General features: G+C 42.4%; 2 protein-coding genes across 2 annotated transcripts; both read left to right on the top strand.

Moving 5' to 3' along the window:
* Positions 1-3,927: 3,927 nt before the first annotated feature.
* TMEM158 (transmembrane protein 158) lies at positions 3,928-5,620 on the top strand. The gene has a single exon (XM_053964898.1). The coding sequence runs from the start codon at positions 4,066-4,068 to the stop codon at positions 5,038-5,040; it is 975 nt and encodes a 324-aa protein (XP_053820873.1). The 5' UTR covers positions 3,928-4,065; the 3' UTR covers positions 5,041-5,620.
* Positions 5,621-44,500: 38,880 nt separating this feature from the next.
* CDCP1 (CUB domain containing protein 1) lies at positions 44,501-70,178 on the top strand. Its single transcript, XM_053965494.1, has 9 exons — positions 44,501-44,592; positions 57,047-57,250; positions 58,561-58,917; positions 60,194-60,562; positions 62,764-62,991; positions 63,661-64,041; positions 64,358-64,723; positions 65,944-66,025; positions 67,149-70,178. The coding sequence occupies exons 1-9, from the start codon at positions 44,517-44,519 to the stop codon at positions 67,597-67,599; spliced, it is 2,514 nt and encodes an 837-aa protein (XP_053821469.1). The 5' UTR covers positions 44,501-44,516; the 3' UTR covers positions 67,600-70,178.
* Positions 70,179-71,780: the final 1,602 nt, after the last annotated feature.

Below are 71,780 nucleotides of genomic sequence, written 5' to 3'. Positions count from 1 at the left end.
ATGCCTGTGAAATGATGAGCTTAGTGTCTTTACTGAGAGAGATGTGTTGACATCTCTGGAGAGATTATGCCCTTATTTTCAGCCTGCTTGCCAATTGGGTGCTCCCTTTTTGTGGGCTTCTGTTATTCAAGTAAAAAGTGGTACAAAACCCTGGTTTGTTGTGTGCAGCACATGATCTCTGTTCTCTGCAGATAAATCATTCTGACATGATGTAGCAGTAGCAAGCTGCTTAGCCTGAACAGCTTCTGTTACCTATTTCAGAAGCTTCAGTGTCCTTACGTATTTCATCACAAATAATTTCTGGCAAATCCACAAGAATACCAAGAAAAAAGGAGGAGAGTGAAAGTCCTGATTACCATACTTACAATCAAAAAAGCACCTTGGTGAGCAGTATGAAACATCCCTTAGCTCCCTCCTCAACCAGCAGACCACTTATTATAAACGACTCTTCAAAGTATACATTCCACAGACATTACATGATCAATTCACTTCCTTGCATTACTCTGAGACTCTCCCTCCTCATCAGCTGTAAAACCATTAGCCAACCAAGCCTTCTAAATTGTATCACAGAAACATTTTTCCTTAGCTAGGAACAAGTAGATCTCTCAGAAGAATTCCCAGGATGATCTGATCCTCCTCCTTTCACAGATTTGAAACTCCTTTTTTTCTGAGAGGACTCAAGTACCAACTTCTTTCTCCTGGCCCAGCCTCCCTCTCCAGCTGTTGACTGTGAAATTCTCCTTATTTACCTGGCACTTTTACAGGGATTGGTAACGCATCACTATACTTACTTGCTCCCAACATCTTTTCCCCTGGAAATTGACAGCAGGAGTCTTTCTACACAAAATTATCTCTGTGATTTTACAGCTGCATATCCAACCCTGTACTCTACTACTTTTTCTGTCTTCTCTCCCACATGCAACTCCTTTCAGAAATGACAACCTCAAAAGCATATCCTCTGTCAAGAAAAGTTACACAGTTACGCCCTTTCCTCAGTGCAGAACAACACGAGTTGGCTCAGTTGAGAAACACTGCCTGAACATCACAAGCTTTTGACTTGAATGCAACTACTGATTTCTTTCTGGAATCAGTACCTCCTTAGGATCAATCTTCACAAGCTGCAATGAGATTTGAGGCTCCGAAACAACACCCTCAAAAGAAGCAATTTTAATGGTACTTGGGCAGAAATACTTATTCTTGATTCCATCTTACTTGAAGTATTTCCCAAGCAATACTTTATTAAAAATGCTTAGTTAAAATGTCACTAAAACAATTCCAAAGATTCTGATCATCTTTTACTATTAATCTTCACCCTTCCAAAAGCTCTGCAGTCTGTCTCATGAAACTCCTACTTTCTTGTTGCCTCATTATTCCCTTCTAAAATTTTATCATTATAGCCCACTTCACACCTCCTCTACCATACTGTCAGATGCTACTGTGACCTATGGTACATATTATAGTACTAGTTATAGCTATAGGATCAAACCTGCAAAACCTACACTCTGATCTGCCTGTGACATCTAGGTCAGCTTTGTCTGGCTCCCAATATCTTTATGTTTCAGCCTCCCAGCCATAAAACTACTTTGTTCTTTTAGATTTATGGCTGAAAACAACAGAATAGAGCTATATAATAATTCTGCTTACAAAGTTTTCAAGTGTGCTGTTATCTCTTTGAATGACTGAATCCATGCAGAGATTAATTATATATGGTAGACCTAGAAATAAAGTATCTGTAAAGGGCCCTGCTGGACAGTGCTTTTCAATCAATGATCTATCACACTTTTTGCTTCTTCCACCTACTTGGTCAAATATTCCTTGATGAAGAAGAATAGGTATGAGGCATCCATGCATCTCCAACCTGAAATAAATTGCTGTCTTTTATCTCTTTACTATAGAGGTCTAAATGATGCTGAATGTATTTAAATTTCCTATGGCAGGTTATGCTTCCTTGCAGAAAAAGAAAGTTAGCTCAAGTCTTCCCCCCTCCAATTTCTTCGCAAATACCCCTGACTGCATTCAATTGGATGCTGGGAGTAGAAACCAAAAGAACTGAAGCTCTGCCTGAGAACATTTGCCACCCACATACTGCAACAGTGTTCAGGAGCTAAATCTTATTTATGAGGCTTAGCTTCATTTCCAGTCCTTTGTGCCAAAAATCCCAATGCAATGTAATTTGTGCACACAGTGGCCACATAGTTTTGGCATTACTTGCTACACACTGGCCCTCTCTTAATCTGGTCTGGGGTCTATAGACATACTATAGCCCCACAAATATGTGGGAGTGTGAATATGACAAACAGCATCAAGAGAAGCATGTAGAGACACATTCAACAGGCAATAAAAAAATATCAGAGAACTCTAAAATAAGAGACACTGAGAAAGGTATTAACTGTATTGAGACATTTGAGCATGAGCCCAGAACTGGAAGCAGACAGCTTGCTTGAACGTTTCATCAGGCATCTTTCTCTGTAGTAAGCCAAACTATAGGTAGCCAGTACCCTTTGGACAAATGTGGAACTAAACATAAACACATGTTGCTGCTCAGATGTCTTTAGACTAGAAGGCAAACAATTCTTGATTTTGTCATTATATACTTAGGTTTTAAAAGAAAACTGACTCACTACCTTCATTCATTTGTTGAAAATTACCAAATTTAAAATTCAATCTCTACCCTCACACACCTGAAGGACTTGAGGCTGATATTACAGGAACCAAATTTCCAAGTGAAAATGTGTCCATGTGTCACTCTGACGTGGGAACATGTCTGACATGGGACCAATGCCAATCTCAAAGAAGAGCCTTATGGACTTCGATTCTACCCTTTGGGAATGACTAGTGTACCCCTTTTGCATCTCTATTTGTCCAAAAAGGGCTGCAAACACAAAAAAAAAACAGTCGCAGTTCTGGATGCCTGCCAGGATAATGTAACTCTATCCCATCCTCTGCTCCAAGTAAAGACTAAGAAACGTTCATCATTTGTGTCATTAGCTCTGCCCCTTCCCGAGGCTCCGAGTGTCAAACTGCAACACAGCAAGCCTCAAACCGTGTCAAGAGTAATGCTGTAACTAGCATAGGGTCACAAAACAAACCTGACTATCTGGTCTGTTTATAAATACCATGCTTGTAAAGCAGCCATTCAAAAACGCTGCCGACTCTCACGGCTACCACGCTTAGGAGCTTTGTGATGCTTGTAAGCAGACTCCTCGTTTAAATCTTTGCTACAAGGAGCGACAGCGCCCGTCGGATGGGTGGGATGCCTGCGATCCAAGACCAGGCAGATCCTGGGGCCGAGTCCGGACTCGGAGGGCACTGCTGCGGAGGAAGCAGCCACCGAGTTTTAAACTCCCTTTCTCCGCGTCTCCCCAGTCCCGTCCCGTCCTGTCCCGTTCCTTTCCTATAAAGTCGCAGTGAAAGCATGTGCAGTCGGTTCCTGGATGCTATTCCCGGATCCGCGCCCCCCGCCCCGGCCCGAGGCGGCGGCGGGTGGGCGCTGCCCGCTGCTTTCCCTCCCCCGTGCCCACCGAGGAGGGGGAACGGCGGTCACCACGGCAGCCCCCGCGGGTGAGACGGCGGCTGCGGAGCTGGGAGGCTCCGGCTCTCCCCTCGGACATGGGCGCAGGGAGCCCGGCGCGGTGGAGGCGTCGGAGAGGGGGACCCTGTGGGGAGACGGTCCCCGGCGGAGGGGACAGCGGCGGCCGCTGCCAGCCCGCGGCACGGGGGAGGGAGCGCGGCTGCCCCGGGCCAGCTCCGCCGGGCGCGGCAGCGGGGCCGGGCGGGCGCACGGCTCCTCCCGCCGGGGCGCTGCCGGGCCGGGCCGGGCCGGGGGCGGAGGAGGCGGGGAAGGGGGGAGCCGCTGCCGTCACCGAGGCTCCCGGCTCGCTCGGCTCGTCGCCGCGGCAGCCCCAGCCCCGCTCCCACCCCCTCGCTTGCCTCCACCCTCCTTCCCTTTCTCTCGCTCACTCGGCGAGAGCACTGTGCCTCCTTTCCCAGATGGCAGCCGGCAGCGCCATGCAGCCTCCCGTTCCTCCTCCTCCTCTCCCTCCTCTCCAGCTCTAAGTTAATGCCATGCTGCCACTGCTCTTCCCGGCACTGCTGGCCGCCTGCCTGCCGCCCTGCCAGGGCTGGAGTCCCTCGGCGGCTGCCAGCGGGCAGGAGGAGCCGGAGCAGGAGCTCTTCTTGCCCCCTGCCAACTCCTCCTCCCGCTCCTTGGCGAGCCTCGAAATGGACCTCGACGGGGCAGCGAGCAAGGAGGAAGGCAGCACCGACAGCCCGGGCACGCCGGCTGCCCCTAGCCAAGAGCCTTTCTCTTCCGCTCCCACCACCTCCGGGCAGGAGCAGCCGGGGCAGGAGCAGCAGCAGCGTCCCCAGCCGCAGGGGCAGCCGCAGCCCGCCGAGGACCCGCACTGCAACATCAGCGTGCAGCGGCAGATGCTGAGTTCGCTGCTGGTGCGCTGGAGCCGCCCGCTGGGCATCCAGTGCGACCTCCTGCTCTTCTCCACCAACAGCCACGGACGAGCCTTCTTCTCCGCCGCCTTCCACCGCGTGGGGCCGCCGCTGCTCATCGAGCACCTGGGGCTGGCGGCCGGCGGCGCCCAGCAGGACTTGCGCCTCTGCGTGGGCTGCAGCTGGGTGCGGAGCAGGCGGGTCGGGCGGCTGCGGGGCGCCGCGCCCCAGCCCCAGCCCCCCGCTGCCGCCGCGGCCGCCGCTGCCTCCCCCTCCTCCTCCTCCTCCTCCTCCTCCTCCTCGCTTTCCTACCCGTCAGCAGCCGAGCCCGGCCAGTACTGGCTGCAAGGGGAGCCACTGAATTTCTGCTGCCTGGATTTCAGCCTGGAGGAGCTGAAGGGCGAGCCGGGCTGGCGGATGAACCGCAAGCCCATCGAGTCCACCTTGGTGGCGTGTTTCATGACTCTGGTCATCATCGTGTGGAGCGTGGCCGCCCTCATCTGGCCCGTGCCCATCATCGCCGGATTCCTGCCCAACGGCATGGAGCAGCGCCGCGGCACCGCCGCCGGCACCGCCACCGCCACCGCCGCCAAGTAGCCTCTCCCGGTGACTCCCCTTCTCTTCGTCTTGTGCTGTGGAGGGACGCGGGACGGACTCTGTCGCGTTTTTCTCGTTTGCAGCGTGCCACAGGTGCGCGGCGGGACGTGTGGCCGCCTCAGCGCCCGTCCCGGCCCCGAGGGGACCAAATCATATGTGCGCGTTTTATATCTTTAATACCCGTTTTAAACAAACCTTTTAGTAAAAAAAACCCCAAAACCCCCAACCGAACCACGAAACAATCCCTCCCATCCAGGAAAAAAAAAAAAAAAAAAAAAAAGGGCAAGAAAAAGGCCCCCTAAAAATTCAATGGAGGAAATCAAAGACCCTCCTATTTGGCTGCATTTGTTGTCAGAGTAGCGTTTTTGTATAGGATATGGTTTGAACGGGTTTTTCCTTTATGGACAGAAAGGAATATCTCCCTTTGACAGAATGGGGAACCGATGGGGTATATATATTGTTACTGCTGAAGCTGAACTTTAATGGACCTTTCACACTTTATTTCCTGGTTGAGATAGTGTGTATTTATTATTGTAGCTCCGCGTTATTTGGCTTTTAATACAGAGGTTTTCTTTCTGGAGCCACTGTAGCCTTTTGTTGGTCTGTTTCCTCCAGGGTGGAACAGAGGGTTTGGGTGGCCTTCCTGTCTGCGAACTTGCCACAAAGCTCCTTTCCCCGAGAAATGGTGTTACCGGGGCTGCTGGTGGCAAAAGGAGAATCCTAAACCCTTTCTGACTGCTGTTTGCCCTATTTGTGCAGCAGATGTGGGTCTATATGCCTACACCAGGATTGGGTGGAGAGAGGTGGGGAGCACAGCTGTGCCAGAGATCCTCCAAAGCAATTTCACCTGCACATCTCCACAGACTATGGCTTTCTCCTCAGTTTGAGGTTGGGTTGCTTCAGTCCTGGGAAAATGAGGCCCACACTGAATTGTGCTAAACAGCGTGGGGCAAGTCTCTTGACTTCCTCAAAGTTCATTCCTCAAAACCAGCTTAGATGCAGTGTATTTGTTGGAGACACAGTAATACTGTACCTCTTTTTCATCTACCAGTCTGCAGGGTTGCTCACAGCAAGTCTGTGGGGTGAGAAGGCAGGAGCTGCCAGTCCAGAACTAGATTCCAGGTACTGCTGTGCAAGGGTACAAAGAAGAAAGATTTCTTCTCTCTTGTTTGAGCAGACAATTGTGTAGCCTGAAATATCATTTGTTGTATACTACCAACTGTTTAGCCTTATAAAAAGTTGTTTCATTTGCCTTATACATGATTAGTCCAGCTGAAGTTTCTAAAACCAAAATATGAGCTAAGTGATGAATATTTGCAATAGGAATTCTCTTATTTTTGTCAACATCGATGTATTTAATTTGCTAGGAACGCATGAATTTGCTTGGGGCTAATTTGGTGTATTCGTAATGTATGGTGGAAATGACTGGATGAAAGGTCTGGAAGGATTAAATTCTTAGGATTCCCATTTTTTTTAACTGACAACAAAATAAAATAAATGCATGCTCTATGTGTATGCTGTCTGGACAAAAAGACAGAGAAAAAGATTGACAAACAGCAGAAATAAATCAAGAATTAAAAATGCTCCATGTTACTAGGATGCCTCTACACCCACCATTCCTCCTGTTAATCCTCTTGTTGGGGTTGTCACTTGAGTAAACATTGCAGTGGCATTGTTTTCAGAAAGCAGAGGGTCTGGTCACTGTGGGAAGTGCTCTGTTGACCTGTTGATCCAAAGGGCACCTGCCCCTGTACACCTAGTTTAGAGAGCCTCTATTTTCTTTCCTTGATGTGTAAAACAGTGTCATTTCCACCTTGTGCAAACTCTTGTCAGACATTTGACAGGCTAGAGAACAATTCTTTGCTTATTATCTCCTGTGTGACAGAGACACCTCTTCATACTGAAAGGCAGGGCTAGCAGGAAAACATGAAGATACTGCTAACACCCTCTCAAAAGAGAAATGTTCTACATATGGAATAGACATCAGAAAAGTTGCCATGCTAGGGAATAATTTCATCTTTTGAATGAGATGTATTTAGGCAGAGAGTTAACAATTTTTACTGGAAATTTTTCTGGCTTTATTAATTCATGGTGTATAGTTCTCACTGTGGTGCAGGCAGCCTGTGCTTAAACTCAAGGGTGGAATCTCTTTTTTGCTTATCTTTTGCTTATTTCACCAGTGATGTGATAATGTTTTTTTTTCGGAATTGCATCAACATAAACAAGGGAATGGTGTTACTGTCTGAAACAGGTACCTTCAGTTATTAAAGGCTTATTATTTTGCAGTTCTTGCAGACATGTAGCAGGTGGTACACCAAAACTGGTACAATGGCTTGTTTTTCTAACTTCTATCAATACCAGCTTGAATACAAACTTTGTGAATAGACAGTGCCACACTCAGAATATTTTGCTGCTTCACTTAAAAAATCATGATACAAGAGAGGGATTTTCTTATAGTTATTCTATAAATACACTTGGAACTGGAGCTATTATTAAAAATCTGCTAAGACACGAACGTTTAAAACACAGGGATGGTATTAAACAAACTCCAAAGGCAAGTCTTGTCCAGGATACAAAAACTTCAATGTTTTCAGGGAGTGCTGATCTCAGACACAATGTGCAAAGAACCCTTGTGGGTTAGGGAAGGTGTTTCCTTAATCACAGTGGCCGTGCGCATGTGCACGTTCCCTTCGCAGAGAGAGACCGGTCCGTGTTTCTGTGCCTTAAAGAGGAGTTTAGGGCACAGCAGGGGGCACAGGGATTACCTGCTGTCCAGGCTTTAGGCTGAATCTAACTCCCTGAACCCTCGGGTTTCAGTGAGGTGGCAGCAGGGCTTCTCCTGTAAGGAACAGACAGTGGAAATGCACTATGCAAACTGTGAGCTTTCTTCAGTCACTGTTACACCTAACATCAATAACTCTGCTCCTGTAGCTGTGGCTGCTACTATAACTCTAAGTAAACTATAATTTTGAGTAACTTTTGCCTTCATCCATGGGAATTCCATGTGAATGCAACCTGGAAGAGGCAAGCCCAGGGCAATGTAGAATGATATATCTGCATGCCAGCTAATTTAAGATTACAAGTTTAGACACTGAAATGTCTGTTTCTTTTCTTCTGCACTGGGAGTGGAGCTTTATTGTTTCTTAGCTGGAGTTGACTCTAAGCCATTTTTATTCATTTGGATTTATTTTTAAGACCGGCTGGTAGCAGGGTCAGCACAAGAGCAGATTAGTCACCATGTATAATCCTATATGTACTCAGGGAGGGCATATATTTGTATATATCTATCTATATTGAGGACTCACTCTGTAGAACAGAAAGTTAGAGCAGAAGTGAGAAAAGGGATGATGAGAAACAAACAATACTGAAGAAGTAGTACTGATTTTCCTTCACTATTTGTTGGATCATGTTTCCTGGTAAGTTATCCTGACTTTATTTATATATGAGTGTTTGTTGGAAAGCAAGGGATATGTAGGAATAGAGGGACTTTCTTGATTTACTTTTTAGAATGTAATTCAACTCTGTTACAGATTTTTGTTTTCATGCCAGAAACCAGGAACAATCTTGACATTCAGCATTAGAAGGTACTAGACTTGTGTGCTAGTGTTAGACTGTTTTTTTTTCTGTATATTCAGACCTCAGAATTTAATCTTTCACCAGTTTTTGTAGTTATGTTTCACAGATGTGTTAGAAGCAGAAATATACAGAGGAATATGTAGTTTTAGCATGGACGGTTTTGCTGTTACTTAGTGTCACATTGATTCCATTAATAAAAATACAAAAATGTAGTACAGTGTAATAATCGTTATGTATTATGTAAGCACACTGTTGCTCAATAGGTTGTCAGTGAACAAGCATTTCTGTATGTCAGGAGGCATTTAGATATTTGGGGCAAAACTGCCATACTAGGTTAAATGTAAGAGTTACTTATCCAGGGCTTAGTTCACCAGTGCTTTCAATGATTAATGCAACAGCAGGACTATTTGTGCAGTGAATGTTACTCAATATGAGTAAGGGCTACTGAACCAAACCCTAAAAAAAACCTAATTAAAAGCTGTAGTTGGCTGAAGAAGTATTATTCATCATGACATCTGCTCGCTGGATAAAAGTATCTCCAGGGCGGACATTATGTGATCGCAGGGGCCGAACAAAAGCCTAGTGAAATCAGATAGTTAATTGAAGTTTTGTAGGACTGGAGATCAAAGGATTTATTTTGAAGATATATATAAAGATGTAAGGGTAGGTATGATGTTCTTGTTTCTCTTTGGTTTTTATATACATAGTTTATAAATCCAAAGCCAGGATTTCTCAGTCCAGTGTACGGCCTTGCCAGTTTGGAAGTTAGTTTCTTTCTGAAGCTAGTATGAAAATGTCAGTTATTTTTCAAGGAATTTTACAGAATAAATGTAAATTTTTTTCCAATCTATTTCAGGGAGAGGCCTTGACATTGCAAAAAGCATTTGTAATGATTCTGGGAAAGCACGTAAATATCAAATCCCAAATGTATTCAGATTTCAAAGAATAAAAAATCTTTTTAATCAGTAACTGATTTTTAAAAGCATATTTTTAAACAAAACAATCAGTTTCCGTTTTTCCCCTCAGAAGTTGAACATTTCAGTGAAGATCAGAAGTGCATTTCACATTGTAATTTTGTATGTGATTTTTTTGTGGAAAAAAATTTCTCTTCCGTGATTTAGAACTGATAGCAGCTTTTGACCGATAAGTTACTGTATTTCTTCTCCCATCTTCATAATAGTTCTGGTTAAACAAGTTTTCCAAAATAATTGTAAATAATAATAATAATAATAATAATAATAATAATAATAATGATGTAGCTTAGCCCATTTGTTGTGTTTCTATTCTACTAAGCTGAGGAAGAAAGCAGTCTGGTGTAAAAATTGGGATATTAAAGATATTTATTGGAAATATCTGGACGGTGTTTAATTAGATCTGTGAACAGGCTTCAGTCTCATAATCACATCTCCAACTTTTTATAAAGTTTGGGTTCATTACTAAGTGTAGCAGTTTGAGCATTTATATGTCAATCAGAGTCCCTGGATCTGCACATTGGGGAAAACCAGGATCTAAAACATTAGCTCTTATTTTCACTTTTGTATTACCTTGGCAGGTTAACAATATCAGAACAAAACAGAGCAAAACTGAAAGATGCAAATATCCTGTGAAATGCTGTTTGTTTCTGCGTGTTTGACTTGTTCTCAGCTGTTGTAGAAAGCATTAGATTAATGAGACATAAATAAGAGATCAGTGCCGTTCTGAGGAAGTGAATTCACTGGGAGCGTGTAGTAAAATTACATTTGTGTTCCTTGTAAGGTAAGACTTGTTAGAAACAGTGGGATTGTACCTTGTTGGTGTCATTCTGGGTGTTGCTAAGCAACATGAAGTGGTTTAAATGGAGATACAGAAGAAGATTGTGGAGGAATAAAAAAATAAGACATAGAAAAAGCATAAAAGGGAGCAAATGTGCCAGCACATCATGCAAAGAAGTTGCAAAGTATCAGATGGGAAAAAGACAGTGTTTAAGATCATAGAGAAAAGAAAACAGACACAAGGTGAATTAAGAACTTGATTACATACTTCAAATTCAGTCTTTCCATATTCAAACTTTCCAGTTCTTTGCTTGAACAACTGATAGCAGTTTTGGCCCCAAATGGCACAACTAGTGGCAAAAGAGAATAAAAGCCTGGAAAGAAATGTGAGGCTTAAGAAAAGTTAGGAAATGATACCACCATAGCATTAATAAAAAGAGAGTTTGCTCTCTGTGTTGCTGGCAGCTCAGCAATGAAATGGCAGGGCACTTTCATGCATGTGTTTTCTATTCTACCTCAGGGAAGTGGTCATGGCACCAAGCCTGCCAGAGTTCAAGAAAGGTTTGGGCAATGCTCTCATTGCCCAAGAGACATGGTGTATTTTTTGGGGTTGTCCTGTGCAGGGCCAGGAGCTGGACTTGGTGGTCTTCCTGGGTCCCTTCTCCTCAGGATGTTCTGTGATTCTGTGGTTCTGATTCTACTCTAATTTTGCTTCACATGTTCTTTGAGGTTGTAAGGAAAACATGCTAAAATACCATTTTTATGGAATGGGTATGGTTCTTCTATCACATCTTGCACTGATCCATACCAAAAATATGCTTCTCATTGTCCAACGCAAGAATGTTCATCATGACTGTATTAAAGCTTTCCACCTGAACTGAAGCAATGCTGGTCCCAGGCTGGCTCAGGTCACTGCTGCAGACAAGACTACGTGCTGGAATGCTGTGGACGGCATTCTGATTTACATTGCCAATACTTTCTCACTCAAACACTTTAATGACTACCTACAGAAACTTCCCCTTTTTTTGTGCCTATCTTCATAGTTTCCAAAGTTTCACTCCATTTGTCTTCTGTCATTGAAAATTAATCATTCTTAAGATTTGTTCTTTCTAACTTGGTATGTCCCTCTTCCCTTCTCTCTTTCCGTAGCATGTATTTATCTTGACATTTTCTGCCTTCAGATTTCCCACCTGTCTTTCCCACAAGTATGTCTTTTGTTATCAAGCCCTAAAAAGTACTTCAGGAAACTGTGCTGTCAGTTTCTTCTGCTTTTCCACTCTGCTTCCCACCCATCCAGACTGCACTTTTCGTGCCTTTGATCTGTGACACTTCTAGGGCAAAGATTAACAGGAAACCTTGTGTTGAGGGTAAAACCCAAGTGCAAAGTTTTCTCTCCCACCAGTCCTGTCATCACAGGACTTCCACACATCTGTCCCAGACACTGAGCAAGGAACCTAAGTTATTCTGTCTTCTGGTAAGTGAAAAGTAGACCCATTTGAAGAGTTCATTCTCAATTTCTCAAAGTCCTGCCTCTGAATCATCCTCTACTCATGTATCTGCCCAAAACCCTATCTCGTGCATCATGGGAGCCCTCACAATGTCAGTTTTCCCACGTATCCTCAATTGAAATGTGAGGACGTGTCTCACCCTGCCTTCTGCTCTAACCAAAGGTAGGTGTCTCACAGCCAGAGCAGAAATTATCTCACTTAGGAGTGGACCAGCATTGAAAGTAACACTCGAGTCAGGTATGCAGCCACAGGACCAAAACCCATTACTTTTCAATTAAATCTTGGATTCTGCAGAGAGTGAACACTGTTGCCCTGGATTATGGGCCATGGGGAAGTTGTATGAGCAACAGATATGGCAGATTTTTCAAGTGCTGGTTCTAGTAGCCTTCTGGCTTTACTAGTAAAGCTGAGTGGCCAGGCTAACTCACCACAGCCCTCCTTTTATTAGATGATGACAAATGTTTACAGCTCAGACAGGGGCTTGTGAGGTTCAGACCTTATGAAAACTTGTCTGTGTCCCTTTAGCTGTGGACAAAATAATATTTATACTTTTCATACTGGCAATGAAAGGATTAATGAGGTAAATTCCATACGGCATTTTGAGTGTGTGAAGCACAATAAAAATGCAAAGCATGAACATGATTTTATTCCTTCTGTGTTCATTTTTGCACTGAAGGGCACATACAGAGTCTTGTGTTGTTAAATTAAGGTATTCTGCACAATTTTGATCACAATTTAGCCAGGCAATAGCTTTATTCTGGAAATGTTTTTTTCCCATTCATAGGTGTTGCTGTGAGCAGACATATTAAAACAAATCATTACTAAGTGATGAATGTTACTGGAAGAGATTCTAATTAATCCAAAAGAATGTGAAAGAATCCCCCAAAGTGTAAGAAATATTTTTTAGGAGGTGAATATATGAAAGATTTGGTGTGGATGTAGCTGGTGGAGATTTAATCATGGGGCTATTTAATTTCTTTTCTTGCACTTTGTGTTTCATCACATTTTCTCTGGAGAATATGAGCTGTGCCTAATTATGCCAGAAATGTAGTTGCTCCTAAATGGAAACTGGAAAATACTTTCTTCAGGCAATACTTAGTATGAATTCTTGAATTTTTTTTCATTTCTTCCAGGACATGTAAAGCACTTAATGATGCAGGGTCGCATAATTTACTTACCACAGAAAAACCCACTTTGGGGGCATGATATTTATATTCAACATCTCATCCAGTCCCTAAGATGAGCATTTTCCAACGTACCTCAATTCCTGCTATCTTTTTGTAGGATTGCTTAGGGGCTGAGAACATGAAAACTGATGTCATCCCTCTGTACTCCACCCCAGCCACATATGACCTTTCCTTTCCTGGAAACACAGTTCTGGTGGATGTTACTGTGAATAAATTTACAGCAAGGCCATGCAAGCAGCAGTTTCTCACAAAAACTAAAACAGCAGTACTGGTAGCTCAACATGGAGAGGACCACCTCCAGCAGACCTCTCATTCCTGATGCTTAGTTGGTTGCATTCCATGCCTGTGGAGTGCTCTACAGCACCGTGGCTGTGGACATTCCTTATAGGTCCATGTGGGGCAGCTAAGGAAAACCATATCCACCATTTTGGAAATGAAATAAGTCTCGGCCTAAAAATAATTTTGAGCAGAAAAGATCTTTAGCTGAGCTGTCCAGGAGTGTCTGTGCATTATATGAGCCATGTACAGAAGTCTTTATCTTATACTTAGAGTTTTGCAGGCTTTTTTTGGCTCTCTTTGTTATTTTTTTCAAAGTTTGACTTCTTTATTTTTTTTTCATAATTGACTGGTTATTTTTTTTTTTAGAATTTGTAGATACTACCTGGGAATACTTCTTTGCCCTGCATATAAAATGTAATTTCCTAGGCTTTGCTCTAGCTATCCTAATGTTAGAGTGGATTGCCTATGACAAAACCCATCCTCCAAAATATCACTTACTTATCTCCATTTCTGAAACAGAGACTCATCTCCTCTCCCTGTGAGATCCCCATTGTAACACTTAAAGGCATCAGCCCATGCTGGGTTAAGACAGAAGACGACAACTCTTATTTTCTTCCTACAGCTGGAATTTTTCATGCCTGTGACAATTCTGAGTTCCCTGAATTCAGCCAGTGAGATTGATAATGGTGATGCCCAATGCTAACTGAAGTGCTGTGGGTGGAATGGGTCAGAGAGATTTAGTCTCCTCCCACACACAAAGTGCAGAAGGAAAACAACATTGGCTAATCTGTTTTCCTACATGTGCAGAGCACAGTGAAGCAGAAATCAGAGACTTTATCCGTGTAAGAAAAACAAACCCCCTGAAGCACAGATGCTGAATGATCCAGTTATTCAAAAACAAAACAGGAGCCTTTTTCTGTGCATGTAACTCCTGCCGATTGCCATGAGAACAGCCCCCCTGAACTGCGTGATCAGAAAGTCTTTTAACACAGTGACAGGAAAAGGATCACTTTTTGAACATTTCCCAATTAATTTCATCAAATTGCCTCTGATTCATCTGGTAACTGCACTATCTTTAATATCTTTGTGTCAATCAAGTGGTCTCTATTGCCATGTTCCTTTTGTTAAATATAAAAAATAATGCGAAACCTATGAGGATGAATAGTGTTAATGACATTTCTGACAAAAAACCGGCTTAAAATCACAGTTAAGTCCTTCTAACAAGGATATTCACAGAGCTAATAAGCTAGAAAACACCAAAGAGATAATAAATTTCTGTAATATATTTAAAATACCAGAATCCTCAGTGTGGACTGCTATAGGTTGACTATAGCAATAGAAAGCATTCACAGCAAGTTCCCAAGCATGTGTTTTCTGCTATTGCTTTGCAAATAATCATTGTGCTTAGCTGCTTCCTAATATCTTCCAGTCCCACAGTTACAATAAAACCAGTTACTCATGACAATGCACATAAAATATTTTCAAACTACTAGTCTGAGTTCCTCAATGATACAAGCATATTTCATCTACCTATAAGACTGTCTTGAATATTAGGATTTAAAAGATACAAAATGTTTTTCCGCTTTGACCATCTTCATTTTCTTGCCTTTGATTCCTACAGCTGGTGTACTATCGAGTTTTACTCAGCATGTTTATAGTTGTGGTTATTCAGGAAGCAGTGGAATATGTGAGCAATTCAGCAAAAACTTTTTTCAAGCAATACTGGGCTTGGAGGTAGCACAGGAACAGAGTGTGCTGGATGTTTCCTTAGGCTGCCTGTTATAAAGAGTGGAGTGTGACTTCAGAGAAAAATGAAATCAACGTTTGCTGCAATGATTTTAAGAAATTGATCTTTATTTCTCAGTTCAAAGCACTGAGCAGTCAGTCTGGGTAAAGCATAAGGCAAGGAGGATATATCAGCTCCTCTGTTTTGAATTTGAGGAGTTTAACTTTCCATTTTACCATAGGTTTTTATGTTATTTCAGACAGCTGAAACGTAGGGGTTTGAGTTACTTCAGAGAAAGTACAGACTACATATATATGTGCTGAAAAAATAGACCCCATGAGAACATTACTGATGGAAAGTACCACACAGCAGCCCATGCCTTACATTGACCTCACTCCATGTGTTGCAGTTAACAACACTGAACTGACACATCTGAGTCTTCTCCTGGGTGAGCAGGAGGTGAAACTTCTGAGAGAGGGCAGGCCAAGGGCTGAGGGCAGCGGTCACCATCGCCACTGCAGGGTCATCCTTGTGCTGCCCCTGAGGCTCAGCCCTACTTGTGTCCATGAGCTGTGGGCACGTAGAGCAGATAGCTGGCACAGGTCTGAGGAGGTGCTTTCCTGGTGTGGCTGCCTGGTGAGAGCTTCCACATTGTGCTACCATGGCTGTCAGTGTGAGTGCTGCTTCAGACAAAACAGCACAATCTTCATGTGTTCAGGCTGCTTTAAAGAGGCACTTATAGCTGCTCTGACTAACTCTAGTTTCCACAGAATCATAGAATTGTTTAGGTTGGAAAAGACCCTTAGATCCTGAAGTCCAAACTTAGCCTTGCATGTCTCTGTGTTTATCACTAAACCATATCTGTGAGTGCCACATCTACACGTCTTTTAAATACCTGCAGGAACAGTGACTTAAGCACTTCCCTGGGCAGCCTGTTCCAGTGCTTAACAACACTTTCTGTAAATAAATTTTAATTATCATTCAATCTAAACCTTCCCTGGTTGAGGCCATTTCCTCTTGTCCTGTTGCTTGTTGCTTGGGAGAAGATGCAGACTCCTACCTGTCTACAGCCTCCTTTCAGGAGTTCTAGAAGGTGACAAGGCTTTCCCTGAGCCTCCTTTTCTCCAGGCTAAACAACCCCAGTTCCTGCAGCTGTCTCCCATGAGACTTGTGCTCCAGACGCTTCCCCAGCTTTGCTGCTTTTCTCTGGACCCACTTCAGCACCTCAATGTCTTTCTTGTAGGGAGGAGCCCAAAACTAAACACAGGTGTGGTCTCATCAGTGCTGAGTGCAGAAGGATGATCACTGTCTTAGTCCTGCCATGCTCAGTCATGTATTATGTTTTTTGCTTTGTTAGGTACTCATGGGAGTCAGAATTTTTTAAAAGTGTTTCAATTGAGCAAGATTTTCTGCAGTTGTTTGCACCTTAAGGTGCTGTACAAGTGAAATTCAAATGTCATGACTGAAAGGCATTTGTGTTTACATTGCCTGTTTCAGTTCTCCAGGTTTCTTGCATTTCCAAGGTTTCACACTTCCTTCCCTAAGTTATTTTTCCCCATTGGTGGTTTGGCTGCTAGATCCCACCGTGACTTTGATGGTTTCCTGTTTTCCCTGACCCACATATCAGAATATTCCATGTACAATGTTTTTGAGTAAAAGTATATTCTTGTAATGTATTTCATTGCATATCCTGACTTTTCTTTTCTCTGAGTGCCTTTTAGAAGATGATGGCAAAATAAACCAACTACCACAGTTGCTCTCACAGAAGAATCCATTCCTGTCTCTTAACTTTGTTAGGTGAGCATCGCTTGTGCCCAAAGATCTGAGTGATTAGCAGTAACATGACTAGTATTTTAATTCAGGAGTACATCTGGTTATAGTCTCTGTGCACAGATATTTATGCCTCATGTCATTAATAACCAATAATAGTGTCTAATAAGGTTACATTTATGTGTACATTGTACTGAGAATGCCATTGAAAAAACAAGCTATGCCTTGTCTTAAAGGTCAAAGTTGTAATCAGATTACCTTCTGCATATTGAGAAATGGAAAAAAAAATTAATGCATGAGGTGGATAGCAAAAACATGTGTTTGAATAATAATAGGAGGCAGCATTAATGAAAGCTGGGCCTCTGTGAGGAACTACCCAGTATAGGCAGGTAACATGATTGATATGCAGTTATCTGTGAGAAGATGTAGACAGTGTATGACTTTACTACAGGCTTTCCAGTCCTAGCATGTTGGAATCCTGGATGCTGAGAATTTTAAACTTTCTGTGCTAAAAGGCACAGACCCACAAGAGACTACTGCATTTGACTTGAGGTCATGGAACAATTGATTTAAAATTGATTAATATCACTGGGATTATGGGTGGGTAGTTGGTTAGAAGTGTGTAATATCACAGGGTGGAAAATTCAGAGTTTGGGATTTTCGAATATAGAAGTAAATATGAAGCAAGATAGAGGTTTTAGGGTGGAGACAGGTTGTTCTTCTTTACCTTCTTCTTCCTTCTTCTTCATGGGTTTGGGTGATGTTTCGAGCTTGGATAGAAAGGTTCGCATTGCGGGCTTTGAGGGATCAGTTATTGGGTTAAAAGGGAAAATAAGCTAGGTGTCCTTTCTTAATTGGATAGTTTAGTTTTAAAAGACCTTGTAACAAGAGATAGTTGGCCATTTTATGCTTTGGTAATGAAAAGCTGCTGAACTCATGGTAGTGAGACTGTAACATGGATAAGAAATAATAAACACCTGAGTGCAAACATGAAACACCTCAAGTGCCTTCAATCCCGACCTTGAGAAACCGATACTAGCATAAGTACACTTTTGTGTAACCTTCAGCAAGCCCATTCTGTTGTGTTGCACACACAAGTCAGTACCAAAGCCGTGTTCCAGCAGCAAACCCAGCTGTGGCACCTTGATGCTTCCTTACAGGAACCCCACTGAATTTTCAGCTGCATGCTTCCAGCTTACCACAGTGCAGCTTAAGAGGTGCAGTGCCATTGCTGCACTGCTCTGAGGGAGGTCTCTACTACTCCACTTCTCCTCTTGCTTCAAAATGTCAGGGGTATTCTGAGCCCAGTCTGTGGGTCCCAGACAGTCGAGCTGCAACTGGCCACCAGGCTCTAGACTGTCCTTGGGGGGCTGCTGGGATGCCCTGACTTTGCTTAGCCCAGCTCTTGGCTGCTGTTACGCTCCAGATTCTTGCTGCTGGTCATTGTTTTAATCTCCTGCTTTTTGGCTCTACATGCTGCTTCTGCCTCTGAACGCCTTAGCTCTGACCTGCTTCTCTGTTCTCAACCATTTCACCTGATCTTGCTTGATCCCTGACTGCATCCTTCACTACCTCCTCTGGCCATCCCATGCTCCTGACCTGACTCTTGGGATATGAGTTTTTCAGATGGAAGACATGGAAAATGGAAGGACTTACTCCTTTAGAGCAGATAGCTTTCCTCTTCTTTACCTCATCATGACCCATTAGTAATTTTAAATGTAAATAATTCACAAAGTTAAAAGTAGCAAACAAGAAATTTAGGTAGCTACTGCAATTAAAATGAGTGATTTCTCTTAAGTACATCAGAGAAAAATGGGACTGTATATATCTTGCTTTCTCAAGAAAGACAGAAACTCACAAAAATACAGATAGTCACAAGGCACATCTTTGTTTGCTCTACAGAGATGATTATTTGCTTTAACACCTGTGTGATTTATGATGTAATCACAGCCTAATGATGCCATCAAAGACTGGCCTGTGCAATGAGCACAAGTGACTCATTGCTAAGTTAAATAGCAGAAAAGGAATGAAAATGTGCATTCACCACATTCACCAGTTGTCCCATTAATGCACAGTGGCATAAAGCACCGTGAACACCTCAGTGTATGCAGGCTCAACAGACTTACCCAAATCTGTTTTATTACCTCAGTATGTGTGTGCTTTAGCCTGCACACCAAATCCCTGTGCTGGCTTTTCCCCCTCAGGAGCAGAGCTATGTCCTGTCATGCTCTCTGGCTGCTTCCCTCCCCACACAGTCCAGCTGCCCATGGCAGCACCTGCATGGCTGGGTGCCATCCACCCCACAGCCCCTGTGCACCTATCCATGATTATCCTCTTTCCAAGACAGCAAGAATGGTTATGACAATAACAGTGTCCAGAAAGTATCCCCTGATTGTCTTTAAAGACCTGTTTTTTAACTGTTTACAGTGAATTAGGAAAGGATAGATGTTGTGTAGTACAGTGCTATTAGCCTAGTAGGAAAGATGTTAAAAATTGCCATAATTTGTTATGTAGTCCCTTAGCCTCTAGAACAATCACCACCAAACATTTATTTCTTTAATGAAATGTCCTTTCTTCTCTGGTTGACTCTTTGTAACACAGGAAGAATTGAATCCTCTGTGTGATCAATAAATAACAAGTAATTATTCCTTGTAACTACTCTGCTTCTAATGCTGCAACCCCAGTGGTTTCAGCAGTGTTTCTCCCGATTTGCACTAGAGAAGTTGAGATCAGGACCTTTGTGTTCTTTAACAAGTAAGACCAAGTTCTTTCAAATGTCAAACAAAGTACTCCTAGCTGTCCCTAGCAACTGGTAAAATATCAGGGGACAAACTGGCCTGGCATCCTGGGGCTGGCCATGAAATCCAGAGGGGAGGAGGCTGGTGGGGCTCCTGCAGGCAGCTATCTGTTATCCTCCCACCGCAGCAGCTGGCTGACCGGGAGATCTCCATCTACAGGCTGGAGAAGGATTGGTGGCAGTATGAAATTACTCCTGGGTGCAGGCAAACCAAGTGACTCCCCACAGCTGAGCTATAAATTAGTCTCTGCAGCCTGCCAGCATATCCTGCCTGCTGATAGCTTATAAATAAGTCATCTGCAGAGCAGGGTTAATATTTACCTACATCTCAGACGGGTGGCATTCTGAAGATGAAAAGTGTTACAGAAATGCTAGAGCAAGTTATCATTAAGCTGCTGCACTGGCATATTTACTCCTCTCTAATAGCTTACGGAGGTGCAGAAATACAATTAAACCAGAAGAAATCTATAGCTTCTTGCCTCCTGATAACACCTCATCTTCCCATGTATTGATTTAACACCTGTGCTGGTGGTGTTACAAGTACCACTGTGCTGACCTAATTTCTGTGTACTGCTTATGGCTGTTTCTTTGCTCCTTTGGGTGGTATTTACTTTTTTTTCTGATGAAATATATGGAAACTTACCAGAGAAAGGCAGGGTGGCTTATCCACAGCATAGATGCATATCTGGAACAGAACTCAACATGTTGGAGGGAAGGTATTATTTTGAGAATCATTTAATTTATTGTCTTCTGACAACTTAAGCTGTACTCTTCTTTGATTGTGTAGAACCTGGTCATTAGACACTAATTCTCCACATCTCAAAAACCACGACACTGCACAGACATCTGTGCTGTGCCTTCAGCTTAGAGTGCAAGAGAAAACCTGCCCTTCACCAAGGTAACGTTCCCTCTTCCTTTCTTCCCCTTGGTCCTTCTGAAAGGATTCATAGCAAGAATGACCCAGGGCCAATTCCCAGAACATGACAAGATGAAACAGGGACATTTATATTCTTCATAAACGCACGGTCTTTTTAACATGGTCGTTAGCACTCACAGTGCTGTACTACAAGTGCTAAGTATGAGCCTGGTCACAGCACTAATTGGATGCAGCAGTTCAGCCTGCTCCAGAATTTGCTCTTTGCCTTAGCAAACAAGGATAAGGGGGGTTAGCAGCCCCTGGCATGCCATCCCACATATGTGGTTCATTTGCAAACTTTAGTGTTTATGGCTGTAAGAGCAGGAGCCAGTTTAGAAGTGCTGGATGCAAGAAGCAGGTTGCTTTGCTGTGGATGAAAAGCACGAGGTGTTGTGAAAGCACTATTTTAGATGTCTATTTTAGGATGAGATGATCAGTGCTCTGTAAGTGACTCTTTCCATGGTTATGGATGAAACCTAGATGGAATATTTACATGGTAGATGTCTGTACTTGCTTAGATGAATCTCACCCTTAAAGCCAAATCTTAATGTCACCAGGTGTAATTTAAACCCATTATTCCTTGTCCTTCTCACCACACCTTTCCCCAGCCAAACAGTCCCTTTCTCTGTCACTCTTCAGTGCTCTCTTTGGCTAAAAACCTACATCCTTCCATTTCTCCTTGCAGGTCTTATTTTCTAGACTTTCAAATTTATGTCATCAGGGATCTTTTGTGCAGGCTGGCCTTCCCAAGCCAGTCCATCCTAGGGTGTAACACGCTCTGTAGGCTTCCTGCAGAGCTGTGCTTACTCTGGTGATGATCCTGCCACTGTACCTACCTCACAACCACTGCTGGTTTTGGAACACCCAAGCACATCCCTTAACCTTGACTGCTGCAGGCATCCCCCCCCGCCCCTCTCTCTACATGCTTTTTAATGTAGTTATATGAACTATATAGTTCATATATATAGTTATATAACTATATAGTTATATGAAGACTGGGATAGGAATAGAGTATAACAGGAATTATATCCTGTGGCAAATAAATCACCTCCTATAAGCTCTGGATGGAATTCAGAAGCATGTTTCATGGAGATACGTCTTTTGGAAATGAGAGGAGGTTCATCATCAGACACATAAACATGCAGAATATTCTGTTTTCTCAGCATCTAACTTGTGTTAGATGAGCCCCATCTTGAAAGTCCAGATCATATCTCTTCTGTTCTAAAAGAGCCTGCAGCGAAGCACTAGAAGAGAATAATTGATTTGGCAGGTACATTTTCATGCTGTACTCAGTTCTAGCATTTCCTGAAGAGTCTTCAGCTAATAGTATCTTACATTTATACTGATTACTTAAAAGGGAAGGAGCTGGGAACAGTGCAGGTCCTAAATTTGTGTGAAGTCCCACAAACATCTAGTTACTGTACTGGGGGTTTTCAGACACCTATTGCTGGACCTATGAAGACACTGAGAAGTCATTCCTTCCTCTAAAACTTCACTGGTAGAGGCAGGAGCCTTGCTTGAACCTTGGAAATAGCACATGTAATACCTTTGTTGAACCAGTTTCCATGGTAACAATTTCATGTCACTGAACATCGTTAAAGACAATAAGAAATATGAACTATTCTGTTTGCTTGTGTTTAGAGTTATCTTGACCTCCCTTTCTGAATAGCTGTTCTCCTGAAAGAAAAGACTCAGGGCAAAACAATGGATGCTGGAGGTGTACTTGCTTTGCTGTCACATTATTATCAAGCCTTTCCTTTGATTTTTCAGCTTGAGATTTCAGAAAAAAACTCTATAAATATGAGTAGGCATGGAAACGTGGCACAGATATTTCTGTCTCCAACACAAAAATAAAGCAACTAAAGATTACTGTGGTTAAATGGCTTGTCCAGAGGGGAGTTAACGTAAAGCATGAGGAGGCTCAGTAAGGAACTCCATGCTGTCATGACTTGACTCCCCCATTTACTCCTTGCCAGAACATGATGGTTCCACTTCATGTTAAAGCTGGATAAACCGCTGTCAGGCTCCTTTGCCACCTGCTCCTCTGGCACAACTTTAAAAATGAAAACCCTGGCAAATCTCGACATATGTGAGCAGCTTAACTCTTCTTACAAAATGCTCTAGCAATAAAATGGAGTGAGATGCACTAGTAGGAAAATTCAGCAGTTGTCTGTCATTTTCTCTGTGCACTGGGTGGGGTTTTTTTTAAGCTTACCTAATTAGCATTTGTTTTCTTACCCAATGATTTTTTGTGTACTACACTCTTCTTTCATGGGCAGCATTTGTCGCTCCTTCCTCTAGTGTAGGATTGCAGCCCCAGCAATGTAAACAAACCATGTCTTGGCTCTGGCTCTAAAATCACACTGGCTTCTATGTAAGGCTTTTCCAGCAGCCTGAAGGTCTCCTGTGGCACATCACCTGCAGGGACTTGCGCAGCATTGGGCAAAGACCCTTGAAAACTACTGCTGAGAAAAGCAGTCGGTAAGAAGGATTTGTGAATGCCTTCTGCTCTACATGACAGCCATAGCAAGCTGGGAAGGGTCTTTCAAAATGGGAGGACAACAGGGGGGAAAAAAAATATGTACTTTTTTTGTGTCAGAACCAAGCTCACAGATTAAAACATTTCACATTTTTATATTTGCAGATATGATGCTGGCAGGCCATGTTACTCCAGTATGTTAGACTGGGGTGTGAACTATATCCAGAAGGTGCAGAGTATAGATTTCAGAAGACAAATGGTTCACCAGCTGAGATATGCATTCAGGATGCTGCCATCCTCTGGCAAATAGCTAACTGGCTGCTATCACCAGTAGGATGCCTGAACAGAAATCAAGGGAAGGACACATGTTTCATTTCTGCCTGGTGGAAAGCTGTTTGAGGGGGGATGAAATAATGCACTGTGTTACTACAGGATTATAATTCAATAAAGAACTATCCCTTTTGGACTGACCCTAAAATCAAGCATTTTCCACACCAAAAGAAAGGGCTGAGAAACTGTTTCAGATTAAATGAAAGAAGTTATTAAGTTTTCAGAGAGCCCTTCAGTAGCTTCTGCTGCAGCCTGAGCAGCAGAAGGTGGAACACAGCTGCAAGGGAGCAAGAGGAAAGGTGATATTGTTTCTTTAAAAAGTTAAAAAAATTATTCATATTTAGGTACAATATCACACCTTTTGTTCTGGATACTGAAGACTGACAGCATCATGATAATTCTTCCCCCTTCCCAGAGAGGCCTAGCATTTTGGGGCATACACCCTAGAGGTGGAGGACAAAGTTGGACTTCCTGATCTCTGAGTTGAATGCTATGTCTCCAAAATTCATTTCCTTAAATATACAAGAAAATATTTGACATTACATTAAGCCAGCAGCTCCCTAACCTGGTGGTGACAGGCTAGGTGGGTGAAGGGCCGGTGGGTTCCAACTCATAGAGTGGTAAGATGTGGATTTTCCCACAGCACTGCCAAATGTAGTGAAGAATTTGACATTACCGAGTGTTTTCCTGTGTTTCCTTTATCTTTACAATGCTGAAGCAGAATGAAACACCAAAATCTCAAAGTAAAATGATCTGACATTTTCAAAATATTTTTTCCTGCTTGAATTATTCAAAACATTGAACATGAAACTTCAATAAGCATAGAGACTCCTAAACTGTCTCTCACTGACAAAAAAAATTATTTGCTACAAAAATCAATTTAGGATTGAATGAGGCATGAAAAGTTCCTTACATTAGTATTCTGATTTGTAATTTTTCAGGCAAAAAATCCTAAAAATAATTTAGCATTGCAACTTAATTTTTTAAAATAACATTCTGTCTGCTGGAATGAAAGGAAATCCAGAGACTTTGAAATAAGGAAAACCTCAACCACAACCCCACTTCCAGCTATTTTAGCTGAGCCTTGAGAATTTTCCCAATCCCAGGACAAGCAGTTCCCCACGTTATTGAACTGTTTTGGTCCTGGCTGTGTCTACCTGATGGAGCTGAGCAGAGTTGCTTCCAGCAGGGATCTGGGGATCCTGGCTTTGAGACAGGCTCCTTTACAAGCTGCAATGCTGCTTGCCCAGAAAATGGTTGGCTGAGCTGACAGAAACCCAGGATGAAATAACATGCACAAAACTTTGGATTTCAAATATCAAAATGTTTTTCATCTGACTTTTTTTCCGATGACCTTTTAAAATGAATTCAGCCTTCTTGGCACATTTATTATCAGTGAGAAAAACAGCCTTTACCTTTGAGCCTACACATGATATTTTCCTTCCCTTTTTTCACTTTCTCTGCTTCACTCTCTCTTTTAAACCTTAGCAACCTTCCTATCTTTTTCCTCCTCTTGCAGCAAATCCCAAATCTGAGCAAAAATATGCCCCGTTCTGTTGGTACAACTTAGGACCTTACCATTTACATGGGCATGAACTATGGTGTCATCTGATACTGGCACTCATTTCAGATGAAAAAGTGATGCAAAGGAGGAGGGGGTGGGCATTGCAATTTCAAATTATATACATTACATGAGATGCCTTTTCTTTCCTTTTAAAAACTCAATGGCCTTTCTTAGTCCTAAAAAATTTTGTCCAAACCTCCTTTCTACTTTGAGGAAATTAAAAGCTGTGACTAAGGTTTGTCTCTATCAACAGCTCAAATCATTCTTTAATGAAGAGAACCAGAATCTTGTCTCTGTTTTCACACAGACTTCAGTTCAAAGGAACTTGCTTGAGGATAGCATTTAATTGACCTCAGTGATGGAGCACTAGCAGGATGCCTCTTGCCTAGCAACAACCTTCAGGTAGGAAAGCTTTAATAACTGCTGGGATTTAGACACCGGGGAATGCTGTTGCACAGCTGTGAAGGTTTCTGAGCAGCCCAAAAGTGAGCCAGGCTGGCTTCCCTAAAACGACCTTAGACCAGGGAGTCTGGCTCATAGGTTCTGAGCCGAGCATCAGGAGGTTGCACCTGGATCTGTAGGCATGCCAAAGCCCGCTCTGTCCTGCAAGCTGCAAGGGCTCACACAAGCACACAGCAGTTCCCCTTCACCTGTGAGTCACAGCTGGGGCTCCCAGGCTCTTTGAGCCTGGGTCAGGTATGGTGGCTTTCAGCTTTGCACATACAGCTTGGAGGTCAGGCTGGCTACTCCACGCAAATGGATTGCAGAGAATTACATGGAAGCTTGAAATTTCAGGTGGTAATTTCAGAAGCTTGAAATTTCAGCCCAAGGTTCATTTTATGCAAAAAAAAGTATGTTAAGTGACAGACCAACCAAAGGAAAAAAAAACACAGAAAAAAGGAGATAGCACTCAAGTTTAACCAAATTCTTTTAACAAAGAACTTTTTTCTGCATCTTCAGTTCCTAGAAGAAGAAAAAAATTCCAAAGCCCACTAACAGACAGGGTCTTCCTCCTACTAAGCACATGTTGGGGTTCAAATTCTTTGTCTTTTAAATATAGGACACCTTTGGGAAATTAAGTTGACAAAGAGAATTTAAGAGAACAATCAATATTTCCATTATCCTCATTCCAGGCATAGTTTTTTGGGGGGAGATAGGCGAAGAATTGTGCTGGAAAAAGTCTTTGTGTGCTAATAATGAAGCATTTCTTACATTTGTCTTACTCTTTTCAGAAATGCCCTTCTGCTAATATTCAGCAGTCTTTTTTCACTCATTTTAGGACTGAGAATTTTTTATTATACATGTATATGTATATTTTTATGTGCTTGTGTTTGTATGTATATATAGCTCATACACCATTCTGGTGGATTTTGCAGTCTCATCCCCTTTCCAGGCTTTCTTCCCCCAGATCCATTGCTTTTCTTGCCATAGATCCTCAAACCAGCCATGACACCTAACACCAGAAGTAGAGACAAGAAACAAACCTGATAGTTACCATTGTGCTCCTGGTCCTCCTCTCTTTTCTTCCGTCTCCTGTGTATCAGCATCCACAACCACACATGGGGATGCCACATGAGAGGTGAATACAGTCAAGCCTTGCCAGCTGCTGCTAAGAGAGAGAAGGGCAGGCAGATCTACAGCCACAAGGGTTGAAATGATCTCTCAGGATGGGCTAAATAAGGTAAAAATTGATTGTTTGGACAAAGAGAAATAAAACCAGCAAGTTCCCCCTCCAAGTGCTGAAGTATCAGCTTCGGACCACATCATATCTGGTGGTCTGCATTTGTTTGGTCCTCTGGTGGAGCCATGCTCTGATGTTTATAACAAAGGGAGAAGGCAGAGACAGCTGTTCACATCTTACCTTCCAGAGTGCAAAAGTTTCCCACCTTTTGCTTTTCTTTCCTGTGTTTTTGCCCAAGAATGTATCTCTGTGGACATTTGTATTCTGACATGACTGAACTCAGGGTATGCTCTGCTAGTCAGCTCCAAGATGGAAGATGGAGAATTGAAATCAGCATGGAGCTGAGTCCAGTGCAGAAGCCCCATCCTACAAGGGGCTGTAGCTTGTGCAGGTCCAACACTGGGTGTATTATTTCAACCTGGCTCAAAGCACTACCAGGACAAGCTGAAAAAAACCCCACTGTTTTTTTAGTCGAAGCCTCTTACAGAAACATGTTTTTCAGACATGTCTGGGTAACATCTGGAGTAGCTAGCTGTGAGATTTCAAGAGAAATTATATTTTCTTGAAAATGTGCTCCTTTTGGCTTTATTCTGATGCAAAACTGAGGGGTGGACTTTGTTCTTTGCTGAATGAGAGGGTGTTTGCAGCAAAATTATGGACAACAGTTGAGTTAGTCTCCATTTATAACATCTGAGAGTTGAATCTGGCCTGAAGTCGAGCCAATAAATCTCATGGGATCTTATGCACACTATGTTTTGAAAACCTATTTTTTAAGGAAAACAAAGGAAGTTCCCGTAATTTGAAGCTCATAATGTTTGCAGTAATCCAGCTATACAAAACCAAATGCCCCAAGTAAAAGTCCGTCAGGCAGCAAACAAGAATTTTTTTTCTGGTGCCTTGCTGCTCTGCAAGAAGGACCATTTTCTATTTTCTTCAGGAGGAACCACAGAGGCTCCAGGGCATGTAGACATCACCAAGAAGGGGTGTCTGAAAGGAAGGCTGGACTTGAGCTTGAGCAGATCCAAACCCTGCTCTCATGCAGGCTCCCTGGTTGAAATTGAGCATCACTTTGTTTCTCTTCCCATCTGTCAGATGGGATTATTGCTCCACACAGGCACTACAGGGATGGGGGCCAGGCAAGATCAAGACTTTCTAATCTTGCAGCTCCTGACATCTGTGCTGGTAACAAAAAAGGCCACTGGTGTAGGTGGTTTTATGATGAGGAAACTGCATCGAGACCTGAAACAAACCAAGACCACTGGCTTCTTTGTCTTAATGAAAGCAGCTGAACAGAGAGTTATTTCCAACAGTTTTGATCTGTGAATAGGAATCCTGGTTGTCTGGGGGGTTAGGGTTATCATTTCTCATTAGTGTTCATGCTGCTCTCCAATAATACTTTCCCTTGTCTTTTGCTTGTCTCCTTTCTTCCCCTTCCCCTTCAATTCCCTATTTCTATTTCACTGTTCCTGCTTTAATTTTCTTCCATCCGTCAGTTCTCAGAATTTTTTTCAAAGCCAGACTAACTGTTAAATCACAGCCTTCTTTCACAAACCAACTCCTGATCTGTGCTTATATTTTAACTCAAAATGTACTTCTCCCATTCCACCTCTCAGTGGCTGAAATAAGCAGAATGTCTGAACACACTGAGGAGTACATTTTTATTGCGTGAGGAAGAGAGATAAAGAAAAACACGTATCCCTGAGACTCCCAGGAGTACTGGGAGTTGGTACCACTCCTTTTGCCCAGTTTTGCAGGTACCAAACTGCTGTTTTCTAATCCAGAAACGGGGTTTCCACTGATGTGACAGTGTCTATATTCACACTGTAATCAACATCCGCCTCCTGGCCGTATTTTAAATTGGATTAGGGTGTGAGTTTCCTTCTCATTTTACAATCAACATGAGCAAATGCTTTGTTTATCAAAGCAATCTGAGTGATGCATAATGGAAAGCATTAGATCTATCTGGAACAATTATAACCCTGGAGTAGGTGCGTTACAATAACGGGAAATCTATTCTGCTAAAAGCTTCCTTCAGGATCATTATCTAGAGGCCTGCTAACCCTGCAATTGTTCCCACAGCCCCAGTACCTTCTTCAAAAACAAAATAAAGACCATAGCTGCCTGCTTCTGAGTATGAACAGCCCAGCTTGCTGGTACTCAGGTGGATGCAGTACTCCATGTGGATGAAATGCTTCCCACCCCAGATGAGGAGAAAATGTAAACTGAATGTTTTGAACGGAGGTTTTCCTATTAGTGCAAATCCTTCTTGTATAAAGACTGTGAGGGAAAGAGTGCCTCTGTCTAATAGCCTCCTTGACTTTTTCTAAACATGAGAGTTTTATATATAAACCAAATGTATACTTCCATTTCCAAAGAGTGAGAGCCTGATGTATGTGTATAAATCAATGGTATCCATTTGTACAAAGTTGGATATTTACAGTGATATTTTTATAAAATTGTTTTTTAAAAGTTACTTGCTTTCTTCTAATAAAAGGTTATTTACACATTTGATACATGGACAAGAAATATCTCTGGTATTTTCTGTGACTTTTTTTCTGAGCTCAAAAAATGATTCCTCTATAATGACTTTTATAATGCTTATAATGTGTTTTATTCATCTGACTAATCTTGGTATTTATAAAATAATTCATGTCAACACACTCAGGCTTCTTCACAAACTTGTTGCTGTGGCTGTTGTCATATGCATGGTAAAGCAGATCCATTCAGCCTAGGAGGGGACAGGGCTTGGTAGGAGCAGGGAAGGGACTGAGCCTTGGCTTTGTCTTCAGCTGGTTGGAGACTCTATCGTGGGCTCAGCCCCTCTGGGTTACTATGGAGGTCACTTCTGGTCTGTCTTGGCTACAAGTGGACCATTAAAATATTACCACTGAAACTTCCTTTAGTTTATCTACTTATAGCAGCATTAAGCCTCTCTCAGCAGAGCAGTGGCACTCCCAACTACAAATGCAAAAATCATGATGAGCCAAAATGCAAAAAAAAAAAAAAAAAAGGACAAATAGCAGCAGGACACTCAGACTTGCAAGAGATGATGCCTTGCAAGGCTGTCCTGCTGATCTCCAATGATTAATCCCAGGAGGGACCTCAGTTAAAATTGATACCCTTGGAAAGGCAGTGCATGGTGAACAGCAGTTGGAGGAGGTAGAATCAGAGGGGAAATGCTTTATCAAGTGGATATTTGAGTGTGTTAGCAACTGAAGGGAAAACAAAGGCAGGGCAGGTGAGTAATATCTGTGGAAAGGCAAAAATCTGTAGAGAATGAAAGATAGGAAGGAAGCCAGGAGAGAGCTTTGTGCCAGTGGGGAAGGAGAAACTGGAGCCCGTGCAAGAGCTCAGCACCCTGCAGCCCTTGCTTCAAATCCTGGCATGCCTGCATGCCCCTGAGCTGGGATGGATTTGGACAGTGGATTGCACTAACCATGGCAACTCACCAGCTGGAGCTGTAAGCATCACTCCTTGCATGTCTGTCTGTACCTCCTGGTACACTGCTCCTCTGGTAGAACCTATTCCAGCCTGTCCTCAAGCCTACTAATGCAAAGCAAAGAAATTAAAACAATTTTGTAGCTGGCTCTCTGACAGTAACAAAGCCTCCCACCACTTCAGTAATACCCAAGGTTCACAAAGGTATGGCATTTCTGTGGGAATCATTTTGCAGAGGTACTCCTGTGGAAAAGAGATTTTCAGTGTGCAGAGGGAGGACTTTCCCCAACCATAGTACTTGTAGATTTCACACCAAAATAGTTTTTTGGTGGTGTAATTTTGGGGTTATATTATGTGATATCATATTTGTTGCATTATTATTGGATTGTTGTATTATTTTTGGGTTTATAATATTTTTTTTCAGTAATATCAAGCATCTCACTGATTTAAAATTACACTTCAAATTCTCACAAAAAAACAGGGACTGATGGCAATAATTATGCTTCAGCTTTTAGGAAATCCTAATCCTTAGGTTTCAGGTTGCTGCAGTGACATTAATTCCCAGGAGCTTTGGGCCACGATGAGAAGAGGTTTTATTGAGGACTGATAGAACATGAAAAAGCAACTGTCTCTTGAAGCAACTGTCTCAGAGACCTGGGAATGCAGGTATGATTTTCCCTCTGATAAAAACTGCATGCTGCTGCTAAAGGAATGATGATTTTTCTGAGCAAAGTAACCATCTAAACCATCTACTGAAAGGAGCCAGGATCCATCTGCCACTGAGGTCAAAAGAAAAGCTCGCACTAAAGCAGATCTTTGCAAAGCAGTACCAGGAAAGTAATTTTTATTTCTCATTACTGCTGTGAACTGGATAAAGAAGCTCTTAAATGCCCATCAGAAGTATAAAAGAATGCTGTTTATCTGCTGGGAATGCATTAGAGAAAGGGAGATGTCAGAACCTGGAGGGAATAATGTCTTTTATATAGAAGTCTAATGCAGAGGCCTGAATGCATCAGTTGCACTTGAATGACTGGAAAAAGATGTACAAATAATCAAGTCACAAGTTAATAACCATTTGAATTTTAAACACATTTGATGTAGATGTGCTGCCACAACTTTTGTGCTCATTTGCTTGCAAATATGGGGGAAATCATGGTTTCCAAGTTCAAATAAACTCAGAAGAGAATTTTCAAAGTTCATATGCCCAACTGTTCAAACAAACAAGCATTGCATTCATGTTTATGAATGTTTGTACTGGAAGTGGCTGCAGATGTATTCAACCAGCAAATAAAAATGACATAATTTGATTTATATAACCAGCCACAAGAAAACAATGAGCATATTAATGAATGTGAATAATTACTCAAAATTAACATTCAATCTACAGAGCAGTAGGATCATTAAGCTGTAGCAAATAAACTTAACTAAAGAATAAATGCAAAAGGAATTTGTGATCCTCTGGCAGTTATTAAATCAATGGGAGCAAAGACTGCATTAATTGTCTAAATTATTCATTTTTAATTATTTGTTCAACTGTGGTAAGTATTGATAATAACTTTATGTCTCAGGGAGGGAAGAATGATGACAAAGAAACTTTGCTTATTCTCCTTAACAATGGTAAAGTAAACAAAATTGGAGAACGGACTGAAAAATATGGGAGCGTTTTTAAGTGTGTTGGGGACATCTTGTTCTCATTGTTTTTTCTTCTGTCTACCCTTGTGCAGAGCACTGGTGACCCTTTATAACAGACATGCCTTTTGAAAACTTGACTGATGTAAAATGTTGGTTGGAAGAAGAACTACCCAAAATAAAGCCAGCCTTGATCCATGTAAAGGGTTAATGACAAATAGCTAATACACTCTCTGGAGAAAGTGCACCTACATGTAGCAAGTGAGGATTGCAGCAGCCTGGTGAGCTGGTTTGATTCTCAGCAATGTGACAGCAGAAACATTGTGTGCTTTGGGGATCCACGAGTGCGCGGCAAAAATAAATTAAAATTCTTCTACTTCTCAGCATGTAACCTGCAGCTTTTGATAGGTGCCAATACACAATGGTGATCCCTGAGCTCCTGAGACCTCTTTCCTGAAGCAGGTGTTGAATGCAGAGGGCAGCAGGGATGGTTATCTTGGAAGTGCCAGCACATCATCCTCCAGGCATTTTCCCAACAGGACAGGCAAAACTTCATGACTTCCATGCCTCTAAAGACAGAACTGCAGATTTCCTCCTCAGGTTTTCTCTGGCATTTGCTTTGCAATCTGGTTCGATGGAATTTTCAGACAAGACAAACTTTTATCAAAAATCTTCGTTCTGCTGCTTTAACCTGAGAGAGTGTTACCTTGACTTACCTTGACTTACAACAGTGCTGCCCTGTCTCCTACCTCGTTCCCTGTCTCATATCACCTCTAGGACCAATTGCCTTCTTGTTCCCTTTCTCACATCTCCTTGAGAGCTTCTTGCCTTAAGCTTCTTGGCTCAGCAAACTGGGACACCTGAAAATTCCATGGCATCAGCAACAGAAGGCAAAGAGCTTTCAGACTGCCAGAAATTTTGGAAAAACCTAACCAGACAAACCACTCCCATTTTATTTCTAGTTTGTGTTCCAAAGCATATGAACATCAGAGTTTTTTTAAAAAATAAATGCTTTCCATATTTTTTTACTAGCAATAAAATTATGAGTTTATTGAATCAGTTAAATCAATTTGGGTAGAATGTACTCAAGGAATTCAGGATGAATTAAATAGCATGAACAATTTCAGCACCAGGACTATGACAGGCTTACAAACAATCAAAAACCATTTTTGAGAGAGAAGCATTAGACAATCTTAACCAGAAAGTGCCATTCCCAATCTACAATGGGTGCAAATTATATATTCCATTAAATGCCATGTATGATAAATACCTTCCACAGTACAGAGCTATTTACTTGAATGATGATAATGATGATGATGATGATTTTCTTACTGTGCAGTTATATTTTCATATATTCATTGGAGTCTTTTATTAAAGAAACACAATTCTCTGTGCAAAGAATTGTGTTGGACCTTGGCAGATCCAGCATTAGCTCATACTACCTTTATGAGGTGCCTGCAAAAGGAACAAATGTCCCAGTGAACACTGTTGGGCACTAATAAGTTTTTTCTATGTGTAGCTGTCATCTATTGAGAAATTAAAAACTGGCTTTCCATTTCACATAGCTTCCCTCTGAAATGAACTAACCATCACTTTATCCAAGTTACTGCTCTGCTGAAATAACCCGAGGGCCATTCAGCCTCCACACAGCGAATGGTGGCATTCAGCAAAGCAATCAGTTTGGATCTCCCCTACAGTCTCTGTTCGCTTCCAAGAGGCCTGCTGGCCTCGCCTATATCCTGGTGGCAGTGTGTAAGGAATGGCGGCGGGATTGGGAGGCGCCGCTGGCGGAGTGAAGGATGCTGTAAGCTGCGCCATCTTGTGTAGCTCCAAAAGAAGCCATCTGACAGCACGAAGATATTCAAAAGTATTTCAGGAGGCAGTTAGCATCCATGTACCAAGTGCTCCAGAGTGGCTAAGCTTTAGGAAGACTCCTTAGGATTTTCAGCTGAGTTTGCATCCCAGCTCTAAACCCAGGAAGTTTTTCAAAATTTGCTGCATAATGCTGGGAAGGAGGGGACAGCAAAGGTGCACGGTGAGTCAATTCCCTGTTTCTCCCCACAAGCCTGTACCAAAGGCCTCTGTTTTGAATGTATTATAGAATCAAATGTGCAGAGTTTGAAGTCAAGAAAGTTTAAGCATGTAAGCAGGGGACAGGTATAAATAACGTGCTAGGATCTGTCCCTGCTCTCTTCCACGAATGTGAATCCCCCTGACGTAAAAAGCCGTCAGAGGGCTTGATGTCCCAGCTGGGGATGGATTAGTGCAGATCTCTGCAGCAGTGACATTTGTGTCCAGCTGACTCTACCTGTGTAGCACAGCAAGAATATTTGACAGCACAAAGGAAGAGTCAAATGAAATCGAGCAAGGAAAATAATAGCATTTAAAGCATACACGAGAGGCTTATGCTATGTCCTGTTATGGAATTAAATGGAGACATTCTGCACCTACTTTTCTCAAAGTGTTTCTCTGAGATGGAAGATGTGACTTCATGTTTTGCTAAATGTGGAGTGAGAGCCAGCTGACTTTCACAATTAATTCGTGATACAGATACAGTGTCCTAGAGAATATACTCCCTCTCTCCTCCTGTTTTATACAGAGTTTTGCTAGGAGGAAGAGATAGCGGGCTCAAATGAGTCTGTAGGGGCTCATTTAAGAGAGCTTGATGCCGTCTGCTGAGCTTGAATGCACAGGCAGGGATCAGGAAAGAAAAAGATGTTGAGCCTTTTAAGGCAGAAGGATCTTACATTGCCTCCTGTTGCCAGCATGTTCTCCTGGTTCAATAAATTGGACATTTGTAAAGTAATTTTTCACTGAGTCTGTGCTTCTCCTAAGGATGACACGTCTTTTTAGTGTAAAGTAGATCGTTTTTGAAGTCCAGCTCTGAAATCTTAGGGAGAAAATCTTTTTGCTGGAAACATTATTTACTCTTGGAAAAACCAACATATGGGCCAGGTAAATACATTTTGTGGTATTTTTATAATGACTATAGGCAATGTGTGGCAATTATTTTCCGAGAAATGCTGATTTTCTAGTATGTGCCTTTCACTTGAGTTTTGGTCTTTAGTAGATGAGCTTTGGGATCTGTGAATGTATCACCTCTGGCAGAAGTACAACGGACTGCATTTTGAAGTTAGTACCCAAAAGAGCAGTGGATAAGCTGTGGACACAAAAATAGAGCTAGACCTCACCCCAGGCTTGTATGTTACCAGGTTCTACAGAAAGTTTCTGCTGGCTTTGGTGACAACTGAATCTAACTGCAGACTTTGGTTAAAACAAAACTTTAACACTTCACGTTAGCCTGTTGGGCAGAATCTCACTTTTTTTTTTTTTTTTTTTTTTTATACATTCTGCATAACTTAAAATAGCTTCAGCATATGCTCACTTCTTTCTCATTAAACATTTCCAGGAAAGTCTTAGTCTTACATGTGGAATAAGAAGTTTAGCTTCAGTTTCCTGGACAACATGTAGCAACTGAACCTATAACAGCACCACTAAATCTCATTTAAATCCACAATTGTCTTTAATCCCAGACCTAGTCCTTTTTTTTTTTTCTATGTCCACATGAGATGGCAAATATTTTACAAGTATAGGACCAGTTATGAGTGACAACAGAAAATCTTGTGATGCAAGCCCCCTGCTTGGGAGCTTTATAAATCTGTGATGGAAAGATTGTCAGTGCCAGGCACAATCAGTGTCTTTGTGAATTGGGTCATTTCAGTACGTAACACAACCCCTTTAAAGGCAGAATATCATGCATCAGGCACCTGGTTCACTTCTGTAACAAAGCCACAGAGACCTTTATGAAGGGATGGGAATGCTAAACCCTCTGCACAGCCCAAGGAGGAAACATCAATGTCTCAAGCTCTTTTTGGCCTTACCATGCTTTTATCAATACAGCTGACAGTTCAGGCACATCACTAATAGTTCCCATATATAAAGGACCCATACATGCCATGGGGAAGTGCTGGTTTCCCCTTGAAGTCCCTCATGTGACTCAGGCTGTTTCTGCTAAATACACATATAGGCATATGTGCCATTTGGTAGTGTTATTTTATCCTACAAGTTGTTTACCACACATACTATTTATAATTTTTGTTATCAGAGCTTGAACATCTGTACCAGAGATATCTGTACAAAGTAACAGAGATCCATACAGAATGCAACAAATAACCAGAGCTTACATGATGAGGAATGTTCCTGCTGTTAAGCTGGTTTGTTAGGGTTTCACTTAGTGACAGATAAAGATGATGGAATACGAATTCTCCCTGACAAAAAATTGGGTTTTTTCCCAGCAGCTCAGAAATGCCTGAGCCTCAAGACTGTCTCGGCTGTCTCCTTTGCCTGTCTGTGTGATATGTGATTGATGCCTTGAGAGGCTGCCTAGAACAGAGGCTAGGCAGTGTTAAAGGAATAAAGTAAGTATTTATTAAAAGGCCTTTAAAGGATACACCTTGGCCAGTACAAGAGCCTGGCTGTGGCTCTACCCAAGATGGACCCAAGATGGTTGACCGGTCACGAGTTTTCACAGTTTTATAAGTTTTGGCCCATTTATATATTGGGGTTAATTGTCCAATTACAGCTTCAGGTTATGAAGTCCCATCCTCTCAGATTGCTCTCCTTAATTTGCTGTTGTTTACACTTTTTGGGCCCGAAGCTGCAAAGGTGTCCTTGGTTCTCAGGCTGGAAAAGGATTGTTTTGTCCAACTAAACTGTGAAGAGAACTTGCTAACACTTTATATGAAGTTCAGAGTTACATACTAATGCAGTACAGAATCTGGAAAACATGAAAGCTAAAACTTAAGGCATCATGATGAGCACTCCCTTCCTATGCAAGCAAGTCACTCCCTTCAGGCCACTGCATCTCATGTGGGAAGTCAAGACTTTTTTTTTTTGCTTAACCACCCCTGATTACCATTTGGGAACATACATACAAACATACAGACACATACAAACCAACCAAACAGGCACTCTGGGTTGCTGGTATGTTTTTTCCTTCCTCTACATTTGGGATAGCACAAAACAGAAGTGGGAAAGGCAGCCCCTCATGAAGACCTGCTTGTTTCCCTTCCTGAATAAATTCCCTTTCAACTGTGATCAAGAAGAAAACAGTAACTTTATACCAAGGATACATGAAAACAGAGCGGGGGGGCAGCAATTCCTTTCCCATTCTACTGTAAAACCACCACATTCTTCACAGCCAGTTTCACAGGAAAATTACAAGCTATCTGTTTATTGAAGCGTGCTCGGGGATAAATCCCGCTCGTCTTCTTTACGTGAATGAGTGAGCCGCATTGCATGAGAAGTTTGGCCAGGGGCAGAACTGGCTCATAGCCTGTGCCCCACCTCCCCCTGGCTCAGGGCGCAGCTTTTCGCATCCCTCTCCGCTCTGCCGCTCCATCCAGCCCCGCTTGTGATGTCTCAGGCAAAGGGCAAAAGATGACAGGATAGGACCTTTTGTGGACAAGTTGCAATTTTTTCAGAAGTCTGATTGTCTCATCATTTTCACATCAAGGCTATGATGAGGAAAAAGCCCCATGGTAACTAATCAGTGGGAGAGTAACCAGTCAGCTCCAGGGTTGTTTGTTTTGTGGCATAAAATCATTGAATAAGCAGTAACAAATGTTTCTGCACTCCCTGTGCAGACCTGCCAAGTCAATTCAGAGATATCAACAAGAACACTTTAAATGCTTTGGCAAGAGAAAAATTTCTATAAGCTATTGAGGTGTTTTGTGCATGTATTTTCAGGTAACAAGCTTTGGCTCAAAGGCCTGCATTCAAGCATCACTGAATATCACTCCTATTCAAAAACTAATCAGAATCAGCATTCAAGTGCTGTAAGCACTATGTTTCCTACAATTTGTCTAACCACCATGAATAACTTAGAAATAATTAAGCTTTTGACCGAAATTATGTGCTGCATAATTTCAGTCTATAGACTTGATTTGTTGAATCCAAAATATTCCACGGATCATTATTATAGCTGGACACATTTTTTTTTAAATTAATGATCAATAATTTATATATTATGACAGATCATGAAGAGTTGTATTGCTTATTTAGCATCATGTATATACTTGATAAACACTGTAATAGAATAGCTCCCAAACACACTTCAACTCAGGAAACTTCTTCTGATCCTATATAGATAGCAATGCAAATAATTCTGTTTCATTGTGGAAAATTCCATTTTATCCTGCAGAGATGGATTTAATCCTGTGTCCAGAGGGTTGAGTGGACTAGATCCAGTGTCAGTACAACACTGATCATGCTGATAACATAATTATCTGAGTACATAGCTACATTTATCAGAAGGGTCCTGACTCTAATGCACCTTGGCCTTTATGTTTGTTGCTCTCCCTTGCTCCTCCTGAGTCACTTGCTTCCCCCAAGAGGTGACTCACCAGACCTGGTCAGGGGTGCAGGGGCAGACTTAGCCTGTGGAACCACTTCAGTAGAAGAAATGCTTTGGCAGGAGAACTGCTTTAAGAAGTTATCAAGGGAATGAAATGTGCTCATATGGTTCACATTTTCACAAATGACCATGTGGAGCTCTATGCTTGGCAGGCAATAAAAATCCCATCTCCTTCCTTCCATATTTCTTGAGGCAGTCATCAGACTTCAACTCCTTCTTCTCCACAGAGCTGGCATGCACAGCAGAGAGGAGTTGCATCCCACGAGTGCTGTGACAGATGTGCTGTATTACTGCAGCTGGATGTTCATGCTAGGATCAAAGCAGAGGAAACAGGGTTCTTGGTTCTCTTGAACAGAAATGAGAAAATATAAAAAGCTCTCACATCTTTCCTTAATATTAGCTCTGTCTTATTTATTCTGCTAGGGTGATGCAACTACAGTACAAGGAGAATCGATCACTTTCATTAAGCATGGTAAGTAAAACTAACTAAAAAAATAAATAGGCTATTACATATTTCAGTGCCTACCTCAGTAGGCAGCACATTCATTATATTCCAATAAGCCCCAAATAGAGATAAAAATACACCAAAAATTTGCTAGGGTTGAAAAATACCTTTTTTTCCTGTGCTCTTGCAGGAGATGCTGTACTTTTCATCATTTCCCTGCCATACTGAGCTGATCTTCCAGCCCAGGAAAGCAGATGCTCTGCATCATTGCTCTTCTCAGCTGCAGCAGAAGCGAGGAGCCAGCACACAGCAATTTCCCCAGTACTTCAGCCCCCAGTGATGTGTAGCTGCACTCACCCCTGTCCAGTGTGTACAGGCACCAGCAGCCCAGGTTCTCCTCCCTCTAAGACATCCTCTTCTCCATTATGAGCTTCTCTCAGCTTTGGCTCATGCATTTCCAAGCTCTGTGGAGCAAGGCTCACTCTCAGAGCTGGCACAGTGACAAGGCTCAAGCTCTCCACTTTAAGTAAGGTCTTTAGTCATAACCATGGTATAAGGTCATAAATCATGTGCTTGATCTGATCTTAACAGAGGAGATTACTTGGAAATTCAGCTGGAACACCCGTGAGTGCCCTAATTCTCACCAGCATGGGGTACTTGCCTGGTGTTCTTTGGGCAGCTGGATGAGTATTGCACAGCTGGCTGAAAGCTGCTTTGGTTTATCCAGTGAAAGCAAATACTACCTCATACAGCAGCTGTGTTTCAAGCACGATGAACTGCATCTTGATTGCTCTCTTTGAGTCTGCATTGGCTTCTCTACCAATCTGCCTCATGGACATCTGCACTGAATACACATCCCATCAGTTTGGGATTCACCAAGCTTGTTCTGGTGCTGAGAGTCAGAGCACAGTAGAAAGCACTATCCTAAAAATTACTCAAGTGAACATTCTCTCATTAGGACAAAGAGCATCTCTTTCTCTCTCTCAGTGTGAGGTGACTGAATATTTTCTCAGCAGAATTTTTCCCTGGGTTGGCCATAAAGGGTCTATGTGCCTTTATGATTATTACTTTATGATTATTACTTCAGTGATTTCTTTCTAGGTAGAAAAAGTAGGGAGCAGAATCTCTTACTGACAACAATTGTTAGGGACAACAATGTCTCAGTCTTTGAGGTGCTTATTTAGCTGTTACACACACTGGATGGGGGCATAAGAAAGCTGAAGTGGGAGGTTTGCTCCTCAAAACCAGTATAGTTCAGAATTCACGTGCTTCCCTTTATAGCTTTTCAGTGTTTTCTTGCAATTTGCTATGTGTAATTTATAGGGTGTTTCGAGGCAAAGGATATGATTCCCATATGCAAAGCAAATGTGTATGTCCCACAAACAAAGGATAGGAATGTTTTTTACTAACCAGCACATTCATGGTCTTTTCTTATTTTATCCCATTTTTTCCTCTTGCCTGGACTCCCTTGTTAAATTCACATGTCCATGATGATGAATCCCAGCCTTTCCTGAGAAGCGTGTTGACATTACTGTGGTGAGCCAGTCAGCAAAACTCACCAGTGAAATGCAGTATATGGCCCATGTGAAATGGCTGCTACAACACCCTTCAAGACTTGCAGAAGAAGAATACCATAAAAACAATAAATAATGTTAACGAGGATTAAACTGTATGATTTTCTACACCGTTTCCAGCTGGACCAGGGCATTTTGCATTAAGCTAATGAGAGGTGAAAGCCAAATTAGATGTTCTAGATGGAGCTTTCATTGTGTGTGTGCGCACACTGATTGCAGACACAATTATTTTTCAACCCGTAGGAGCTTCAACCCATAGACTTGCACACCACATCAAGCTGATCCAGTAAGTCTAGCCCCCAAATCTGACCCAGCTGATTCTTGTTCTTTTCCGGGAAATGACTCTAGAGCAGGAAGGAAGAATGTAAAATGATATGTGCTGCTCTTGCTCGCCTCCAGCCAGAGAGGATAGGTATGCTTACAAACACTTTCACATTTATCCTACATTAGGACTAAAAATCAAGATCTTTCCCATCACTGCCAATATAGAGGAAGAACCAAAAAGAGAGGAAAATCAGAAATGTTTTAGGCAACAAAACAAACAAACAAAGAAAGAAACAAACAAACCAAAAAAACCAAGATGGAACAATTACAAAGAATTTATTTGTCTTCAATAAAAAGACTTAGGGAATTGTTCATCAGTTGCAATAGCCAAAATAGACACGTGGATGAACTGACAGGTTCACAAGAGTGTTCACCTTCTCAAAAAAGTACACTGAAGTGAAAGCTGATAACAATTTCAAGGGAAAGTTTGGTTAAAAGGTACATGAAAGGAAAAGAGTCTCTTACTCTTCAAATTTTTCTTCTTTCTACTTTCTTCAAAACAAAGGTGAAGCAATTAAGGTCATAGATTAAGTTACTTTTTTGCTTAGGAGATCAACTCTTGTCACTAGAGTGACAGTTCTTCACCTATGGTCCTCACTTTTTGCAGAGGGGAAAAGTCTGATTTTAGCAGGGTGCCTATTTAACAGCATTCACCTTCCAGAGCATGCTTTCTTACCTCCTAGATGCTCGAGTAGCATCACATAGGATGATGCACCTCCATTTGAACTGTACTCTGAGGGTCAGGGTGTTTTGGGGTAGAGGTGTTGGATTTGTGTGGCAAGGGTTTGGTAGCAGGGGTGGCTTCTCTGAGAAGTTGCTGGAAGCCAGTGCCAGCCAGTTCCAACAGAGACCCACTACTGGCCAAGGCTGAGTCCTTCAGTTACAGTGGTAGCACCTCTGGGATAACATATATAAGAAGAGGAAAAGAAAAACAACCTGCAGAACATCATCAGAAAGAGCAGTGAGAATATGTGAGAGAAACAACCCTGCAGTCACCAAGAGCAGTGCAGAAGGAGAGGCAGCATGTGCTCCAGGCACCAGAACAGAGATTCCCCTGGTGCAGACCATGGTGAGGCAGCTGTGCCCCTCCAGCCCATGGAGGTCCATGGTGGAGCAGATATCTACTTGCAGCCTGTGGAGGGACCCACACTGGAGCAGGGGAATGTGCCTGTAGGAGACCCTCGTGGGAAACCCATTCTAGGGCAGGCTCCTGGTGGGATCTGTGGACCCATGGAGAGAGGAGCCCATGCTGGAGCTTGTTTGCTAGCACGAGTTGTAACCCTGCAGGGACCCACACTAGAACAGTCTGTTCCTGAGGGGCTGGAAGGGACCCATGATGGAGCACTTCATGAAGAACTGCACCTGATGGGAGGGACTCATGTTGAAGAAGTTTGTGGAAAACTGTCTTGCATGGCAGGGACACCGTGCTGGAGCAGGGGAAGAGCATAATGAGAAGGAGCAGCAGAGACATGTGATGAGCTGTACTACAACCCCCACTCCCCATCCCCCTACACCACTCAGGGGGAAAGAAGGTAGAGAAAATTGGGAGTGAAGTTGAGCCTGTGAAGGAGGGAGGGATGGGAAGGTGATTTGTGTCTATTTCTCATAATCCCATTTTGTCTTTCACTCTATTATCTCTCCCCTGCCCAGCTGATGGAGTGGCTTTGGGCATCTAGCATTCAGCCAGGGTCAGCCTGCCACACACATGGAACAACTCTGTAACCAACTCCGCCAACCCCCGAGACTCCGCTATAGCATGCTGGCATGTGTAGACAAAATGTATGATGGAGGTTGTTCCCTTCACTATTGCTGATCAGCAACAGCCACCAGGACTGCTGCCACTGTAAGGAAGCAGATTAACTGTGCAAGCCTTAATGAAGCCAATGGAAAATGCCTTCACTTTGTGTTGGTGATTTTTCCTCCATAAAATTAAATGTATGGATAGTCAATGTTTTTCGACTTGAAGTGGTTGTTTCTGCGTGCTTTCCCATGCCAAGTATTTTAAATATCTCAATCCAGCTATGTGCACTGTTTATGCAACAGTAGATGTCCAAATCTACTAGGAAGTAACTCTCATATGTGGCCAGTCCATCATATGCAGCTGTCTGGATCCTGTGAGGGAGGAGCATTTACTCTCTTATCACACCAGGAAAGTCATACAGACTTGTCCCTCAGCACATCAGCTCCAAATCAGAGGGAACTCAACTTAGCTGTCTCACCGAGGTGATGTTAGCCTGGCCAGCAAATGTTCATAGAGCTTACAAAGGGATTAGATGGTGGTGTTCTTGTTTGGAAATTCTGGCAAACCACTGGGAAGACTGAGGACAACATAAGAGCAGCCAGACAGTGGGCGGTTTCTGGTTCTGTGTTCCTACATCAGAATTACAAATGACAGAGTAGTGTTAAGATTTGTAATGGACATAAACCCACATCCATTTTAGGAAGTCTAACTTCTTAGGAAGTCTGAGCTTTTTCCATGTTTAGATATTGGGGAGAAAAAAGAGTGAAGAAGGTAATATAAGGTAAGGTAATATAAAGCTGAGATAAGAATTACTTTTTGTGGGAAAATACTGAACTTTATGAAGATGGGAAATCTGATAAGACACAATTAACATCAACTAAATACTTTCCTCTTTCTCCAGTGGAAGAAAAGAAAAACTCTAGACCTCCCCTATAGCCTTAAATTAATGAAGTGGCATCAGATCTGATTTCAACCCCTCAGAATCTCTCTATTCCCCCTCATGTGAATGTAAAACGCCATTCATTTCTCTGCAGTCATATAAGCACTTAATTACTTTCTTGTTAGCACTATCCTTCTCTAAAGGCTGATGTGTTTTTCTAGATATATTTTCTTTTAATTGCATATTCTTTGTTAAGATGAGTAAAAAAGCCATACTATGCAGAATATCACTGAAAAAATAAATTTATTTATAAAAGAGGGATAAAGATCTCCCAGGAGAGCTGAGTATCCTCACTGCCAGCTGAAATCAGCAAGAGCAAAGAGTTATCTCCAAAGCTCAGTCTCAAATCTGTAACAGGCTGTGAATTTCTGATCTCTTTAGGACTTCTCTCCTTCTTTGAACATGAATATTCTTGTGTATATTCCCATACATTTCTATAATAACCAAGTGCTGCTGTGGGCTAGTATAAATGTACTGGGGTTTTGTAATGATATTGCCAAAGAAACAAATGCTCCAAAGCAACTGCATGGGATTACTAGGACATGAGCTGTCTGACGTTAGTAAGGTATTTAGTCATTGGGCAAACATCTACTCTGGACTATGTCACAATGGTTTCTGCTCAGTTTTCCCTTGCAAAGTCCCCAGATATTTAACAAGCAGGACACAAACTGCTGTTCGCTGGGAGGAACCTGCTTCTGTCTGAAACATGGCACTTCCAAAAACAGAATTTGGATTGGAAAGGACCTTTAAAGGCCATCAAGTCCAAATCCCTTGCAATGAGCAGTGACATCTTCAAATAGATCAGCTTGCTCTGAGCCTTGTCCAACCTGTCCGTGAATGTTCCCAGGGATGGGGCATCCACCACTTCTCTGGGCAACCTCTGCCAGTATTTCACCACTGTCATCACAAAACATTTCTTCCTAATATCTAGTCTGAATCTGCCAAAGTGGTTTAAAATCATTACCCCTTGTCTGGGTAAAAAGGTCTGGCCCCAACTTTAAGCTCCCTTTAAGCCTTGAAGCTCAGAGATGCTTCGGCAGGCAAGGGGCCCTTTACGCGGTAACACCTCCGAGGGGGAGAAGGGAACTTGGTGACCGACAACTCAGACCCCTTTCGGCAAGTGTAAATGATGTCGGGAATGGGCAGTGAAAAGCGTTTAGGGCAGGAATAACACCTCTCGGACAAGGACCCGCACCTCCGGCGCCCCGCCAAGCCGGCTCCACCCCGTCGCGCCGGGGCCGGGCCGGAGGCAGCGCCCGGGCGGGGACGAGCCGGCCGGGAGGAAGAGGAGGGATTTCACCTGCCCAGCCCGGCCCGCCCCTCCAGGTGCGAGGTGGAGCAGGAAGCGGCGGCGGCGGCGCCGGAGGGGACCCGTGGCCGCCTCGGCGCCGGACCCATGCGGGGAGATGGCGGCGGGCCGGGCGCTGGCCGCGCTCCTGGCCGCGCTCCTGGCCGCCTCGGCGCAGCTGCTCCCGCGGGAAGGTAGGGACAGGGACAAGATGGACTGGCTCCCGTCACCCTCGGCTCGGTTCCCCATCACCCGCACCGGGAGCTCAGCTGCCATCCCCTCCCCGCCGCCCTCAGGGGCTGCCCGGGCCGGCAGGACCCGCCCGGTGGGCGGCTGAGCCCGGGCTTGCTTTAGTTGGCGGCACCGTAGGCGAGAGACTGGTGACTCTGCCTTTATCCCCGTGTGCTGCCGCTGATTTAATAACTATTAGATTTAATAACTATTAGTTATTAAAAGGGGCGGGGGTGGTGGGGTAGAATCGCGTCCGTAATGTTTGTGCGGTGGGACATTTCAGTTTCAGCACTTCTAGTCACAACGCTCCCTTTTCTTTCTCTTTGAAAATGCTAACAAGAAGAATTCTTGAGCTTTACCTCCTTGCTTGCTGGAGTATTGATTATGCAAGTAACTTCACAAAGTACTTTTCCCTGGACGGCAGTGAATTCTCTGTAAAGAGCAGAAGGTCCCTGGACTGTGTTCTGTGTGGGATCATGAAGTTGCCCGAGTTTTTCAGCAGAGAATGGTATTATTTATATAGAACGACAGATGAGCCGTAGATGCAGGGAAATGGAATGGTTTATATGCCCAGCCGAGTCAGATGGTTTAATGCTCATTACCAGCTCTGCATCTCTTGAAATTCCTGGATGCTTGTTGAAATCCCATGTATCTAACCCTGTGTGCAACCCTAAAAGAATTCCATTTATGAGCACAGGGACACTGTGTGGTGTTTTCCTCAATTTCCAAAGCTGCTTGATTGCAAAAAATGCCCATCCTCAAGTGTAAGCAGTCTGTTTAACTGCTATCAGCAGTCCTTTTAAAGGCTTTTGAAGTATGAGTCCTTATGTACAAAATAACTGGTGAGTTATTTGAAGTGGCTGTAAATTACCTGAAGAGCCTGATGTGAAATTTGTGCCTTTTTAGTATTCCTATTACCTTTAACTGCACTGGTTCTGCTGAAGTGGAGCTCAGGCCATTATTATCATAAACAATACACATGAAATGTTTCCTTTGAAATTGGGCAGCCCTGAGGTTTAAGTTTCAAGCTGTGCAGTCTTTTAAATAAAATACTTGCATTTAATGTATTGCCTCTGAGTAGAGTGAACAACAGCAATTTGCCTCTCTAAGACTCTTCAAAGGAAAAAGAAAATATAATGCTGTTTAATAATTGTGCTTTGCTTTCAGAGTAAACAAATATTTAAAACCTTAGATGGGTCAGCACTAGAAGCAGAGGAGGTAGACCGTCCAAGGATCTTAGCTTAATCTAGAGGAACATGGGAGAAAGACCTCCCCAACCTCTGGCCTTGCTCTTTGGCAAATCCTGAAGTTGCTGTTGAAAGCAAAGTCAGTAACAGTGAAGTTGCACAAAACACCACTGATAGACCCTGTGGTTTGTTGCCACTGATGGTGGCCCCTCTTCCTACCTCCTTCAGTCCCTTCCTTTCCAGCCACGGGCTTCTGCCCACTTGTCTGCACAAGCACCACCACTCCTGTGTGCCGGGTCCTCTGTCACCCTCTCAAACTCTCTAACGTGATGCCTTCCTCCTCTTTGAGAACCCCCAGTCCCCCAGAAAAGTGGTGGCTCAGTCTCAGCTACCTTGGTAGCATGGATTGGCAGACTCAAGACTGGGATGGTGTGAGCGGGACACGAGGCAGAGGGGAGTGGTGCCTTCCCGGGTTTCTTGGCATGTGAGACCTCGTGGGTCCTTCCTTCCAGTGGGAACTGCTGTTGTTATTGCACAACCAAAACTGTTGGAACATTTCCCTGAGCAAAGGTTTGTCCCGAAAGCCCAAGACAGCTCAGGTTAAGATTTTCCTCTGCGTGCCTGCGTAGTTTGTAATTTTTAAAGAGTTCCTGTTGCTCTGGTGCTGACGTTGGTACTGGCTCTGCTGTTGCTGTGTTTTGGCTGCCTCCCTTTCAGCAAGGCTGGGTTTAGGCTGGGTGTGCACGTGGGGTGTGTATGAGGCACACGTGGCTCCTGCTGGGGAGTGGTGATGCTCTGGTGGAGCGGCTACAAATTTTGGTGTGCCTGTCTCTAAAGCTGTCTCTTGTCGTCCTTGGTGAAGTTCTTTCTCCTCTCACCCCCCTGGTCCACCCTTTCCCAGCAGGTACAGTATTACAGCGGTGTTCCCGTAGGAAGGTGTAGGTCGAGCGTGGCTGGTCACATTGTCCTCAGAGGAGCTTGTGGGTTTTCTTGAGATGCAACTTTATGCGTAAAGTAAATTACCAAATGAAAGATTGGTTCTAACTTATAGCTGGAAAACTACAGAAAGAAGTATTTGGTGTGCTGGCTGTGCACGGATGTGGGAGTGTGAATGGATTATTGCATATCTGACCTTTGAAAATGTGTTTTCCAACTAAAAATTAATTTCTTTGAGGCACTAATAATGAAGTTAATCAGGCTTTTATGCTGTCTATGAACTATAAACATTTCAGGTTTTAAAGTATCCTTATGAATGTGATAAAATCTGCATATGTATTCTGGGCTTTGTCTTTAAAATGTCATTGTTATAATAAGTGAATTTAGAGATAGTACCATGTTGATTCTTGCTCTACCCTCCAGTTATTATTTTCTTGGCAACTGACTGATTTGAGTCACACGTCAGTCTTAATATGTAAAGCTGCTTCATTTAATAAAATAAAAACCCCCAAGCTGTTAGCAGGGTCATTCTGCTGCTCTGACAGAATATAAATAATGTCCGTGTTTGTTCTCTTCTGAAAGTCAGTGGAAACTGGATTATTTCCATTCTGAATCACCATTTGTTCATTCGATTGAGAGCCTCTCCTTTTAAGACTACAACCAATGTACATGTGTTGTAACTTTTTTTTTTTTTTTTTTTTTTTTTTGCTTGCCTTATGCTATTATCAGTCTGGAGTGCTAATGTTTTATTCTCTAGAAACTTATGTGTTTATAGTAAATTATTTATAGTGTGTCTCAGTTCTGGTACTACTACCTTAAATTCTCTACCAGAAAATACTCCCTTTTTTTTCCCCCTTTTCACAATTCCAGAACTTCATGTGTTTGAAATGTTTGTTTTTAAGATGTAAGCATTGTCTCTGTGTGTTTTGCATTTGTCTATAAGTCTGAAGGGATGTAGAGGTGATGGGAAGGCTTGAGTGAGTGTGTGAGGTGGTGGGAATGTGAAAATATTTGAGGATTGATACACTGAGCTGAATTTATTGTCCATAGCAGCACAAATAACCACCAATTTGAGTGCCTCCCTGCTAGACATCCTCAGTAAGGTTATTGTCTCTGGAGTTGTGTGAATGAAGTTCCTCCAAGAACTGTACTCTTGGTCCTGGGCTTACTCGTACACAAAACTGGAAGCACCAACAAATAGCAGCCACTTAGCTACAAAGGGGCTCAGGAGAGAAGAAACGGGATGTGATAAGCCAGCTCCTGAGCCTGGCTCCTTAGGTGGCTGGCATCTTTTTTGTGCCTGGGGTTGTCATTTGATGTGGTGGCTCATCAGACAAAAAATAATTAGGGGAAAGTATGCTGAAAAGGATTATTTCTTGGCACTGATTCAAGGCAAAGGACTAGTCAAGGGAGAAACAAGGTGAGAGGATTGGAGGCTGATGAATCTCATGTCCAGAGTACCACCATGGACCTGTAACATGGAGGAAGTTTTTTGTTAGCTAGAAGGTTATCCTCCTCTCGTTTCTGTTACAATTCTGTGTATTGTCCTGATATACTGCAATGAGAGTTTCTAGACAGAAATCAGGGCTTGCTGTATGAAGTAAGGGAAGAACCTTTCCTGATATCCGATATCATTTGGGTCAGTTGTACTCAGGCTTGTTAATTGCTTATATAAATTATCTTATCTACAAATAATGTTGGAATAAAAAAAAAAAAAGTAGGAGAAAACTACTGAAAAATAATCTGACTACTTGAAATATGTAATAGCAGCACCAGTATTTTCACAAATAAATGTTGCTGGGGTTCAGTTTATTAATTTAGCCCTTATCACCCAGCCTAATTGATATTTATATCACCATATGTTAAATGAAAAGCTTTGTGATCCACAACTGCCAAGCCTTCAGTCTTAGGCAGAGGCTGAACAACTTCGCACTTTAGTGCATTCCAGAAATATTTCAAATTGGAAATAGCGTGAGGAACCATCCTGTGCTGAGAGCAAAGTCAAGATACTTTTGGCTTTACCTGTGTTGACTAAAGCTGTGGGTGACAGAGGCATGACGTGTTTGCAGATTAGTGTAGATGATGGCTGCTGAATAGCTCCTTTCTTCATCAGTTTCTATCTATTGATCCCATTCTCATTTGCTTTTTGTAATTGCTAATGGCAAAGCATGACCTTCATCAAGTCCTGGGCAGAAGAGCAGTGACTATGTTTGGAGTTGTACCCCTTCGTGTTGTGGCCAGGGTGGGATCAGTGGTGGTGCTGGGTTTTCCTGGGGCTTTGGGGGAAGCTGGGTGCTGCTCACCACTGCCATGAGTGGAACGTGCCTCTGAGCTGAGCTGACCAGTAGTTCTCTTACAGCAGCAAAGTCCTCCTGCTCTCTTCTGGGTGCTCACTGGAGCTCTCCCTTTGGATTTTTCTGGTCTTGGTGTCCTTGAAGAGGTCCTAGAAAGACTCAGCTGCAGCAAAGCATGTATTAGCTAGAGAATATGGGGACAATAGTCTTGGATGCCAGTTTTGATCTGAATGAGCTTTTTTGTTGGACTACTCTTGTAACCTTCTGTTAAAATATTTTTTTTTTAAATCTGCACCTTTAATAATTTCTGTAATTTATAAACCTTTGCCTGACTAGGGGAAAAACTAAAGATATCACTTTAAGAAAGCACTTCCAGCAGTTTCTGGGGCAGCATCCAACTCACTGGTGCTGCTCAGGTGTCTCTGTCAAACCTCGGCTCTGGAGAGGACAACACCCACTGCAGCAGGGGTTGGCTTGTTGGAACCAAACCATTAACCAGCTCCTGAAGAGCAGCTGCTGACTTAGTGCTCTCTTATTAGGATTCAGCCAGTAGAGCCAGGTCACCATCCCTTGATTCATAAACTTCTCAAATATCTTGCAGATGTTACCATACAGTTTCTTCTTGCTTCACATCTGCTTGTGCCACCAGGGTGTGAAGGAAAGGACGTGGGCTGGGCTGCACTTAGTACATTGCTGGCTTTTACAGCCAGAGCAGAGCAACATCTTGAGTTTCTGTATTGGCTGGTGACAGAGGCGAGGGTTTGCTGCCTGCAGCTGAGCCTGCCTGGTGTGGATAGTATTGATGGTACCTCCTGGAAGACCTTCAGCTGAAGTGCCATAGTGTCTAGTAGATATGCATTTCAAGTATGTTAGTAAGATCTAGTCTGCCCGTGAGTGCCCAGGCTGCCATTACTGTGGAAAAAGTGATTTTTTTAAAAAAATCTATCACCTGTACCAGGGATAGGGTCTCTGTTTTGCCTATACTATTGGACACCTTTTAACAACCACCCACAAGGGTGCCATGGGGCAGCCTGCTTTGAGCTGTGCCTTTTGCTTTCTTGGGGAACAAAGTGAGTGTGGTTACTTGATGTCTTATTTTGGCAGGTAGGATAATGCTGGCAGTTTGGAGTTGATTGTGGATTTTCTGAGTCCCTGGCTGTGAGAAAGAGGAGAGAGCAAGCTTTGAGGAGTGGAAAGAGATGATTTGGAGTTTCTCAGAAGAGAGGGACTAAGAGCTGAGGCAGAATGTTTGGTGTGGGAGGGATCCCTGATTGCGAAATGTGCTTTTACACCTTTGTTAACCAGAGCCAAGACTGAAGAGCTGCTCAGACATGCTCTGAGATGTTGTCCTCTTGCTGGCTTAAATCAAGGTAGGGATAAAAAACTGTGCAAGCAAACATCCCTTTGATCAAGGGAGGCTCCTGCAGGGACCTGTGTGGTGTCAATGTTCCTCCAGCCAGTGTGACATTTTCTCCTCAAGCTGTGCAGACACATGTGTCGAACATTTTATACATTGTATGCTGGTGATCAGCTAATAAAGAGGGTTTGCTGAGCTCTCCGTCTCACCTCTACAGAAGCAACACCACTTCATAGCTGTAAAATAATAATTAGGAAAAGGCAGCTGAGAGTCAACAGTGTCTCTTTCCCATTTGTGGTGAAAAAAAGCTTATTTTAAAAAATCTGTTGCACGAGTTATATGACTGTCTTAATTATCTTCCAGAAAGGTTCTAAAGCAAGCTGTATAAGTACAGAAATGTATAGTTGTTGGGGCTTTTTTTCAGTTATTTTAAATCTGAAGGTACTTTATTCCTGTTAGGCATTACAAATTAATGAATTAACAACTTTTGAGTAAGCAACCTTGTTGGCCTGGGGTGCTGACAGATATTCTCTGGTGAACTGTGCTGGAATGGCTTGTAACATCACTATGTCAGAAGTGTCTGCCCTTCCTCCCTGATGAGGAGGAAAATACCTACCTCTCGCCTGCTTTGCATCCCTGTCCTGGCTATCTGTTCAAACAATCAGTGATGATTAGGGGGCTGTTCTGTGCTGGCTGAGGAATGGGTATTCTCCCCCAGGAGCCCTCTCCTGAGGTGTGGTTACCATGGCATAATTGCTATTGGCAGCATCTATCTCTAAGAGTTTACAAGCTTTGCAGGTTTTATCACTGTAATTTTCTGGGTGATTCCCTGAAAGTAATCCTTTCACAAAATATGGACCTTATATCCTGGACAAATGTGGTGGTGGAAGACAGGTCCAAATATGAGGAGATAATCACGTGATGTAGAAAGTAGTTTACATTTAAATGAACAAGGGTTGGCTGTAGTTTGTGATGGTGCTTGTGATCTCTCTTTTGCTGCTCACAGCACTGTTCAAGAGGTGAGAGGAGTCCAAACAGTGTGTGTGTCCCTGACGAACTTTGTTAAGGGCTTGAAGACTGTGAAGGCAGTCACCTGGATTACATTGCAGGTGAGACTGGAGGAGTGGATGATGCTTGGGCAATTGGCTGCTGCTGTTGAACTGGAGAGCTGGACTCAAATTGTCAAAGATGTTAGTAAGACGGGTGCAAAACAGCTGAGTTGGCAAAGCAAAACTCTTTCAAATATTCCTTCATGTGTTTTTGGCCAATTTGAGTGAACTGTGCAGTGAATTGTGATGCAATTCACTGGTGTGAATTCAGTGTGGTGGTGAGGTGATGCACCACCACACTGAGTTACTGTGTTATACCCCTTGCTTCCCACCCTCTTGCCGTGACTCTTGCAGCAGATTATGTGTAGTGGAATAACCTCAGCAGGCTCTGAGTGTGCCTGCAGGTCAGCATCCCTGCAGGGGCTCGGAAGAGGCAGTGAGCCTCCAGGAGAGCCTGCCAAGCAGTAGAGGCAAACAGCATCCCTGTGCTATCCTTGTCCCAGGTTGGTGGCACAATACCCTGCAGGGAACGAGCCTGTTCTCTGGAGAGGTGTGTTGGTTGTGTGGGTTTAGATCACCCTGGGGCAGAACAGGGGTTTGGATACAGATGTTTCATAATCAGAGCAAGTTGCTGCTACTCGTCTTGCCCAGCAGCCCGGCTCCTCCAGCTCATGAATGGTGGCTGAGTCAGCCCCATCCAGCTGGGTTTCAGTAAAAAATGGCTGTCATGGAACAAGTCTGTGATTTAACTGGAATGAGCAAACCAACAGTTTTTGTACATAATTCTGGGATAAATTAACATCTGGGACTTCGTTGTAGGGTTTGTTTTCTTGTTCTGTCTGGGGCTCTTTTGATTGTTTTAATCCACCTAGTCAAGTCTTGTGGAAAAATCCATAGATCCTTATGGGTAAATTACTGCAATAAAATGCAGCTGTCAAGCCAAAACTAGTTGGACTCTGTTCTAGCTCCTGCTTTGTGTAACAAGGCACTTTACATAGCCATAAAAATTGCTCTTCTGCCAGGTCCTTTGCTCATGTATACGTACACATACGCCATGTGAGTGCTACTGTCCTGACTATTTGCCAGCTGTCTTCTACATTGCACTCCCTCTTGTAAAGGAAAAATGTCCTTTTGACATTTATATGTACATGTTAAAATTACTATTAGCTGGTTAGATGCAAACACAGTAAATAAACATAGGCTCAACTCTCTGTAGTGATTTAACTTCTTTTACACTATGCAGTTTGCTTCTAACCCCAGTGGAAGAGCTCTGAGCACTAACATAAAAGTTTGGAAATATCATCCTATTAAGAAAAAGCTGTGTTTGTGCAGAGAGGGGCATTACACTAGTAATAGAGGGATGCTGTGATGAGAAAACTCTCACAAAGGCACATTCTGAAATGAAGATGAGCAGTAGAAAAATCCAGTTGTGGAAGGGAGAGTGTAGATAGAGATAAGGGCAGTTGATGAAATATCCAAGGGAGGCTGCAAAACTCTAATGGCTTAGAGGAAAAAAGAATAGGGTGAGATCAGCTGTGTGCATCAGCTATGAGCCAGCTCAGGACTGCAGGCTTTACCTCTAACATCTTCTAGCTGAACAATTCCATTGTTGGAATCAAGACCAGCTTGGCAATGCTTCCTCATGTTAGTTTGGATATCCTGTGTGTCATCCCTGTGCAGCAGCAATAAGGCGTGGAAATTGCTTCTTTTCAAGAAATGTGTCCAGTTACTGGTAATCCTAATAAAAAGGCGTGCAGTGGGAGTCACAGACAAAGACAGACTACTGTGAGTCATGAGGAGACTCACTCTGTTTAGAAATGAAGGTGCTCTTTAAGTAGTCCCTCTGTCGTGCTACTCATGTGTGGCTGTAGTTTGGGGAGTTCTAGCCATTTGTTCATTTATTTTTAATGGCTTTGGGATCACTGCATATACTTCCCACATGATTCTTTTAGTCTACTTTTCCTGTTAGATTTGATAGTCTAATGCAGCTTAGCACATCCCTAGCAGCTGCCTGCTGTTGGCATTACAGCACCACGCTCTTATTTCCTGGCCAAAATTATTATCTGTGGATTTTCATCTGGGCAAGCTGTTTGTTTATGCATGGAAGGTGTCTGTTCTTATGTGGGCTTCTATCAGGCAACTTTGCTGGCCTGATTTCGTGTAGATCTGCATCCTTCTTGCCTACTGCTGTGATGATATCTATATATTGATCATTGAAAATACTTCTGTGATTTTGGGCAGGTTCTATTTAGGAAAGCTGAAGAGTGGGATAAATCTATGCTGGAAAACAATATTGACCTGACAAATGTTTGATATTCTTGCAGAGAGATCAAATGAAGAATGATTATATGGTCATGAAGTCAGCAAGAGGAAGGGAAAGGAGGGGAAAAAAAAAATTCCAAATTTGGGAAAGCAGCTGAATTTGGGTCTTTCAGGGGCTGGGGAAGAGAATGCTTTGTGTTGACCCTTGTAGGACTCTTCGCTTATTTCAAAGTGTTGAAAATTTCTGTTCTTCGGTTTCGGCTCAGGGTGTGTATTTGTTTTGATTTAAAACTAGTCACGTGCTTAAGGCTATGCTTGAACTTAATCCTCATGACTAAAAATTAGAGCCATGTGCCAGCATGTGGTGGAGGAGTGCTGGCTGTTGGTGGTCCTGGTCTCTGTCATGCCAGTTTGGCCACATGGCTGTGCTGTCCCAGGGATGGGGAAAGGAACAGTGATAACTGTTTGACCAGAGAGTTAGAAACAGACGTTTCAGTAATACGTATGAACTTACAAAGTGAGTATGACAATTACCTTGTGCAAGAAAGAAATGTCTTTTGTCCACAGTTATTAATTATTTGGTTTATGTTATTAACACATCATATCTGGATAACTTAAACATTGGAAAAGTTATGAACATCATGGTCAAAGGTATTTTGTGCACTAAGTGTTGTAAAATAAAACCCCAAGAGAACCCAAAAAGAGCCTAGTGGTATTGAAAATAGAACTCTGGGCTAAGTTGGAAGCAGTTGTTTTGCTTTCTTTTCCAGAGACTGCTTCCTCCTGAAGAATGAGGAAGAGCAGCATTGACTGCTTGCTTAGCTTTACTTTCTTCCCCACCCTATGGACATTGTCCCTGCAATTGTCCCCTGTGTGCTTGGAAGGTCATTGTACAGGCATTTCCCAGGCTACACCATCATCTTTTTTATTTCCTCAGGAAAATCCATATTGAAAACCTCTGCAAAAGCATTTCTAAGGCAGAAACACAGATGTAAAGTGTGCCAGCCATTGGAAGAGGTAGGAGAATGCAGTGTAGGCTCTCAGGTCAGAGAACTGTCCTGTCACTTAAATGCTGTAGGAAAGTTACTCAGTGAACAGGTACTCACTAATGGTATTAGAGGGTTGGTAAACTTGTGGTTAAAAATATATGCTGCAATTTGGCAAGCCTCGTGGTGTTTGAGATTTTCATTTAAAACCTTTGATCCTGGAGGCAAATAGGTAAGGCAGTTTCAAGGACTTGCTAAGTCTTTTGACTCCAAGATTTTGTAGAAAAGCTAGAAAGGCTGCAAAAAGGCTCAAGACCAGCAAAACTCAGATAAGCACATGATGGGCTCTGAGTCCTCTATTCTGCCCTACTCCCCCTAGCAGTGGGGGTTTTGATGCCTGGTGTTGCCAAACCTGGAGCCACAATGTTTCCAGTGGCAGGGATGGACCATGCTGACTGCTGGTCCCCGGCACTTTTGCAAAGCATTGCAGTGAAAATCAGGCCCTGCAAAACCATGAGATTCATGTCAAAATTTGGAGTCAAAATTTTAAACTTCTCTTCAATAGAACAGATGGTTTTTGTGTGAAATTGAGTCACTAATGCAATAAGTTGCTTTCAGCAGCTGTGATGACTGAAGCTTTGAGCTGGGTGGGTATGTTTGTTGAGGGTCTCTAGTGCGGCTGTGTGCCATTAGAGGGCTCTGCTGATCGAGGGTTCCCATGGTGTGTTCAGCCCCATTCCCCACAACCCCACCAGGTGAGCCCCTGCATGTCTGGGATCTGATCAGCATCCTTGTCACCCCTGCACCAGCAGCAGCTGGTGTGCACCAGACTGGTGCTCCAGGGATGCTGAGCAGTTGGACAGAGCCTGGGGCATCCTGCAGATGTGTGTGAGCCAGCTGTTCTCCTACACCTTCCTGCCTTGTAATTGGAATGGCTTTGCTGCCTTGTAATTGGAATGGCTTTGGGGGCTCCCTCAGGGCACTGCTCTGCTGGGTTCACCAGCACAAATCTTCTCTCATTGAGGTTAAATGAGCAAGAGGATTCCCGACCTGGCATATGGGCAGAGCTTTGTCATGCAGCCCTGTGTGATGTCCCACTCAAGGCAGAGATGTTTTTGAACCGAATTTGGGGTACCCTTATTTCTAGATCTCTTACTATTTTTTATATGCATGATTTTTTTCCTCATCTGTGTGATTCTGTGCTGGTGCTTCTATCTTCCATACACCAAAATAAGGAATGGAGATCAATGAAAACAAGCAGCAGAAAAACTTACTGTCTGACCTGTCGTCAGATTTTCACCTGGGGCTAGGGTATGGTTGACTTCACTGCAAACTGCACTTATTTCAGCCAGGGCTGGCCTCAATATTTGCTAAGCATCCAACTGAAGTTAATAATAGTCATCTTAAATGTCCAGTCAGTACTCTCTGGTCTCTTATATTGTGTGTATATTTTTAGAAGACAGTCACGTTTGAGTCATTTTTTTTTTTTTTTCATAAACTGCTACCCATAAAATAAAAGATTATTCAACAAGCAGTTTATTCAGTGGCTCCAGTATTTCCTGTGAGAGCTGCTCCTGCATCTGGCAGTACTTGAGGATAGGTTAAAATCTGTGAAGTATTTCCCAAAAGCTGTGAATCAGTGATGGTCGTGGCAGAGATGGAGAGGAGGTGTCCAAGCACAACTGGTCTGTTTCAGGCCACAGATGTGTTCTGTGCTGGTGAGGGGCACTGCACAGACATCCTGTACCTTCAGGGAATGAGTTGTGGAGGGTGGGAGAGGGCCATGACTGCACCTAAAAATATCTGTTGCTATGTGCTTTTGGAATTGCTGGAATACCTTGTCTGGCCTGCAGTAATTGTTGAGCTATGCCCACAAATTCATCTGTTACCATTGTCTGGGATTAAAGTTGAAGCTCGTTTTTTTTTTGTTTGGCTGCTGAATAAACTTCCTGAATTGAGTCGTGACTTGATGGGTGCCTTCAGAAATGAGGCAGGCTGTGTGATAACAAACTCAAAACAAAAATCAGGAGAACAAAAATTGGGAAGGAAAGCTGAGCTACTTTTTAAATGTGAAATAAATTACACTGGTGAGGGTAAATTGGAGCAGAACTGATTGTGCACAAATTCCCTGTATACCTCTCCTGGGCACATGCAGCAAGCATATTTTTATGTTGTCTGTGCTGGAAAAGAGGAGGCATTTTCTGTTGGTGCAATACCAGAGGCTCCTGAGAGGGGGATTCTAATATTCGGACACTGTGGCATCTGTGGGGCAGTGTGGAGAGCCTGGTGTTACTCATATGTGCTAGTAACAAAACATCTCTGTTCTATATATTTTTTCTTTCTTAGCTTCCTTTACAATCTCTCTTCATAAAGCGGACAACACCACAGTTACGATTAAACTGAAACCCAGTCTTCCACCAAGCTGTCGAATCCGCATGAAAAATGTCATCGTGTCTGAACTCAGGATAAAGCCTGGGGAGAATGTGACTTTTACCTTCACCTGTAGTACTCCAGAGAAGTATTTCATCACGGAAATTCAGAAAAGTATTGGTAAGATACAGATTTTTGATTTTTCCCCAGTGGTAATTTTCCTCTGGTAAAACCATGTGTTTTTTTTTCCTGCTGCTGTATTAAGGTTTCTGCCATAATCTTAGGTAAGAAGAAATCTTTGAGCACTGATAAATAACCTTGAATTACTGCTACAACTATGCAAGCTGAAGAAGTCTGTATGGCAGCTGGCAGAATTAATATTGACTTGGCTGTGTTGGAAACAGCTAGAAGGCTGTTTGCTGCATTAATTCCTTGCTGCCTTTCCTTTTCCCACAATTTATAAACCCATCAAAGAATCTTTTTGTTCCTGTCAAAAGCCTCTGAACATTTATAATAATATATTATGTATTTGTTGAACAGCTTGGTTGTGTCTACAAGGACAGCAGAAACATTGAAGACCTGCACATGTTTCTTTATCTTTAATGAATATTATTGAAGTGAAGAAACTGTAAATTCAGAAGTGTTACTAAAGCTTCTTCTGCTTTGAATGCTGTCCCTGGTGTATGTACTTTTTAATGGCATGAACATGTGCTACTTCTCAACTAGATCCCAAACTTCATTGGGAATTCAGTCTTTAGTAACATCTTCATTATTTTTGGGGTGATGTTCAAGGATAATTCTCTTCATGTTTTGGAATTTTATTCATATGATTCATGCAGATAGTAACGCTCACTGTATCTCATATATTTGCAAGACACACTTGTGATATTTCTTCTTTTAAGTCGAAGCCTAGACATGGATTCAAGTTACTTATTTTGAGTGTCAATCAATTGTTTGGATTTTTCAGATAAAAGTTTTCTGGGTTTCCCCCAGAATGCTTCAGTGGCAGTTGTTGATGTTCATCTGGGCACCAGGGGAAGAAAAACAGTTCATGGCAAGCAGTAAAAAATTTAAAGATTAATGATTTGCCAGGAACTCTCTGGGAGACATGGGATAAAATGGATTCTCTAGATCTGTCATTTCCAGCTCTCTTGACACTGCATTTGTCCCTTTGCCCATTCAGACTCTGCCCTATTCACTAAATACCTTCTAAATTCTCCAGCAAACAAGATGGAATACCAGGGACAATGAATCCCTCCTATTAGTCAGCCTGACTAAAGCAGGTTTATTCTGTCTATTCTGTGGGCTGGGAGTCCTGTTTGGAGACAGCCTGTGACCATGTTACAGGAGTGTCTTAGTGCATGTAGAGGAAAAGATGAGTGCAACCTAAAAATTGTGATAATAGCAAGGAAGGGGACGTATCAAACTCCCCATTTAATTGAATGCTTTCCAGAATGTATCACAGCTCTTCTCTCTCTCTCTGCATTTAGACTGTGTGTCAGGCCCATGTCCCTTTGGAGATGTTCATCTTTACCCTCCGGGGCTACCTCGCCTTAACAGGACTTACATCTGGGACGTAAAGGCAAGTACAAAAGCTGGACTTGAACTAAAATTTTCTACCTCCTGGCTAAGACAGATTGAACCAGGAGAGACGTGCCCAGACTCCGTTAGCTACAACATCAACAGCTGTATTGATAAGGCCACGGTCAACATTGGCACATTCTGCAGGAATGGCTCCGTGTCTCGCATCAAGCTGCTGGGAGGAGTTGTCATGTCCCTGCACCTCCCGTGGCACTTACCTCTCACCACCTCAGGCTTCAACATAGCCAACAGGGCTTCCATAAAACGTGAGTACAGAGTAGTGCAGCTGCCTCCTGCAGATTGCAGCAGAACCTATTTCAACCTTTCTTCACAGCTAACCTTCCGGTTTTGGTGCTGTTATCCCTAACTCCCTTCTACTTTGTCTTTTCTGGAATCTATTGTTGTATGATCTTTAGTTTAGTTAGATGGTGTTCTTCTGGAGTCAATATTTAAGTACATAAATAATTTTAAATCTCTTTAAACTTTGTAAAACTTAAACATACCTGCTTTCTTGTTTTTGTGCATTCAGCTAGGTGAGACTAGGTAGTATAATTAGAATGAGCCAGAGAATTTTGTTGCTGGCTGCAGTGTGTAGTTGGGCTTCTTTATTTTTAAAAAAATTTCTTTAACTTCTGGAGCCTCAAACCAATACCTCTCTTCCGGAGAGGACTGTGGGAAAAGGTGAAGCAGTGCCTGGAAGGCACAGGAGGCTGCATAAATACATTTATCTGTTTGAACCTGCACAGTACTGTAAACTGTTGTGTAATAATCTTCCTAAAATACCTGGAATATTATACAGCAATCAGTGGGTTACTTTGTGATCTCATGACAAATCTTGCTCTGCACTTGAATTCTAGTGTTGTTGCTATCAGTTATAAAAGAAACCTGGTCCAGGTTCAGGCTTCTAGAACACGAGTGTTTTGTAATTCCTGGCACTCCTTGCACTTGCATATCATCACTGGAGTCCTAGAGTGGGACCATAATTTCTATGTACCCAACTTCACACTGCCAAGAGTCATCCAAGGATAAAGTGTCTTACACAGCCTGCACAATTCACATCTGTGTTTTATTATGCCTATTTGAGGCATTTTGCTGGTGTGCTTTTGTTAAATTTAGGAGGCTTTTGTAAAGAGAACTACATGCTCCTATAAAAGCTTGCATCTTTTGTTTCCCAAAATCCAGTGAAGCAGAAGCATTTATCAGGTTGTGTGTTTGCTCTTGCAAATCCAAATGTAGAAATAGGAATTAGGATCTTGCCTTTGCCAATAATAAAGGCTTGTCTGTCCGTGTACTTGAAAGGTTAACCTGCTAAACTGCAAATGCAGTATTAATACATTCTTTACCTTTTCTCTAATTGAAGACATAAGAATCAACTTAAGTATATGTTTTAGTCTGAGTGTTTTGTAATAACCTAACCTGTAGGTGGATTGGGTGATCTCACTGTCAAAATAAAAAGACTCTGCTTCTTGGGTGCTAGATATGCCAGTGTGTCTTCAGTAACTGGAACTTGTTTTATATGTTGTGATTCCCTCCCTGTTTTAGGGTTATCCATCATTGAATCCATTTTGAAGGGGGAATCTTCAATCACCCTGATGTCCCCTAACTACCCGCTGGGCTTTCCAGAAGACGAGCTCATGACGTGGCAGTTTGTGATTCCTCCCAACATGAGAGCAAGTGTGTTCTTCCACAACTACAGCCTCTCCAACTGCGAAAGGAAGGAGGAGAGGGTGGAGTACTACATTCCCGGCTCCCCCAGCAACCCGGAGGTGTTCAAGCTGAGCGACAGCCAGCCTGCCAATATTGCTGGCAGTTTCAACATGTCCCTGCAGGGCTGTGATCAGGATGCCCAGAACCCGGGCATTCTTCGCCTGCTCTTCCAAGTCATTGTTCAGCACCCGCAGGTTGATGAGAGTAAGTACCTGCCTGCCCCTTTTGTTGCTTTCGCTTACAGATGTCTGGCCTGACAACCACAAGGGAGATAAATGCTCCTTTTTGTTATTTTCCTTGAACTTTAGTCCCTCTATGAGTTTAAGTAGGTTGCCAAGCAATGCTGAGGCCTGTTTTATTGCCCAGAGTACCACTGGCCACCCGTACAGCAAGGCAAGCAGCAATGCTGAAATTTGCAATTTGCAATGGAGTATTTAGTGCTGCTGTATTTTTTACACCGTAACTTAAAAATGGAGACTCCTTTCCCCTTTCCAGCACCTGAATCATGTAATTGGAAAATGCCTTTAACAGTTTTGCTTTCAGACATGAGATAAAGATCATTCTTTAAAGTGTGAACCCAGTTTTTTGTTTCCTGCATGAGCAGTTGCACCTACCAAGGTGAAACCACTATCATGGTAGGTAGCAAGATCTGTGGCATTAACTGGTGAAATGAGAGGTGTAAAATTGTCTCTGTATTACTAATGACCTCAGTATGCATCTTCCCTTCCTTTCTTCCTTCTAATTTTGCTTCCTAGAGGAGGTTGAACATCAACAAGTGTGAAGAAGTCACATTAAACACAGAAGTTATCAGTAAGACATTCCACTAATAATATCCCCTACATATTTGGATGTTTTTTACATTTCTTTCTCTACATTGAGAAGAAATTTTATTTGTTGTTTTCTAGCCTCAAATTCCAATTGGTTTAGCACAATGACTTGTAATACCAGAGCATTTCTCTAAAAACAGAAATAAAAGGCCTATTTAGGTAATGAGCCATGGTGTTATTGATTTAACCTCTGACTTTGCAGCTCTGACCTCAGTTCAAGGTGAAGGTTAATAATCAAGGTGCACTCACTGCAGAAGAGCAGGTGAAGGAAAGTCCACGCTTGACTGCCACTGTGTCAGGAGCTACTTAGAGGCTTTCTAAGTAATTTTAGAGAGAATAAGGTTTGAATGTCTTGTGCCCTGAAGTCACATATGCAGAAAGGATCTGTAGCATCTCACGGTTACAATTCTTTGTTCTTTGTCTGTCTAGCCTGGCTCCGTTTATGAACAGCAAATCCTCAGAGAATTGTTTTTAACAAAATTGTGTTTGCTTACATTTACTGTGTGTTGCATCTTGGAAGCTAGACAGAATGAAAACATTATATTCAGTTAATCAGCTTTATCTCCCTTCTTCTTTGGAAAGCAAAAAGAATTTTAATATATTTATGGCCAGTAGACAAGACGATAATCACGTAAAAAATTAAAACCAGGTTGTCATTCTGTGACTGAAATGCAAGTAATAAACCATTTGGATTTAAGAGACAACAGTGGTTTCTCTAGGGATTTTATAGGATTTCATTATTGATTTTGTAGTTATATAAGTTCCATCAAAGATTCAAATTCAACCCTCAGGTTGCCATCTGCAACATTGCTGTTATTAAAAATGCATTGCTATCTGCATATTCTCAAAGCTTCCCAAACATTTGGGTATTCCACAGCTGTCTGTGGTACTTGTCATTAAATAAGGAGAAAATATAGCTCTTACCAGTCACAATAACTTCTTGATCTGACTCTTCCTGTGTTTAGCTGCTGCAGGAAAAAACATTCTGAAAAATTATAACCTTGCAGTAGGAGTCCTAGGTTACATGCTTGGCTGTGCCAATGACTTGGATAATTCCATTTGGCCACTTGCCTTTTTGTCTGCCTGATTTCCCACACAGGAGAAAGCTATTTTATTCACTTTTGTGTATGACTTTGAGATCTGTAGCTAAAGCTAAAACCAGAAAATGAAGAGTACTAATAGAGTATGTGTGTATATATTATTTTTCCCCCTGTCCTTTGTAGAATCATTGAATGGTTTGGGTTGGAAAGAAACTTAAAGATTATCCAGTTCCAAACTGCCCTGCCATGGGCAGGGACACTTCCACTTGGCTGTTTGCTTTCTTTGGCATCAGAGAGAGGTGTCTTAGTAACAGCATCAGGATGTTGCATAGATCCAAAATATATCTTTCCACATGACGGTCAATCTTTATGAACTACACTTGCATTTTTTTCTTCTTTCCTTCTATTTTCTCCTTCCAGATGTTCTAAGTACTTGCTGTAACAGCTGCTCATATAATGGGGTGAGAAGAGGTGAAGGAAGTTCTGCTTCACACTGTGCTTCTTGGCTGTAATTGCTCTGGGGTGTTTTTGGTTGCAGATGTCACCCATTTGGTCGACCTGAGCAAGGAGAAGAACATGACTGTGACAATACACTTGGAAGGGTGGCCCAGCTACATCCCTCTCATGTCTGAACCCATATGCCTGATCTGCAAGGATCCTCGCACCTGTGACCGTGTCTTGACTTTAACCTCTGGTGCTGTCTACAAGATCTCCTTTCTGTGCAAGGACTTGTCCCGGCTGAGGATCACGGCTGAAAAAGGCATAGGTACTACAAAAGTGGCTTAATGCTGTTTCTTAGGGAATGCTTTTGCATGTTTTTCCCCAGGGGTCAGCCAAACTTGCTCCCTTGCTTTGGCTTTAAATGGATTGAGGTTAGAAACCGGGTGTTGAGTACAATGAATCTGGAGGTGACCTTGTTCAGTACATCATTCTACCTTTAAGAATAGAAACTGTGTAGCTATTCCTAGAAGGGAAGAGATAGAAGTCACCTAAGTCCCTGTAAATTATGGAAACAGAACCAGAGAGCCATAAATCTGCCCATGAAAATACAGGACCAAGGTTGCCATCAGGAGTGCATCTTGTTCTGCATGCATGTCTCCTTGATGTAGGATTTTCCCATATGCTTTCAACTACAGGTAGAAAAGAGATTCAAAGTATCTGTACCTTGACTAGTCTGCAGCAATGTCCTAGTCAGTAGGTATATCTTGAGTGAATATGTTTGTTAGTTTCTTTGGTGTCCTGCACCTGTTAAAGAAAGCTCTTTAAATACAAACAATACACATTTGGATAAAGGTTACTAAGAGAGGATATTTTCTTTAGATAGATGCTTATCTGGGTCTGCAGACCTGACAGTACTCTGTGTGTGCCCAGGTATTTCATCTGCAAGAAATACCCAGCCCTTGGGATTTTGGGTTGTTTTTTTTTTTTTTTGCAGGCTGTATGGATATCCGTTGGTGTCAGAGGAGGATCTATTCCCTTTCAGTGCCTAAGGCTATTACTGGATTGCCAATTCGACTGCATATGTTTATTTGGAAGCTTTTGGCCACTGATATGATCAACATAGAAATTACGTATCCGTCCTTGAAACTTCAGCAACGTGTCCAAGAGCAGAGGTGCAACACGAGCTATGGTTACAGCATTGTTAGTGCCACCCCAGAGACAGAGCTGAATGTTGGTGTATTCTGTCCCGGTGGATCTATTGAAAAGATTCAGATGAGGAATAATATCACGATATCCTTAAAAACATTTGGTAAAGGATTCATCAATGAGTCTATCCCTCAGGATCTGAAAATGTCTTTTGTGCCACATATTAAAGGTAAGGTAGTGTATTTTATACTACTTTGTTGTACGGTGATAGATCTCTCAATAGGCTTATTAAGGCACTTATGGATAAACAGAAATTAAGAGTTCAATTATTTAGCAATGGCTCTAGGACTAGACTCTAGAATCAATCTTTATCTGAACTAGTGATGTGGTTTATTTCGGGAAGAGAGAAGGAGCTTTGTATTCTAGGTAGTGGGTAGTTGATTGTGGCAAATTCTGCAGGTATGTCTGTATTTATTGGGATAACACTGATGTGAGGAAGGACAATAATACTCAAAACTAAGTTTTCTTCTTTCCCTTTGCTACAGATGAGTGCATATTCACTGTGAGTCCAAATCCAAAAGCTAAAGTTTACTTGCAGACTCCCAACTGGCCTCACGGTTTACCTCCTTATGTTTCCATATCCTGGTTCATCGTTGTGCCCAGCAAGCGAACTGCCCGCCTCGGGTTCTCTGAGGACCGCATGGGTGTTGCCTGTGAGACAGGCCGTGCCTACGTCAACATCAAGGAAGAGACTCTGGGAGCAGAGGAGATCGTGCGCCGCGAGGACGAGCTCCTGCCCCAGCCCCGAAATATGCTCCACAACTTCTGGGTGAACGTCTCCAACTGTAGACCTGTGGATAAGACACAGCTGGCCTTGCAGTTCTGGGTGACTTCTGCTGACAAGCAGATAGGTGAGTCCTGTAAGGTTGTGGTGGTTTGTTTTCTGCTTGTTTCCTTGCTTTCCCTTGAGGTAACAGTAATGGATGATGGTCCTCCTTGGGTGTAGGCAGTTTGTGAGATTCCTGCCTTTGAAAAAGTCTGTCCCTCGAAAACTTCAGAGAGTTTCAGCTTGGTATTTCTAGGAGCTGTGGAGGAAGGAGGGGTTTTAATGTGGTATGGTTTTTTGGCGGGGGGGAGGTGTGTTTCTCCGTTTTCTTTCATTGACACAAGAAATGGCAAGGATCAAGGTAGCAAGACTAGATTTCATTTAAAAAAAATTAATTTAGCTTTTCTAAATGGAGATAACAGACAGAATATGTAATAAGATCAAGTGATGTTTTTGCCTTCCAGGGTCACAGACCTAGTGAACAGCTTGGGATTTGATTATGCTAACTTATTCATCCAAGTAGTCCTCACTTCATGTTAGCAGTTCAGTTAGTCTCAGTGTTCACATGAGCAAAAAATCCTCCCTAGGACAAGTCTGACCATTTAATGGAGATTGGGCCCTAACTGCTAACAGCAAATTCTGTTTCTTGTTCTCTTTCATCTCCCTGAAACATAAACATTTTTTTTAAAAAATATGAGGGGGCATTTTTAGGGTAGGCTTTGCTGATGTAAATTAGCTTCTCATTTGCACTTTCTAATTTTTTGATCTTTTTTTTCAATCTGTGCTTCTTTTGAAACTTGCAGCATTTTTCTTTGCTTATGCCTGGACTTCCCTAATCAATTCTATGACTCCTAGAAAACCCCAGGTCAATACAACCTGCCTATTTCAGCAGAAAGATGGTTTTGAGGGGAATCTGTGCAAATGCCACTATTATTTCTCTTGAATCCTTCTCTGTTTCTTTCTATGCTTTCATCTCTTCTTTGCCTATTCAGACAGAGACATGTGAGGTGCTGTCAGTAAGTTTAGCAGTGCATGCGCTGTATCAAAAACTCTTGGAGGTGGGTGGGTTGGTTGGGTTTTTTGGTTGTGCTCCACTGCCAGCAGGAGGAGTTTGTTGTTGCTTGGCCTCCAGTCTCTTGGAAATGGCTTGTGTTGCCCTGTGGCAAGCATGGCTTAGGAACTCCTGCTCTGCCAGCAGCTGCTATGCTTAGAATCTCTTAAAGGGGTTCAGACCCAGACAGATTTTAGGAGAAAGCTGGGTGTTCCTTCTTTTACTCAGTGTCCTTGTTCCTTGTCTGTTTGCAGACCTTGGAATCATAGTTGCTGTGGTGGCCGGGGCTGGAGTTCTCACAGTGATTGGGCTGGCCGTATGCTGTGTTAAGAAGAAGTAAGTTCATAATTCAGCATTCAAGAGGGTAACTTAGCAGTTCAAGAGGGTAACTTAGCAGTTCAAGAGGGTATTTTGGGAGAGCTGCTGGGCCCTCTGTTTCATGTGTTGATATCCTTTGAACCAGGGTCTAAAGCATGAGGACGGCGTAGTGGAAGTAGTGTTGACCCCAGGAATGCTTCTTTACTCTAAATTGACTAACTTCAAGAGCAGAGCAGCATTCCTGGAGTCACATTATTTCAACTTGCAGAGCACTGCTTACCTTGGCCTTAAGTGCAGGCTTTCGGATGTACTTTGAGTCAGGTGTTGGTTGGACCTCCTCAGCAGTCCCTGCAACATGAAATCTCAATGAATGTGCCTGTAGCATGCATGACTCTACATCAAGTGGGAGCAATTTTCTGTGAGATGAGCCCTTGGGGAGAGAAGTGGATTGTGCAAAGCTTACATGCATGGCATTACTCATACAAGCAGAGTCTGAAGTCATTGGTAGCCTGGTCTTTCTGATACATGTACGCTCAGTGCTGTCAAGATGGTTGGCCCTGAAGCTGTAGAGCTGGAATGAATTTATGCAATATGGTGACTAGTGCAGTTAGGAGCACATTTTCCTGCCACACAGCAAAGACTTTACAATTACAGGCTTCAAAGTCTTAAGTTCAGCCTTTGTTCTTTCCAATTTAGGGTCAGTCAATCAGGAAAACATAATTAAGAAAATTTAATTTGACTTTCATTTTGACCCATTATCTTGTCTTCAGTAACACAGCCTTGTTTTTGTGAGGATCTAATGGTCTCTGGGTCTTACTAATGCCAGTGGATGTTGTGGGACTTGGTACAGTGTGCAGCCAGGACCCCAGTGCTTGGGAGACCATTGGAGTTAATCTTGCAAACTTCAGGGTCAGCAGAGCAGCAGTGGGTAGCCAAATAGCATCAAGTTTTTTTCTGCTCTGTTAAAAAAGAATGTCTAGGCTCAAAGTTATTTCTCCCAAAATTGCAAGTAAAGCCTTTAATCCAGGTAGACTGCCTGACACTGTATGGTTGGGATGAGTGAACAGAAGCTGTTGTTATTGAGTTCCAACACACCAGACATGTTGTTTTTGACCTGTTAACAATTTCACCTCTGTAACAGGAAGAAGAAAACCCAGAATCCCATGGTGGGAGTGTACAATGCTAACGTGAACACCCAGATGCCTGGAAGAAAAGGCTTATTCAGAAAAGGGAGGCAAAACAATGAATCTCATGTCTATGCAGTTATTGATGATGCTGTGGTCTATGGACACTTGCTGAAGGAGTCCAATGGCTTAGTCTCTCCAGAAGTCGATGTCTACCGGCCTTTTGATGGACCCATTGGTAGCTTGCCACCTTCTCCACCTCCATTCTCCTTTAGAAAGGACATTAAATGCTCTTCTAACACCGAGGAGGAACCTCTGCCCCTGACAGACGCAGACCAAGACACTTACACATTTGCTCATCAGAAATCAGGGCAGTCAGAGGACAGTGGAGATGCAAATAAAAAGGATAAGGGAGATACAAGCGTGCCCTTGCTGGAAAATAAGGAACAGGATGGTTTAGTGGAGTAATTTTATGCCAGGTATAGCAGTTTCCTGTGGAAACACAGGTGTAAGGACAGTGGCCCAAGACAAAAACATACTGAAGAAGAGTGTTATTTTTAAATATGTTTTTATCTTGTTTTGTTTCATGTGTGTGTTTTCAGTTGTTTTTTGTCCTTTTTTTTTTTTTTAACTTCAGCTGTTGATAGCTTTCGGTTTTAAAGTGAACACCTAGCAAACTCAGTATCAGTCAGGACTCTCCAGGCCTGGTTGTGAAACAGGTGCCAAAGCTGTGCTTCTGCTTTCTACTATATGGGCATCAGGAAATTTAATTCCTAACCACCATCTTAAAACTGGACTCTGGTAGTGAGGAGAGTGTTCTGTCCAGTATTTCCTCCTCTCACAAACCATTATTTGTCTGAGTGTTGGTTGGTGACTCCTAGAAGATGCAGACTGCATCACTGTCTCAAGGCAGCTCCAGGTTGCACATGTCCAGGCGATCTGCTAGTATCTGACCAAAGGTGACCATCCTTTCCATCGCTTGCAGCTTGAAAATCCATCAGATTTAGCATGCCAGTGGCTGTGTGACTGTAGTGAAAGACCATGTATGCTTACTGGAAGAGCTCCATGCATGTAGTTCAGTGTGATCACTTGAGCTTGGGCTCTTCTCCTTCAGAAGATAAGTTATGGGCTTTCTCTAAGTTTCAGCTGATGTTGTTATACTTGGATTGCACCATGTGAGCTTACACCAAAGACTGTTTTATATGCTCTTTGACAAAAACAATTTCAAAACTCTAAACCAATTTGTGATTCTGTTCAGGTGCCTGTGACATTCACATTTTACTAATACCTTGCACTTTTGGTTCAAGTGAGAGTTAGGATTCAATAAAGATATAATGATGTGGTCATTCAGCTGTTTACCAGTGCTTTTCACTTCACCTGTTACTAAGGTTTAAAATACAGGGTAAAGAAAATTGTTTACAGCAGCTGATATCTCTGAAATGCAATCAATGAATCCATAACAAAAGCCTAGATGTTTTTTTAAGAAGTTTTTTTTTGGTGTATCAGTCTGAATTTAGCAACCATGTTGTTATGATGGTGGGGACAGTTCTTGACTTCTGGCAGAACTTACACTTCAGTTGTCTAGCTGCCCCTGAAAGGTATCTCTTGAAATCAGGTCTCATTTTAAGTGCTGTAGTTAGCATGCCCCTCAGTATCTGTGCCTTTGACTACATGAGGGCCAGATTCCTTGTGGGAATGAAATTGCCTTTTATATACAAACATCTGCCTTGTTCAGGTGTACACTTTACTAAGGGTGTTTGTAATTTTGTGTGCAGCACTAGACTCAATGACTGGAGAATTTCTCTCCAAATACCTTACCGTGGCTGTTTCTGGCCTAGTGATACACAGTGACATGAAACTTTCAGACAGGTGTTGCACGCAATGATGCTAAACATATAATAATATTTAAAATTAAAATGCCTTTATTAGAAACCTTACTGTTTACATTAAGTAAAAGTGTGGACTTCTTCCTGTGTTAACTACGCTGGCATTGCTCATTGACTATTTGGTCAAGTGTGTGTATTTAACAGTGTGTTAATACTACTTGGATCTCTACACAATTCAGTATAATGTCATACCTGACACAGTTTTCTGTAGCATATACCAAAAACACATGCCAACTAAAAGTGCCTTTAATTATTTCAGGTATTTTCCTGCTTATTTTTATCACTTTCAATACAGAAATGTGTACCCCTAGATCTCTGGCTACTCACTGGGATCACATATTTCAAAGTGTACTGGATTGTTTTGATGTCATTTGAGAACATAAAAGATTTCTGCAATACTGGTATCAGCTTTTCTCAGGTAACTGAATTGCCAAAAACAATTTTATCAGAGTAGTCAGTTGTGCATTTGTCTGGTCAATGTTCCTCACTTCTGTTTTATTGAATAGTCTGTAATAGAAATGCAAGGCTTTCTCATCCCTCTATCTCAACTTCTGCAGTTCCTTAGATGAAATGTTTAGTTCATGTTCCTTGTAACCAACATGAAGAAAACATAATGGAGGCTGGGCTTTTGTTCACAGCCTCTTGATCCTTGAGAACATGATTCTTGTTGACTGATACTTTTATGCGTTCTGTTTTAACTCGGCTTTTCATGTGGCAGTATAAACCTTAGTTTACAGATGTCCCCAGTCTAAGGTTGACTTTCACTATGCTTATTTGGTGTGTTTAAAGAAAGAGTTCAGGCATAGATTTCAGTTGTTTTACATTAAGTTGTGAATTAATTTTTTATTATTATTAAATAAATAAATAATAATGCTACTGCCAACTGGAGTAACTAATGTATCTCCTTTTTTGTGTGTGTGTGTGAACTCAGGCTGAAGTATTTTGGTAGCTATGCCATCATCCTGGAAAATAGAAAGGGGTTTCTAGGGAACTTGGTTTCCTGGGAGAGTAAACTGCTCACTGTGCATGTCCTTATTCTTGCATAGCCAGTGATATGCTGTTAATGACTGTTTTTAAAGGTATGTGTTCAGATCATTGAGGAGAAGGGTTGTAAAATATTTGTACATTTCATATAAAAATAAACAGTTCAGTGGCTTCTCAGTGGGGTTGAGATGTTTGTAATTTATTTATGTCCAACTGACACTTAAAATTGAATTCAAAATTAAATTATTTTCGGGGATAATAGCACATTTTATGAACAGTCCTTCAGCCCAGCAGGGACCCTTATGGAAATGTATGATGCCCATTTTGTTCTAAATACAAGCTCATGGAATCAGTACATACTGATTGCTCTTTTGGGGATTTTTATTATTTATGAATTTATTTATTTTGGAGCAAGTTTAACGCACATAGAAAATGATGTTTGAAATCCATACTACTGAGGATCCCAGTAATTGCTGGGGATGGATCCTAGACTTAATGAGATCTCCTCTTGGAAGGCTTGGGAAATGTGACAAGGATCATCCAGTCCCTAGACCTTCTCCAAAACTGCCACTTCATACAAATGTCGATGCAAGTGCTTATCATTTGCATTTTTACTGCAATTGTGCCATCCTGGAGTAATTCCCTGGCAGTGGTCTTTATCTAAAAATGAAAATTTCTAAGTCTAATTAGCTGTTAATTGAAAGTGGGTGTCCATAGGAGGACAGCAGTTGCAGAACTCCTGGCCCAAATGTAATTTGCTTTTGAAGAGCAAAGAGAAGCTCAGGGTTTTGTTGCCCAAACCAACAAAGCAGAAGAGATACCTCTTGCTTCTTGGGCTTGGAATTTGTAAGGTTTGGACAATCTTGAGCTATCAAAATACTCAGTAATTGGTTTATTTTTAAGCTTGTTTCTGAATAGTCTAGTTACATTTCCAGACAGATCAAAAGCCAAGTTGCTATTTTGTTGCATTACAGCAAAATTTGTAGAGCACCAGTAGGAAATAAGAAAGTAGTTTTTATTTTCGACAACAGATGAACAGACTTCAACTCCTTGACCCTGGGGGGGACAAAATCATGTTACTCTGAAGAAGCTATGCTGGGATACCTGTGAGTGTGACAGAGAAAACATTTAAGTCTTTGAATGTTTTGCGGGGAGGAAGGAGAAAGCTAAACACCAGATGGATATCACTCATTCATATGCACATCTTCACCAGCCAGCATCTAACTGCAGACTGATATACACAAAGGTGGGAGCAAATCTGCCTCCCCAAAAACTTTTAAGCTGGAAACAAAAACAAAAAGTGGAGAATATATTTCTTGAGTATAAGTATCTTTCTACATCCAATTTAGTGATCTTTAAAAGTGAGGAATTGTGGTGTGAAGAACTGATCCAGCCTGGAGGAAGGAACAGTCCTTTTACAAAGACTTTGAAACAACATGCCAGAAGTTTCTTTGACATAAATGAAGCATGACAAATTGTTTCAATTAGCAACACTTAACACATAAAAGGTGGTTTTTGTGGTTTGGGCTGTATCCACTTCTTGTCTTAAAGAATTGCTACACTGCCACACACAAACCAGGCTTTATGCTTCTGGGCAAGATGGATCTTCAAAGACCCAAAGAACTGCTTTGTTCCTTGCTCCATTTATGAGTGCATTTTGTATTACAGATATGTGCATTTGTCCTGGTACAACTGCTGCAGTCACAGCTGTAGAAAGACTGCAATGATGCATCCTGTCAAAGATACTTTAACAGAGCAGCACTCGCTCACCACACAGCA

This window comes from Vidua chalybeata, chromosome 1 (genome assembly GCF_026979565.1).
Source record: "Vidua chalybeata isolate OUT-0048 chromosome 1, bVidCha1 merged haplotype, whole genome shotgun sequence".
Taxonomy (NCBI): domain Eukaryota; kingdom Metazoa; phylum Chordata; class Aves; order Passeriformes; family Viduidae; genus Vidua; species Vidua chalybeata.
The sequence above is the reverse complement of the archived record's forward strand: the minus strand, read 5'-3'. Positions and strand labels throughout refer to the sequence as shown.

What these genes read in the sequence shown, in the direction of transcription:
- TMEM158 (XM_053964898.1), top strand. Translation starts at nt 4,066, where the DNA reads ATGCTGCCACTGCTCTTCCCGGCACTGCTGGCCGCCTGCCTGCCGCCC.
- CDCP1 (XM_053965494.1), top strand. Translation starts at nt 44,517, where the DNA reads ATGGCGGCGGGCCGGGCGCTGGCCGCGCTCCTGGCCGCGCTCCTGGCC. An exon ending in GCAGCTGCTCCCGCGGGAAG is followed by an intron (nt 44,593 to 57,046) that starts GTAGGGACAGGG and finishes TTTCTTTCTTAG; the next exon opens with CTTCCTTTACAATCTCTCTT. An exon ending in GCACCCGCAGGTTGATGAGA is followed by an intron (nt 60,563 to 62,763) that starts GTAAGTACCTGC and finishes TTTTGGTTGCAG; the next exon opens with ATGTCACCCATTTGGTCGAC.